The following is a 72089-nucleotide window of genomic DNA, read 5'->3' as shown; positions in this document are numbered from 1 at the left end:
GAATTCTGACATTTTTCTTTTTTCATAATGGTAAAAAAAAACATAACATTATTTGACACATTTACTGTGTTAAACATTCTGACATACAGTTCAATAGTTGCGGCCCCACTTTAGTAGTGTTAAGTCCGTTCACATCATTGTGCAACAGACAAAACCTTTTCATCTTGGAAATCTGAAATTCATACTATTAAGCACTAATTGTCCCCCATCTGGTAACCACCTCTCTACTTTATCACTTCAGTCTTCATATAAGTGGAATAATAAAGTATTTGTTCTTTCATGTTTGCCTTATTTCACTAGGCTCATCCATATTATAGCATGTATAGAATTTCTGCATAATACTCCATTGTCTGTATCTCGTGTATTTTCTTTATCTATTCATTTGTCTATAGACATACGGTTGCTTTCACCCTTTGGCTATTGTGAATAGTGCTGCAGTGAACACAGGTGTGCAAATATCTGTGTGAGATCTTACTTTGATCTACATCTTTTGGGTGAACACAATTCAACTCAAGCAATTACAAAGGATAAAACAGTCAATTTACTGTGAAGAAACTTGAAAAAACACTATTTTAACCAAGTGTTCAAAGTTAGCATGACCAACAATGGGACACATTGGTACCATGTGTCTCTTGAGATGATGCAATGAAAGCAACACAACACCATTTCTGGGGTAGTCCTGTCAATAATGCCTAACATAAATCCAAATAAGAAGAAATCCCACAGTACCAAATTTAAGGATGTTCTATAAAATAATGAGTCTTACTCTTCAAAACTATTCAGGTCTTGGAGACCAAAATTGATCTCCATCTGATACTCCAGATTAAAGGAGACTAACATTTGGTTATGTTAGTTACTTACAATGTGTGAGTTCAAAGTGAATCCTGAATCAGAAAAGGTACCTTATTGGGACAATTTTTAAAATGTGAATAAGGCATGTGGATTATATGATAGGATTATATGAATGTTAGATTCCTAACATTCCTGGTATTGATGATTAAACTGAGATCACATAATGGAATGCTATTTTTAAGACCAAAGGTAAAAGGGGGAATCATGTCTGCAACTTATTGTCAGCTATTATAGAAAACTGTGTGCATGCATGGATGAATTACAGACAGAGAGGAATAAAGCAAGTACAGTAAAATATTCATATTTAGTAAATATTAATGTTTGGGAATAGCTCTACTACACTTAGAACTTTTTGCAAATCTGAAATTATCTCACAATGAAAATTCTTAAAACCACAAGAATGAAACAGCAAGAAATTAATGCAAAAGGGAAAGAGCAACTGTTCTTGTGCTTAAGATGGAAGAAGAAGTGAATAGAAGTGCTTCTCTTTGAGAAATAATTTGAATGTAGAATTGATAGAATTTTCTGATGTCAGGATTAAAGAAATGTTGGGAAAGGATGAATCAAGATGACTTCTGGAATTATGACCTTACTTCTCAGGTATATATACATTTTTAAATTAATTAACTGAGTTTGTAAAGGCTGGGAAAAGAATAGATATCCAAGGATAAAATCGGGAGTTCAGTTTTGAACATTTTTTTCCTAGCTATAAAGGCCATCTCTTACTAAGGCAAAGAGCAGGTTTGATGTGCCATCTCAGAAGTTTTCAGTGTCATCTATCTGCCAATTTTTTGTGTACATAAGTTTGTAATAATCCTCTGAAACAAATTTTATGGGATACAACAGATAGTGAAACATTAACAAGCCATGTATGCTAATACTTGGTAATGTCTATGTCAGTGGGAAGTGTTCAAAGGTTCTGTGTGAGATCCATGGATGAAGATAATGAAGTCCAGGGGTCTTGTTCCAGGTGAATGTGTAACACAAGGCTATCTTAGATAAACCTGAAGAGGAGCAAACACATTTCAAAAGCAAATAGAGTTATGACCTAATTTATCTCTGGTGATCTCTTGTGTCTGAAAATTATTGGAACATTGAAATGAATAATTAAAATTGCTCCTTCTTATGTTCAGATATCTGAATATTGAGACCATGAGCTTCCAGGCCAAGAAAAGCAGGATCATTGAGATAGAAGAGTTCTTTACTGATTATCCATGCAATTCCTAACAAGACATAATGAATGTGTCCACCAACTCTGCAATGGAATGACTCACACGCCTATAAAGCCTATTTTGTGAGAAATTCCAAGTACCTAAAAATTGAAAGATGGGATGGGGAGGTATCCTTCAAACAGAATATGCCATATACCTTATTTCTTAATGTGTCAGTTATCCATTGCTACAATTCTGATATGTAACAAACTACCCCAAAACTTCATGGCTTCAAGTATCACTGTTTTCTCGGCTCTTCGGGTGGGGTAAGTGAGGGGAGCTGTTGTTTTGGTGGAGACAGCACTGATGTGTTATTGCTGGAAGTATAAATTCCCGGGGTCCCTAAGGAAAGCAATCTAACTTTATAGTATATAAAAATTAAAAATGCATGTACCCTATGATCCAGTAGTTCCATAGCTGGAAACTTCTATGAGTGGAAAATAATATGTAAATAAGGATATTCAATGCAGTATTATATTTAATAGTACTTGGGTTGGAACGAGCCATCAGTAGGGAACTGGGACTGATGAATATTACACCTATACCATCCATACCGTGCATCAGGAACAGAGAATGGGCAAATTATGCATTGATGGGAAAAGATTCAAAGGAATATTGTTAGATGAAAAGAAAGTATAGAATCTGGTACAGTTTATGCTAAAGAGAGGAAAAATAGGGAGTATATGTTCCTATTTCCGGGTAGTATATAAAGGAATTTTATAAGAATACAGAAGAAGCCAGTCGGTGTGGCTATATGGAGTTGGTAAGCAGTAGTCATAAGAATTAGGAAGATGAGGGGCTGTGAAGGAAAAACAAAGTTTTCCACTTTTTGCCCTTAATATTTTTGCCTTTTGAACCATCTAAATACATTACCTGTTCAAAAATAAACATGTCAAAAGAAGTAATGGAGGACTTGCCCTTGGAAGAAGTCCTAGAGGGCAAGGCTGGTGGCAGTATACATTCCTATTTCTGCTCTCTCCACATAGCTCCCCTGGTATTTTAATGACCAGAATGCTAAGAGAGAGGAGCCTGGCAATCCTCTGGTGTCTTCTTTCAGATCTCCTCTTATAACTCCATTGGTATTTTCAAAGCTAGCACCTTGCCAAAAATGAAGTCACACATGCTTCATGTGGAAAATGATGTACTTGCTACAATTTTAATTTCTGTTCCCATAATATATTTGTTCCTTATATGTGACGCCACTCAAATACTATTAGAACTTGAAGGCAAGAATGAACAATAACCACTGGTACGGTAGAAGCAGCGTGAAAGGCTCAAATCTATAGAAAAGAAATAAAAACCAGACTGTTACAACATTAGAAAAGAAAAATAAGTCACAGCATTAAAGAGCAATAAACAAATAAAAAAAATCATAAATAAGATGCAAGTAGTAAGACTAAAAAATATATTTATCAGAATAAATTTAAAAGTGTAAAACCCCTGGCAAATATCTGGGGCATAGTTATTATGTTAAGTTGGCTGAGAGTGTAAATTCAGAAATTATCTATTTAGGAAGGTAGAGTTAGGAGGAAGGTTTCCTTTGCATATTGAAATCCTAACCAGAGTAGTTACACAGCTACACTATGATAAGCTGAGGCGATGGGTAAGAACTGGCCAAGATTTACCACAGGGAAAAAAAAAATCTTTGAATTTTTTTCTATTCAGAGACAGATGGGGCATTGAAGGTCCAAATTTCTGCTCCATATAGCACAGACTCAATAATTTTATTCCATAAAATGTTTAAGGAAGTTGTAACCAAAAGTCCACTGCAGAACATTTCAAAAAGAGACAGAACTCCATAAAGCTTCCATAGAAGAACTAGCTTTGAGTGGTGCTGCTTCCTGATATGCCCTCCAAGTTAAACTATGTATGTAATGGAGACCGAAGCCCTGGAATGAAGCAAGGTACTATGTGGGATCATAAACTACAGACCAGCCATAAGCTGGAGAAAACCTTCTTTAAAAAAATTGTAAGGGTTCTTTATGTAAGGATGCGAAAAGTAGGTCTATTCTTTTTTTTTAACATTTTCTTCAATTTTGATTTTAAATTTTGTTTATGGCATTTTTTTCAACTAAGATAAACATTTCTCTTATAAACTAGTATTATCGTATACATTTTGCTTTCTGTTGTTTCTTTGCTTAAGCTACACTTTCTCTGTCAAGACATTAGACACATACTATATTTTCTTTCTTGCTTATTAAAAGTTTTATGTCCACTGTACTATGATATTGAGATATATGTATATATACACACATATGAATGACTCTATTCCCAGTTTTTCTTAGAGGTGGCATATGAATTTAATTGTGAATTTTTTGGTTCTTAACAACAAATCTTTCCCTCATTATTCTTTGTGACTGCCATGGAAACACACTGCTCAGATTTTCCTTTAAACATGACACTAGGAGGAGGGTAGTAGGTGGACCTCCAACTGCTGGACTTTGTGAGAAGTGCTGACTTTCCCTGAGCTGCTGATCCCAGGTCTGACTGGACATGGCAGGGGGTACCAGAGCCAGTACATTACTGCTCAACCTTTGACACCTCAGGTAGGCAATGTTAGATCTGGGGTTCTATCATTCTAGTCAACTTTCCCAAAGCTGCCCGGCACTGTGAGGGACATCTTACCTCACTTTTCTTTAAGTGTCAGGCTTGTATTGGCATCCAAATGCAAAGGTCAGATCTGAATTGTGAGCTAATGACCTTCTCTGATGAGCCCTGGTACTTCTCCTTTACTCTCCACAGGTATTTCCCTTGACAAAACTATTGCACGTCTAATTCTATCTGCTTCTAGGGGACCTAAACAACATCGCTGGTGCCTGGATGTAGACGGTGTGAGATGTAGATGGTAAATGAAGCTAGGGTACTGGCTCACTCATGCTCAGCTGGCAATGAGGATCCCTTAGTAAGTAGAATGTAGACTTTGGAGTCCTTTGCATAAAATGATGGCTTAATTGCTGAAGTTTTCACTGGTGATGATTTGGTGCAGTGTCCTCATGGAGGAGAGAACTCTCATCAATGTGACCACTGCGGAACTTGAAGCTTTGGGGAAGAACAATGACTACAAGAACAGTGGAAATAGTAGGTTTTTAAGTCAGTTGAATGTATGTTCTGCAGATGAATAATGAGGAAACTGAGGACAGTTGACAGACATAGGCTAAGTTTTCCAACCACAGAGTTACCAAAAATTAACTCACAAAGAGAGATTTCTATTTGGCAGTGAGAAAACAGACAAGCTGAGGAGGAAGTGCAGGATTAATAACTTGAGTGATGGAGCCCCAGAGAGCTTTAAATGCTCAGCCAAGGCAGGTCTGTGATGCTAGGTGAGTATCCCATATGTGAAACCTGGGACTGTGCAACACAGATGGGGACATATGAAGACCTACGCTTATTATTCACGATAAAGTTCATTGGCCTTCAAACAATATAGATGGTGGCACATATTGTCAGAACAACTGTAACCATTGAAGTCTTAGGAAAAGTCAAAGGAGTATTGGTGACAAGTAGTAGTATAGATAGATAATATGGTATACCAGGGCGAAATATATGGGCAGGTACTGCTATGCTACTTAACATCTACAACCAGAAGGTAAGAATGGAGAAGAAGAAGGTTGAGAGAAGCAGCCTGGTAAAATGTCACCATTTAAATCTCTTGTTTAGTTTCCAAACTTAAGACTTTGTTCAGATCTGGAACCCAGTGACTAAAGAGTTGTCCAAGAGAGAGGGACCTATGAAGCTGTGAAAACTATATATCATAGAGTATATATGGACATTTACTCATGTGATCTTTGCTGTGAAAAATGGGATAACCAGACATTTGAGGCCTATTTGACATTGACATGCAGAGACCCGGGACAGTAGGGAGGACCCCCGGGTTAAGTGGTAAATAGGGTCCTGGCTAAAGTGAGTTCATAGACCCATGGATCCACTCAGTGCTTATTTCTCTGAGTGCATAACTGGAATTTACATACTTGGAAGCAGGGGTTAGTCCCAGTTGGGTCCTTTGCCTAGGAGGTGAGAGCTATCACAGAGTATAAGGCCCAGTGGAAAATTTTAATACCACTCCTCCATTGGAAATGATGGTAAATTTCAAAAATTTCCTATCTCAAGGGTGGTGGTAGTTATTAGCACAATCATTAAAGTTCCAAAAGGTGCAGAGTTGACCTTTCAGAACTCTAGTTAATTCACCAGTCTGGTCCTGCAGAAACCAGATGGATCATGTGGATTAACAGTATACTACAACCAAGTGGGAACCCAATCACATTTGTGAAATTACTGAAACCCAGACATGGTTTCACTGCTAGAGCAGACATGTGAGGCCTCAGGTACATGTCCCCTGGTTTAATCAACGTGCTCCTTCTATTTCAACCAGAAAAAGTTTGCACTCACATAAAAGAAAAAATATTCATTTGCATCTGGGCTATAGTAACTCTCATCACTGTCATAAGGTATTCTGAAGAAATTCTGGACTCTTCAGACATCTCACAAAATATTGCACTGATGTGTTGAAAACATCATGCTGGTACCATACTGGAGGTCTTGGTAAAACATATGCACTCTAGAATGAGGAAAATATGCCATTAAACTATTAAGAACCCTGGCTCTTAAATAAACTCTGTTATGTTTTCTGATACTGGGGATTGAGCTCAGGGGTGATTTATCACTCTGCTACACCCCCAGCCATTTTAGTATTTTATTCTGAAACAAGTTTTGCTAAATAACCCCGGCTGGACTTGAACTTTCAAGCCTCCTGCCTCAGCCACCCTAGTTGCTGGCATTATAGGCCTGTGCCATGGCACCCAGCTCTAAGTAAACATTTTAGGAATTCAGCAGTCAGGGGTGTGCACAGACATGTGCACAAAAACAATAATAACAACAAGCAAACCCCAATCAACCCCGCATTGCTGCAACTTATATCATCTACTACAAAGAAGGAAGCGCCTAGAGCATGGGAATCTGCTTCAAATTCTGGAAGCAACACCATCCACACCTAAGGAAACTTCTCTGGCTATATACCAAGGGCTAAAAAAAGAAGCCAGCTTTTAGAAGGACCTTAAGTAGGAAAGGGCTGTGCAAAAACAGAAAACATGTATGGACTGGAGTTTTAAAAATTAAAATTTATGTAAGAAGTTAAAATTATTCATGATAAGAGATAAGAAACAGCAACTGGGAAATGAAATGTTATGTGCAAAATCAGACCAAAGGTTGTCATACTTGTTATACAAAGAATGGTTATAGATCACCAAGATAAGCCTTTATAGTACAAAAAGATAAAGGAAACGAACAGGCATTGTACTAAGAAAATCAATTAAAAAACTGCAAATAACTTAAGTTTAATTCTCCCATTGGCACAAAAACTAAAAATTGTTTTTCTTCAAAAAATTGCTTTCCAATATATAAATGTCCCTGAGCTTCAATATTATATTCAATACTGTATTCTTTCTTGACCTATGCATAGAAGAGGCCTCTTTAATATTGCTTCTTTTTAGTGTACTTGGAAAAGGGGATAAGGAGAGAAATAGTCTACCCTTTTGAGTGGTCTACTCAACACCTTTGAGATCCACGTTACTTCTTACTCTTCCATTCACTGCTATTGGTAGCTGCCCATTTTGACACAGATCATAGATTGGAAATTTATAGATTTGAGCTTCCCTAAAAGTAATATTGCCATTTCTCCAAAGGTTGCCATGTATAGGGTAAGGCTTAGGTAGGAGGAAGACCTTCCTCCTTCTAAGTACCATCACACCATCACATCAGGTTGTTACAGTGTCTCATATTTTTCTGAAGGGCCAGGAAAACTAAGCCACAAGAAACAGCATTTTCCCTCAATCCTCTGGCATCCCCTGGCATACAAGAAATACAGGCAGCTGAGAAGACATTCCAGTGGAGAGAGCGCATCTGACTCATGGTCTAAAGTGAGCCACTTCCCGGGCAGTAGCATGACAAAGTGGCAGTAAGAAGCAAATATCCTCAGAGGAGGTTACAGCTTTGTACTGAGGGCAAGTGTGTACCACCATCTCGAGGCTGTAGCCTGGCACTGGGTCCTCAGAGCAGCAACCTTAAAAAAATGAAACAGAATTGGCAGTTTGGGGAGAAATAGGAATAGATACTACTAGAATTTTTGATAATCTTAAGAAAAAAAAGGAAAATAATATTGGCTGAGAAGGAAAGAATACATGAAATGAACAGTCTTATTTTTATAAAGAGAATTTCAGAAAACTAAATATCTGCTATGGAGACATTTTAGGAGCCAGCAGGAAGAATAATGGGGAGATAAGTTACTAAGTGTCTAAGCATGAGCACTAAGGTGAAATTAGTACTATTTGTATAATATGACTCTATTACTCATCCTGGCTGGTGTGGTCTGAAGACATTTAATTTCAAGAAAGGATGTAAAGCAGTTTATAGGTCAAGGCAAACTATAACCAGACAACATCATCTGAAGTAGGAAAGGAAAAAAAAATGAGAATAATGCTAATATAAATAATGAATACCAAAGTGTCCTGGATTTGGGGATAAAGCACAAATTTATCTTAAGTTTTTATCAGCAAAAATAAAAAGCCAAGTCACAGTGTCCAGAACATGGTAGCAAACTCAGAAGAAGCACAAATACTCCAATATGGCCAGAATGAAATAATGGGAAGTCCACAAAAAGAGCTCATTGTGTAACATAACCAACAATATTCTTACAGTTGACACAATGACTAATTTCATAGAACTCTTGTAGAATGTCCTCCAATTCTGACCAATGACTTCAAATTCAAGAGAATTCCAGGGGTAAGGAGGGAAATTATTGTCCAGGTGATCTTTGTTAGGTGTTTAATTCTGGGGTATATTTTAAAGAATATGAGGAAGTAATAGAAAGCAAATTTTTAATAGTCCATTATAAAGTTTTTGACACAATTAATCCCATTGATGATAAATATTAGCTAGCTGGGGTTCAGTAATGGATGTCTTATAGCTAGAGTTCAAGTATCTTGGGGTTCTAGGAAAAGAGTGGTCTCAGCGGGATACTGGATGGTGTAGGAGTGACATCTTTTGGGGAAACTTAAGAATATAACTCTCTACAGTTAGGCCAAAATTCTCTTTAGGGGAAAAAAAAAATTGAATTCATGCTCCTACACAGACAGATGGGCCATTTAGTCTCCAAATTCCTGCTCAGTAAAACCCACTCTTAATTGATTTTAGACTGGAAAATGTTTAGGAAGGCATAACATAATAGCCATTAAGAAAATTTGTCCCCTTTTTCCTGATTCCCAAAAATTATCCTTAGAAAGCCTAGCTTTGGTACTCTGGTTTCTTGACGTTCTTCCAAGTTAAATTATTTGTGAAATACACATCAAGGTATCTGAATGAAGTGACCTTTTTATATAAAATTAGGAACCAACTGAAATTTGGAAAACACCCTGGTATTTCTGAATCATAAGACCTCTCTATATACTCAGGATATTAATTTTTTGTTAAATATTCATATGATAAAACTTTCCAGGTTGTATTTTTTTTTCTATTTATGTCTCCTGGCATGCTCAAGTTTTAAATTTTCATGTAATGGAATGTAGCAATTCTGGTTTTACCTTTTGATTTTTTCTTAATGGACTATTTCTCATCTAGAAATGAGATATTCACTTACATTTTCTATGTCTTATTTTACACATCTTCAAACCCATTAATCATTTTCATTTCTTTTGATATAAAGAATAACAATGGGAATCTAATCTTCTTACCCCCATAATTAAGCAATTGTCCCAGGACTATTTAAAGAATATTTCTATCTTTCCCCTGTAATGTAAAACAAAGCTGTTACCTTATTTTAATATCTTTTATAATAAAATCCATTCCCAGGCTTCCTTTCTTTCTCTGAGTGTGTGTGTGTATCTTGTATCCATTTCATCTTGATATGTCTGTAACTTAATAATGTGTGTAAATATCCAATTGTATGTCTACCATTCCCATTACTCCATTAAACCGCTCCCAGAATATTCTTACCCATATATCACCTATTCAGAGTTTCCACTTTAAATTTTACAGTCTCTGAGAAAAAGCTTCTCTTCCATTTCCTTTGCACATACATGCACTTTGGAAGTGATGAATCCCTCAAACTTCAACAAAATGTTTCTTCTATCACTTTTTCTAATGCCAGCGTCTTAAGGTGGGCACAAGATGCAAGGAGGCAAGAAAATCAATGGCAAATTCTTAGTTCTAGTTTAGTTCCTGTTTTCTCTCTATACTAGAAATAACCCACTATTTTCTCCTGAGTTACCCACCCCCTGAAAGACAAAACAACCCCACCCCCCCAAATCTCTTGCTACCCAGAATATTAATTATCTTCTAGTCTGATCTCACAAAAAGGACACATTCCTTCTTTGAAATGGTGGCTTATTAAACAAGCAAACAAAAAAAAACAAGTACTGGCTTGTTTTACTTGATTTTATGAAAAAAAATTGAGTAAAAAATCAAGAACTTATGGAGGCAGAAAGAAAATAAAATGAAGAAAATAATTAAAACCCAATCCAAAACAAACATAAAACCCAACAGCCCTATTTCTGGCCTGTGATTGGTTGCTGGAATTGAGGGTGAGTGCCCCTGTGCCTGCACCCCGCCCCTGTTGCTGGGTGCTTCTGGTCTGTACATCAGCAATGGAATTGGGAGCATGCATCTAAAATCCCTGTTTCTGCCATCATCAGGTACAGCTGAAGAAACTACAGGGAGACCATATCATGGTGTCTAACTGGAAGCAAAAGTAAAAAGTAAAGTGGCCTGCCCAACTGACATCCAAAGATGCATATTCAGAAGAAGGCTTTTACTACAATAACTACCCCTTAAAAATGATAGAAACAACTAACCCACCAATGCACAAGTATCAACGTGGGGATACAAGAGGTATGAAATTCAAGATAACGTGATGGCTCCAAGGAACATATTAAGTTTTTAGCAAAAGACCCCAAAGAAAAGGGGACTGAGGAAATGCTTGATTAGAAATTGACAAGAATGATAAGGAAATTCAATGAGAGATAAGAGACAGTTCAATGAAGTAGGAGAAAAATTTATGATATGAATGAGAAATTTAGCACAGAGATTGTGAACAAGAACCAAACAGAAATCATGGAAATGAACTCAATAAGTGATATTAAAAAAATACAGCTAAAAGCTTAAATGACAGACTAAATTGAGCCGAAAAAAAAAAAAAACTATCAGAAGTTGGAAATAAGTCTTTTGAAATATCCCAGTCAGACAAAAAAAATTTTTTTTAAATAAAAAAGTGAAGGCAGCCTCTGAGACTCAGTTATGGGATGCCATTAAACAAATGTTCAAATTTGGGGAGTTCCAGAATCTGATGAGAAAAGAGTTAGAAAATCTTTCAATAAATTAATATCTGAAAACTTTCCCAAATTGGGAAAGATATGGTCCAGGTCCAGACCTAAGAGGTCCAGACCTAAGAGGTCCATATGGACTTGACCAGAAAACATTCTTACCGCAGAACACTGTAGAATTGAAGTAAAACTGAGAGGATTCATAACCACCAGACAGCCTTACAAAAGATGCTTCAGGGAGTCCTACATTCAAAAATGAAAGAAAGATAACTACCATCATGAAAACAAAAGTATAAAATGCACAAGAAGAGCAGACACACTAAAGAGAAAAAAAAAGAATCAAATCTTATCAATACAGTAAAACCAAACCAGAAAAAATGAACAAGAGGAAAAAACAACACAAGATATTAAAAAAAAACTAGAGAAAATTAATAAAATAATAAGAGTCTTTTTATCAATAATACACTGGAATGTAAATGGACTAAGTTCCCCAACTGAAAAAATACAGGCTGGCTGAATGGATTAGAAAACTAAGACCCAGAGATGTGTTCCTTGTACGAAACTCACTTCACACACAGACTGCAAGTGCAAAATTGGAAAAAAAAAAATAGCACATGCAAATAGAAAACAAAAGTGAGCAGGATAGCTATACTTCTATCAAAATAAATTTTAAGACAAAAACTATAAAAAGAGACAGAGAAGATCACTACAGAATGATCAAAGGATTCGTTTAATAAGAAGATATGATTATAAATGTGTATGTACCTAATGATGAAGCACCAAATTTTATAAAGGAAACATTAGATCAAATGGGAGAGAAAGGCTTCAATATGACAATAATGGGACTTCAAAACCCACTTTCATCAATGAACAGTTCATTCAGACAAAAATAAATCAACACAGAAATTCAGGGTTAAACAATACTATACACCAAATGGACCTAAACATTTACAGAACATTTGATTCAACAGCTGTAAAATACACATCCTTGTCATTAGCACAAAGAACAGTCTTAGAATAGACTGTGTATTTAGGCCACAAAACAGTCTTGACAAATTTGAATACTTGAAGTCATAGCATGTATTTTTCTAGAATACAATGAAATAAAACTAGAAACCAACAACTAAAGAAACTTAAGAAATTACACAAATACATGAAGACTAAACAACAAGCTGTAGAACAATCAATGTGTCATCAAGGAAATTAGAAGAAAAATTAGAAAATTTCTTAAAACAAATGAAAATGGAAACACAACATACCAAAACTTATGGAATACAGCAAAAGCAGTACTAAGAGGGCAGTTCTTGGTAATAAGCTCTTATATTGAATAAACAAATAAATAAATAAATAAATAAACATCTTAATGATGCAAATCAAGGAACAAGAAAAATGCAAACCAACCCCCAAATTAGTGAAAGAAATAACAAAGATCAGAGCAGAAATGAAGGAAATCAAGATACAAATAAACAAATGAGTTAGGTTTTTAAAAGATAAAAAAATTGACAACCCAAAACTTAGACAAACCAAGAAAAAACAGAGAAGACCTAAACAAATAAAAATCAGAGATGAAAACAGATATCACACTTGATAACATAAGAATACAAAGGATCATTAGGGCCTTTATGGACAACCATATGTTCACAAGTTGGAAAACATAGAATAAATGGGCAAATTTCTAGACACTTCTAATTTACCAAAACAACTATAAAAAAATAGAAAAAGCTAACAGACCAATAACAAGCAATGAAACTGGATCAGAATTAAAAAGTTCTTCTGACAAAGATTATGGTACATACCCTTCCTATATCCCAGGGACCTTCCCTCCTAGGCACTTTCTCTCTAGCTATCATTTTTATTGGACCACAGTATCTAAATGCAATGCTATTGTATTATGACATAAGTTAATACAAAACTTTCCTGAGTCATTGCTCTATGCAACCAATTCTTTGACAGGGCATCCTTGTGTCTCTTAGCAAAGTGCCTATACATAAATAGTAGGTACTCAGAATCTATTTGTTGAATGAATGAATAAAGTGTGTTTTTCTTTTGGGCAAGATCACAATATAAATAAAACATGATTCTTACAATTAAAAAAAAAATTCTCCTGACAAAGGAAGGCCCAGCTGGATGGTTTCTCCACTGTGTTCTACCTAAGTTTTAAAGAATACCAATTCTTCTCAAATAATTCCAAAAAACTGAAAGGTAGGGAACTACTGTACTCATTAACATGACACCAAAACCAGATGACAACAAAAAAGGAAAACTATGACCAATATTCCTGATGAACACAGACACAAAAATTCTCAAAAAACTACTAGTAAATCAAATCCAACAACATATCAAAAAGATCATTCACCATGGTATTTATCCAAGGGATGAAAGGATTGGTCAATATACACAAACCAGTAAAGGTAATAAATAATATCAACAGAATGATGGATAAAATCATATTTCAAAAGATGCAGAAAAAGCATTTGATAAAATTCAACACTTCTTTATGATAAAACCCTGACCAAATTATATATATGAAATACTTCAAAATATTAGATACAATTAGGCAAGAGAAAGAAAAAAAGGCATACAAGCATAATAGGGGAGAAGTAAAATTATCACTGTTTGCATATATGACTATATAATTGAAAAATTAAGGACTCACTCCACCAAAAAACTGGTAAACAAATTTAGTAAGCTTACAGGATGTAAAATCAAGCTATAATTAGTATGATTTTCATATAATAATGAATTGGCTGAGAAAGAAATTATTAAATCCAACCTGAACACAATAGCTATTAAATAAATAAATAAATAAATACCTAAGAATAAACTTAGCCAAGGAAATGATTCTTACAATAAAAATTACAAAACACTGATGAAAGAAATTGCACATACACTTATAGAGAAAATACATCTCACATTCATTTATTAGAAGAAGTTATGTCTGTATAACCCAAAGTGATTTACAGATTCAATGCAATTCTCAAAATACCAATGATATTCTTCATAGAAGTAGCAAAAACAATCCCAAGGTTCGTATGAAAGCAAAAAAGACCCCCCAAAATAGCCCAAATAATCTTAAGCAAAAAGAACTAAACTGGAGGCTGGCAATTCTAGATTTCAAGACATATTACAGATCTACAGTGATCAAAACTGTATGGTACTGGTAATAAAAAGTAGATACAGTTCCTAGGAATGAAATAACTGGATGGTTCTTGAGAACATATATAAACTAAAAAATTCTACATTTAGTGGAAAGAAACCCAACTTTATAGCCTATAACTCAATTCATGAATGTAAATAAGTAAAAAAAAAATTTTTTTTTTGGGGGGGGTACATGGGATTGAACTTAGGGTTGCTAACCATTGAGCCAAATCCCCAGTCCTTTTCATTTTTTAAAATTTTGAGACAGGATCTTGCTAAGTTGCTTAGGGCCTTGCTAAGTTGCTGGGACTGGCTTTGAACTTGTGACCCTTCTGCCTCAGCCTCCTAAGCCACTGGGATTAGAGGCGTGCACCACCAAGTCTGGAACTTCAGCATTCTTTTGGAGAGTAATATTCAAAGTGATAAGATAGGTTTATATTTCAGTATTTGTGATTAAACTATAGGAGTCATTTTCCCTAGAATGATGTGAAGACTTTAATCTCCTTCAATCATTCCAAAATTTTCTAAGGACAATGCTGGATAACTTCCTGTCACACAGAAGACTCCTATGTGGTATATTCAATTCATAAGCTAAATACTGAACTGTCTGTAATACAAGCCATGGAACACAGTTTGTGATATCAACGACTATCTTAACAGTTTTAGTTATGAAGTCATTTTCACGGGATGAGTGGACTTAAGTTCCATGTCACTACAGAAATTTTTAATTTCAATTTCACTTTGTAAGTCCATGGATCTTCACAATAGCCATTTATCATACTTACTAATTAACTTTATTAAGATAAGCCTATATAAAACTTTAAGATTCTATCAGAACAATCCATTAATGAGCCATTTCCTTATTATGAACCATAAGACTTTTTGAATCACTTGGTTACATTAGAGTTCTCACAGAAAACACAAATATAACTGCCATCTGGATTTTTTATCCACGGCAATAGAAAATGGCACAAACTATACCTTTCACTATTTTTTTTCCCCCTGTAAGGTCTCAGGCACATTTGAATATGCTGAGGGAAACAAGTTTTTCCAGTTAGTCATTTTTAAAAGCTTATTTCGTTTTGGCATATAATTTCTACCAGTCAAAATTCACACTGTGTGCTGGGCTTGGTGGCGTATGCCTATAATTCCAGTGACTCATGAAGCTGACTCAGGAGGATGGAGAGTTCAAAGCCAGCATTAGCTTCAGCAACCGGGAGGTGCTAAGCAATTCAGTGAGACCCTGTCTCTAAATAAAATACAAAATAGGGCTGGGGATGTGGCTCAGTGGTCAAGTGCCCCTGAGTTCAATCCTGGTCTCCTCTCTCCCCCCCCCAAAAAAAAAAATTCACAGTGTGTAACTTGTTTTGATGCAATTTTTTTCACTTATTATATATCTGAATTTTACAACATTACTGTTTAAAGTTTTTCATGTGAAATCAAGTCCTGTAGAAATTTCAGGCTTTTATTCAATTCAATAATCTGTTTTTATCTACATTGGCATTCACATATACATTTCTATGTACTGGGTCCTGGTTTTTACTATAGTTTCATAAGGGATTTTTTTTTTTTTTTTGTACCAGAGATTGAACTCATGGGCACGCTACCACTGTGTCACATCCCCAGCCCTATTTGTATTTTATTTAGAGACAGAATCTCACTGAGTTGCTTAGTGTCTTGCTTTTGCTGAGGCTGGCTTTGAACTCTCAATTCTCCTGCTTCAGCCTCTGGAGCCATCATAATGGTCTTTTGATAGTCATGGTTTCCCTACTGAATATGGAGGAATACTTTTTACTTACCCCCCCCCCACCCCCACACACAAATGTAATCTCTCTTTTAAATTCATGGCTTTCTTTTTTATTTTTAAACATTTATGTATGTATGTATGTATGTGGTGCTGAAGATCGAACCCAGGGCCTCACATGCTAGGTGAGCACTCTACCATTGAGCCCCAACCCCACCTCTCATGGCTTTCTTGATTTACTTTTTCATCTTCTTACTTTAACAGATACTTGAGTGCAAAGAAATAATTCACTACTACAAGAAAAAAATTAGTGAAGTACAATAACAAATGACACCTCACATTTGACCCCAATAAAAAGTGAGAAAAAAGGAAATGTCAGGAACCATAGTGAGGGCGAGTTATGCTCTACCTGGTATGGCTGGTGCTTTGCTATGACAGGCATTTGCCATCGAGTAGAAAGACCCCACTTTATAGGGGTTATATTATATATTAAATTATATAATGTTATATTTTTATGACAGCCAAATAGAATATATCTTTAACCTTTTGTTCATATCCCCAAAGAATTTTTTTTTCCAAATGTCTCATCAAATGCAGGGCTGTCTAGCAGCTTCAAAAACTGTGGTTAGTAAGTGGAATGGTTTTACAGCATTCACTAATTCAGGAAATGGTAACTGAGAGAAGCATTGTTAAAGCAGCCAGGGATACTATAGTAGAATGAAACAGAAAGATTCTTGTCCTTAGAAATACACATTGTAAAGAAGGGAGATGGAAAATTAAAAATCAAACTAACTGTTAGGTATGTCAGCTATGGACATTAATCCAAGAAACAACAGTTGATACTGTTTTGGAACAAAATGATCACATTGGAGGTAATGAAATGTTGCTAAATATGGATACACTGTGAAAAGGAAGCTGGAAAGACTATTTAGCCCAAGACATGGGGTGTGCGAAAAAAGGCATCAAAATGACCCTTCAATCTTTTGTCTAAACTATGTAATTGCTATTTGCTAAGATGGGAAAGACTGTGGGAGCTTTTATTTGTCTGTTTTGTGGGGATAGTAATAGGGATATTAGGGTTTGGATTCAGGCTTCTTACATATGAGATGTCCTTTAGCTATTCAGGTAGGATAAAGCAAGCAGGTGGAGGTGAGGCTGAATTTTGGGGAAAGGTTCATGTTGTATAGAATTGGTAGTCATAAGCACAGAGATGATATTTAAAGTCACCTGATTAGTTGACATTACTTAAGGAATGGGTATGGGTAGAAATCTGAGGACTGAGCTTTGGAAATTCCAGTTTGGAGGTAGGGGGTATGAAGAGACTGAAGGAATGGCTATCTCCTATCAGGGCAGAAATAAAACAAAAATGAGGTTGTCATGGAAGCATGGCAAAGAAATGCTTGGAAGAGGAGGCAATACATCAACTGTTAAATGCTGCTCATGAGTCAAGTAGCATAACAACTAGAAATGATTGTTGGATTTAGCAAAGTACATTCTCATTGATCTTGAAAACAGCATTCCTTTGGGAACACAAGGGGCAAAGAGGAATTTTGTTTTTAAGATAGGAAAAATGAATTCAGAACTCCTTAGTTCATTGTCAAGGCTTTCTTTCTATATTTATTTTGTGGACAGCACCTTACTGTGTCCATACTATCTTTACCCTGGAGTTTCAACCTTACTTAAGGAATGGAAGATAGGACAAAAATAAGGGACCAGATGATTAATGTTAGAATAGTTTAAAAGATGATTCAGTATTTGGTTTCACAGAGATGAAGTTTGTTATTGTTTGGATGTGAGGTGTCTCCTAAAAGCTCATGTAAGACAATGCAAGAAGGTTCAGAGAATAAATGACTGGGATATGAGAGAGCCTTAACCCAATCAGTGAATCAATTATCTGATGGGATTAACTGAATGGTAACTGGAGGCAGGTGGGATTTAGCTGGAGGTGGGGCATTAGGTGTGTGGCTTTGGGGGTTCATATTTGTATCTGGCAAGTGGAGACCCTTCTCTCTGCTTTCTGATCGCCATGTGAGCCATTTCCCTCCACCCATTTCCCTCCACCACACTCTTCCTCCATGATGTTCCGCCTCACCTGGAGTCCCAAGGAATGGAGCTGGCTGTCTTCTAAGATCTCTGTAACTGTGAGCCCCCAAATAAACGTCCTCTTCTACAATAGTGTTGGTTGGGTCTTTTAGACACAGCAGCAAAAAAGCTGATTATGTAAACAAAGTTTAAATTCAACTTTTAAAAATAAGTTGGATTTAGGCTGGGGTTCTAGCTCAGTGGTAGAGTACTTGCCTTGCATGCATAAGGCACTGGGTTGATCCTCAGCACCACATAAAAATAAATATTTAAATAGACATTGTGCTCATCTACAACTAAAAAATATTTTTAAAAATCAGATTGATTTAGGCAGATAAAAAGAGTGGAAACTAAGAAGGGGAAAAGCAGTATTGTCTATGGTGAGCTGATATTCTTATTAAGAAGAGATAGGTGATAATATGGAGAGTGTTGGCCATTAGCTAAGAATTGGCTTTATTATTGTCATTGGAGATTACAAGTTACCAACCTGTGATAGTTCTAGAATTAGAAAAAAAAAAAAACCAATATTTTTATGAGAACAATATTTTTCAGCAATTTTCATTATTAGAAAATTCTTTTAAATGTGTTTTAATAGTTACTACTAGATATCAATGATATAAAAGCTAATACAAAAAGCTGAATATTAACAAAATTATAATTATCTTTACGTATGGAGATTATGAATTACAAAAGATAAAAACAACTTCTGGGTAACCAATGCCTTTTAAAATGTTGCTCTATTTCATTTTTATTCTCTAGAATATTTTAAAATTATATAATAAATAGGATTTAGATAAATTATTTCTAATCTGTTTTATAGCTTATAATGCTCTCAACTTTTGAAAAAAATTGCCTTTTATACTACTTTATTAATGCACCTTTTAAGAAAATTTTCTATTTCTATTTCTATAAGATACTAGAAGGAATTTTGTTAAAAGAAAAATATTTAAAAGTGCTTTTCAAAAATGAATGTCATAAGTTTTTGTCAATCTTTGAAACTATCCTAAATATAACCAAAGTTAAGATTTACAATATTTGAAATAGTTGTTAATACCAACTCTTCAGGTAATGAATCAAGTTTCTTTTCTTCTTCTTTTTTTTTTTTTTAGCAAGAGAAGCTATTAGGTTGGAACATATGAAACTGTCTGTTATGGTTTAGATATAAGGTGTCCCCCAAAACCTCCTCTGTGAGACAATATATGAAAGTTTAGAGGTGAAATGATTGGGCTATGAGAGCCTTGACCTAACTGGTGCATTAATCCTCTGATAGGGATCAACTGGATGTTCATGTGTCCCTGGAGGAGGGTCAGTAGGGGCATGCTCATAGGGTTTATATTTTGTCAGTGGTGAGGGGAGTTATTTTACTCTGCTCCCTGGTGTGATGTCCTGAGCCAGTTTTCTCTGCCACACTCTTTCACCATGATGTTCTGCCTCACCTTGGGCCCAGAACGGTGAGGTCAACCATCTATGGACTGACATCCCTTAAACCATAAGCCCCCAAATACACTTTTCCTCCTCTAAATTTGTTCTTGTCACATCTTTTGGTGATGGCAGCAAAAAGCTGACAAAACATCAATTTTGTAGGTAAAAAAATGAGAGCAAATAGCAATTTAATATTGCTAAAATCTTTAACTTGGTTCCCCAAGATTTGCTAGATTGATAAAAGTACAAATTTAAAGAAAGAAGGGTATTCTCCTAGAAACTGCAAACATTCTTTGAGACACTGACTTTCATTTAGTGTCTATGCCATGAAGGCCCTGCCCTCTGTCCTATGGATATCCATCTAGTCATCCTTATGGTTTACAATTTAGTTTTAAAAAAAATTAAAATCTACAGACACACCTAAGCTTAAGAGCTTCCTATGCTGACACCTGAAATATAACATTTGTGGGGAAAAAAATTCACCCATTTAAAGATTTTTAATAGTTAATTTATATTACAACTGACCAGTAAGATGTTAACGTTATTTTACTACGAGCACCTAAAGCAACTAATATGATCTTTCTCAGAGGTACAATAAGTGATTTTAGGTGTAGGCTGACTTTTTAATACTCCTGCTGGCTATCCACAAAATGGGAAGGTACGGCACAAGGAAAAAGGAAAGATCCAGGTAGAACTGAGTCAGGCAAGTTCCTTTTGGAGCCAGATGGCTGATTTCTGAATGTAATTTTTATTACAGAAAGCCTAAGTGAAGAAACTTTTGTGGTTTTTACCTCAATTTTAGCATATCCAAATATGTTTTTAAACATCTTATTTGAAGAATCTCATGACTGAGTAAAGAAACTGGTCAGTACATGAATCAATGCAGAAAAAAATTTAGAACATTTACCATACACAGATGCATATCATTGTGACCACTTCCACAATAACTCTCACTTATAAAGACATATTAAATAATTTTAAGTATAAATATGCTATATTTTAATTATTAAATATAGTTATACCTAAAAAAATAATTTTGTATATTAAATAAGAACATGTGATGAAGAAATAGGGCTTACCAGTTAAGTTTTAGGCCTGGGTTCAAATAAGAGAGAAAAGCTTATATATAATCACATGGCAATCACTACTGAAAGATGTAAGTTACTGGTCATCTTTCTTTTTCAATTGTTTCATCAGGAAGAATCTTTTTCAGGTGATAAAACTTACAAGCTAAATTAAAATGCACTCTACTCATTGGTAAGCTACATGAGCAAGAATAATGTGATCACAGTACTTGGAAGTTTTTGATTTATAACTGTACTATTCTCTACTTATAAGGCTGCAGTCTAGGAGGCAGAGCAATGAATCATTACAATTGTCTAGCCGGGAAATGTCAAAAGATTAAGTAAGGGCAGAAGAAGAGAGAAAAGGAAAAAACACACACTTCTGTCCAAGAAATATCCCTCAATTAGTGGAAACATATCAGTAGCACATAAACCCAGTGCTACAGAAATAATAATTAAATTTTAAAAATCTTCAAGTAAAACTACATATATACCATGATGCTTAAACTTTCTGGTAGAAGAAATTATCCTTACAAGCCCTAACAACTAAATTATTCCTTACTGTAACTTAGAGATCTATTCCTGTTTAATGAGTTTGAAAAAGCACACTGAAATTAAAGAAATGAATTAGAAACCTGAACCAATTATTAACGATCGAGCTTTTTAAAAAAATGAACATAAGTAGTTTAATTGATCCTTTGCCAATACAAAAATAAGCATCCACAGAATGTTTATTTACTGTTTAAATTACTCCACATTTTTACATACTGTGAACAGAAAATATATTTTACCTCACATAGTAAAAGCAAATAAGTGCAATCTTTCAAACATTAAAAATCATAACCAAATCTGTACAACAGATAAATAAACATTTACCTCTAACAGTTAGCTTATAAAAAAACAAACAAAAACATTTATTGCCCAAGTCACCAGTTTACTTAAAATTCTACTACAGTCAAACATCTCCATCATAACAATGTGAATCTTTACTGCACATGTTTAGACTGATAAATATTTTTTTTAATGGGAGGGATAATAGGAAATACCAAAATGGTTATAAAGAACTTTCCAAACATTGGAAATAATATACAAAAATTAATTAGGGAGGAGAAAACATTAAACCACAGGGTAACTGGTATTACACTGCTACAGCTTAAGGAAAAGAAATGGGTGTATGTTTGCACTGAAAAGGAAAATTTGGCCTTTTTACAAAAAGAAGCAATGACAACATCAACAATGATAAAACCCTGTCATGGAGCCTTAGAACAATTCTGAGAGACAAAGGGTACAAAGATTTAGACTTGTATACCTGACAACCACAGTAAGGACAAAAATCATGTCAGCAAACATGAACAAGCAGAACATGAATACATATAAATTAAAGGCATACTGTTCATCATTCCATGTCATTGCACATAAGAACACAATACTGCAAGTCATTCTTGAGTAGAAAAGTTTTCAATGAAGTAGAAGTTCCACAATGAAGACAGGCACAGACAATCTTATTACCATAAATTTAGTAAATATCAAAACAGTGGTGTCACTAGGCTAATTAAATCATCTATACTTTGTACTGGAAAGGTAATCATTTCCCTGCCTTCATATGTTAACTTAAAATCCTTATAAATGGAAAATAGCTCCAGTAGAAAAGACTTTTCACATGCACTCCTATGTTGCATTCTGGTTCATCAATGTTTTCTTAGTATTTCACATCAGGTATGTACACTGCCGATATATACAACCACACTGTTCAACAGACATCCCTAAACTGTTCTTTTGCCACATGTTTGTATTTACACAGACATTTGTATTTCCAGATAGATCCTTTTCTTCTCCAGACAGACACAAAGTAAGCCTGAAGAGTTTTAAGTTTTTTGAGATTTTAGGAACCTAATGTCTTGATTTATCTTGAATGGACGATAAGATGAGTAGTCCACAAAAAAACGCAGCTATACATGCCAACCTTTTCAAGAGAGATGAGTTATCTTTAGGAATAATAATCTGTGCAAGATCATTAGTGATCTGAGAAATTTCATGTGCCACACAAACGAAGATGAAAGTGCTGACAATGATGTTGAGCATAGGGTTTCCAGGTATGAGTACCAAAATACCCCTTGTGTCGGCTGCCAGCCATATGTGATACTGACAAATAAACAGCTAGGAGAAAAAATATTTGAAGTTAGACATGTACATAGGGTCCATGAATAAATCACAGTTTTTCTTAATTTACTCAATATTGGCCCTGAAAAGTCCACTGCCATTTACTCTCCAGAATTCCTACCTCTGTATGCTCTTTCTTACAAGTGAAGCTGAACAAAATGAAGACTAACTCGAGAATGCAAATTTTTCCTACTTTAAAAGAAAACTTAATAAACTTCATAATATTAAAATTAATCTGATTATGATATAAATTCTATTGTTTTAAGACATTCTGTTTTAAATAATAAAACTCAGGCTATACAGTATATATCTACTTAAACTGACTTCACAGGTAATATTATATTATGCATCTCACAAAAATGTAATGAATTTAAATATTTTCCCACAATTTTCAATCATAATAAAGGTAAATTTTATTATGATAAGCATCAATAATCTGAATTACAGAAACATGTTTAATTATGGAAATGAACAACAAATCAAAATCCCATCAGCTTGATTTCATTTATATCTGGATGAGTATTTTTCTCTTCTGATCTCAGTATCTTGTTTGTGCTCAAATGCTTAAGACATTATGAAGAATGTTTTGAAATTATCTTCATCTAGTCGTTTTAAAATAAGGCTTTAAAAATATTCTAAAGTACCTTAATGTTTTTAAAAGTTCTGAGTCTTTTCATAATTTTATAAATAAAATAGTTTTGGTTTTAAAAAGGTGTGTCAGGTCTACACACTCACATTGTACACTCATACACAATATCTGGTTGTGAAAGATAAAGCAAAATATGAATGCACCAACCTCTAATGAAATTTTTCCAAACCAAGCAAAAAATGAACTGTAAACTGAACGGGCATATCCAGGAATATTCCTTATTAGGATGAAGGCTAAAATCTAAGGGAAAACCATACAGGTAAATTTCATTAACATATTTATTAAAAAGTATTTTGCATAAAGTTTTTCCTTTCAGTAAAAAGTTTGTTCTTTATGTTCTCGAATTTGACACATATACATTTAACTTTGAAAAGGTGATGTGACCATTAAGTGAGAAAATTATATGAGGTACTTACTATACCATACATTGCAAGTCCTTTAAAGAAACATTAGGTAATTGATAGTATAGGTAGTATACATAAGTGGTTAAAAAAAATAAAGGTGAGACCTAAGTAGAATTCTCAAACATAAAACTACTTAATAGACTATTATATTTAAAATATTACATAAGTTGTGATATAAAATACTAGAAAAATTGACACATATAAATCATTAGCCTGAGGGACAGAAAATGTGGAGATAGTCACATGACTCTTCCCTTCTTTCTGTCTGTAATCTATTATTTTCCAAGATTTATTTCACTTCTTTAGTATGTTCAAATCTTTCATTGTGTCATATTCTTAGGAATGTCATTGGGGGAGAAACTCAAAAGAAATAATAACCATGGAGAACAAAAGTGAGGTCTGAAAAATTATTCTTATTACTTTAACACAAACATAATGATAATGTTTAAAATCTGACCATTATTTATCACTTGCTGGGTACTGTGCTAAGTATTTAACATACATTATTTATGATTAATCACCTGTTATACAGGTAAGCCCTTTCTGAAATTTCTAACCAGACTTATAGGCAAACACAAAAGGTTGGAATTCAAGACTAATACATAAGCCTTCTGATGGGTCAGGGAAATAAGTTTCAATAGAATACTAGAAATCTTTATTATACTTAAAATTTTAAAGGAGCTCCCTCATATTTTTTATATATATATATATATATATATATATGTATGTATATATGTATATATATTATATTACATATATATTATACACACACACATCCTTATATGACATATAATCACAATGTCCTATGATATAGTATATATGTATATATATTATATTACATATATATTATACACACACACATCCTTATATGACATATAATCACAATGTCCTATGATATACAAATACACACATACACACTCAATACACAAACACACACACACACAAATACATACATCTGTTCACACCTTAAAGTAAGAGTGAAATATGGGGCCGGGGATATAGCTCAGTTAGTAGAGTGCTTGCTTTGCATGCACAAGCCCCTGGGTTCAATCCCCTGCACCACCACCACACAACAAAAAAAGTGAAATATGGTCTGGAATAGAATGTAACCTATAGTATATGAAGCTACTTGGATGCTGTTGACCTTCATAATGTGGGACAAATTTTCTTGAAAAGAAGGAGCAGTTGGGCTAGGGTTGTGGCTCAGTGGAAGAGTGCTCGCCTTGTACGTGAAAGGCCCTGGGTTCAATCCTTAGCACCACATAAAAGTAAATAAATGAAATAAAGACCATATTGATCCAACTAAAATATATATATATATATATATATATATATATATATATATATATATACATATATATATATACACACACACACATAAAGAAGTAGCAGTCAATGTAACTTGTGCTTGCTTCAAAATGTATGTTTTCAGTCCATTCTTTTAGTCTGCAATGGAGAAGTTAAAGCTCTCATAAAAATGGTAACTGTGAAAACAGGAATATATGGAGGATGGAGTGCATCTATTAGTGTCATTCTATGTGCTGATACCCTCTCCCTTTGCTTTTCTTATGTTCTTCTGTATGGGTGCACTGTAATGCTAATGTTCCCTCCCATCCTGTGAGTCATGGGGCTGATATATGATATACAAAGCATTACTAATACTGTCTACAGAAGTCATGAAAATGTTACTTGAATATAGTATAAAATTTCATTATCAGTTGAATTTGGAAAAATCTATCATCTGCTTGGTGCCACTTAGTTTACAAAGGTTTAAAGGAAACAAAATAGTCTCTGTATGGAAAAGAAGACTTAAGAGAAGATTCTCCAGGAACTCTCCCTGCTCCTCTAGGTTGGTCTACTCATCTTTCAGACTTCAACTTAGACACTATTTCCTCTAAGAACCCTGCTCTAAAGTCAAGGTAAGTTAGAAAGAACTTCTACATGTTTCCAAAGCAATCTGTACTTAATCATCCCCATACTAATCACAATGTACTTACTACTAGAGGTGCTATACCTCTGCAAAATATCAATCTTATTTTAGTTGTCTCCATCTCTGTACTAAGTGCATACTTTTCTGGATTTATGCTCTCTGAGTTCCAACCTCAGTGCCCTTTCTTCAAGTTCCTTGAATATACCATGCTCCCCTCCACTACAAGGCCTAAGTTTTTGCTTCCCACTGTGCCTTCATCCTTTCATTCTCAGTTTAATTTTCCCAGGAAAATCATCCCTGGTTCCTGATCACCTTCCCCTCAACTCCAAGTAGGTCTCATACCCTTATTATATTCCATTATAGCATTATGTATTTCTGCTCAGACTTATGTATTTATTATATAATTACTATCTGTATGATAAGAATGTAGGCACCATGAGGGTAAAAACTATGCCTGATTTGGTAACCACCGCATCCCCAGTATAATATCTAACATATGGTATAAAAAATTGTTAAATGAATTAAAAAGTGTTAAATATTTATTGACCCATATCTCTATTAGGGTGTAATTTTCTTGTGGACAGGTTTTTATATGAGAAGGAAATTAACTTTTCTCTTTTTTTTGGTGGTGCTGGGCATTGAACGCAGGCCCTTATGCATGCAAGGCAAGTACTCTACCAACTGAGCTATATCCCCAGCCTAGGAATTAACATTTCCTAAGTGACAAAAACTGAGTTACATGATTTCCACATGTTTAATACCACAATTCTGAGACAGATTTTAATAACTCTATTATTACAGAGGAAGGCAGGTCTTGAAAAGATTAAGCTATTTCCCTTCATTTTCTGGAATTTGAATTGAAATCTCTATCTCTAAAGACTATGTTGTTATAAAAAATTAAGGAGTAAAATTTTCCCCAAATCAAGATAATTACCTGCACCACAGAAACAGATGGGTGGAGTTCATTGCACTCTGCTTTGTTTTTACAACTGCTAGCCCAGATGGAATAGGTCTACAACAAAAAATGTACCCATAAGTTCACAAAAATAGGTAATTCTTAAACAGGAAATTCTCACAATTTTTAAATAGTTTTCTTCATTTAAAAGAGTATTGTTCCAACTATCTGCAGGTGTATTCATCAATATTCTAACTTTATTGTGCACACAAGAAAACAGGGGAAAAGAGATTTGTGTTTTTCTGGAAATAATGATCATAAAGCAGTGATATCAAACATGAGCTCTCATGTCAAACACCTTATAATATATTTTGCCCCAAACTGATTATAACTTTTGAAACTCCTATTTCACTGAACTCTCAATTATTCTTTTTAGAATTTATGTGCCACTTGGAAACTATAAGGTTAAAAATGGAATTTTAAAAGTATATATCTACTTATTAAAAATAACTGATTATGTTCCTATATCTTAAAGTTCATTTGTTATACCACTTAAGATTTTGGTAAATGAGAAGATTACATCTTAAAACTTACCAAGAAAGAAACTACTGAAACAAACAATAGAAAGTTTGAAATTTTGTTTGAAAAAAGAGGTTCACCCTTTCCTTCAGAAAGTACTTGACGCTTCTGTAAAGCCAAATAAATAAAAGCAAACAGCATTCCATGGAAGACTACCTGAAAAAGAGAAAATCTGTTTTTAATAGATACTTTCAAAACCTAGCAAATATATCTGGTTAATAAGAACTATATTAATAACAGTAAGTAGGTTGAAAGCTTTAAAATTTGGAATTCCTATCAAGAAGCTAAACTTCAAAAGTAAAACTTTAAACAACAAAATAAAGCCAATGATAGTTAAGAAACCGCCAGCAACAGACAGGCAAACATGTCTGGCAAAACTATGAGATAAGGGCTGGGGTTGTGGCTCAGTGGTTGAGCGCTCAGCTAGCATGTGTGAGGCCCTGGGTTTGATCCTCAGCACCACATAAAAATAAATAAATAAATATTAAAAACAAAACAAACAAAAAACTATGAGATAAACCTGGTTCGTTTTCAGCAATCCCACTCAATGTTTACTCAAAATCCCAACTAAAATTTAGTTTTCTAAAGTTAGAATCAAATTTAGTTTTCTAAAGTTAGCAATTGTAACAAAGGCAATTTACTTATTTAAATTTTGTTGGTATTGGGAATTGAGCCCAGCATGTAAGTTACTGATCTATACCTACAGCCCTAAAAATTTAAAAGTAATAAGAAAATCTCCTAAAGAAACATGATAAAATTTAAATATACCCAACAATGATAAAACATTTTTTACTGATCCTTTTAGTCAAATAAAAAACAATACCACTAAATCATTCTTTTAAAAAGGAGTATATGCACATAAGAATGAAAAAAATGTTGGAGCAGAAAGAACATGAACTTTTTTGTGTATGTATGTAGTCTTAAAAAAGACATACATACATACATACACAAAGACAATGTGAATTATTACTACAGAATAAATATTTGTGTCCCCCTTCCCAAATTCAAATGTTGAAACATAATCCACAATGTGATAGTTTTGGAGGAGGAGCCCCTTTGAGAAAAGAAAAGGTCATGAAGATGGAGCTTTTATGAATGGGATTAATGCCTTATAGGGCCCTTTTGCCTTTTCCATCATGTGAGGACACAGCTAGAAGACAGCAGTCTACAGAAAGTAGGCCCTCACGTGACAGACACCAAATCTGCCAGCACCTTATCTTGGACTTCCCAAGAGAAACAAATTTTTAAATTGTTTATGAACCACCCAGTCTATGGTATGATGTTAAGGTAACCCAAAAAGACTAAGATAGGTATATCATGTAGAGTACTCCCATGAGACTTTAGCAAAAGATTTTTTTTATTTATGCAGTTTGGAAATGCATCGGAAAGAGCATAGGTACTGAAAATAAGGAATGTCATAGAATAGATAGTAAGAAAACAATTGTTGAAAGAAAAAAGAAATTGTTGTTGAGGCTGGCTTTGAACCTGCAATCCTCCTGTCTCAGTCTCGGGGGCAGGGGATTAGCAAGGATGGTGGAATGTGACAGACATTATTACCCAAAGTACGCGTATGAAGATACGAGTTGGGTGTCAAAATACTATATATACAAATAGAGAAATGAAAAATTGTGGTATATATGTGCAATAAGAATTGTAATGCATTCTGTTGTCATTTAAAAAAATCAATTTAAAAAAGGGACAAAAAAGAAAAAAGAGTCAAAAGATGGAAAGAGGAATGAAATAATATTTATTGTTTAGTATTTTCCAGTGCTGTACTAGATGTTCTATATTTTCTCAGCCTGTTAAATCTTAACCATCTTTCAAAATTAAGCTCATGGAACTTAAATTCATCCAACTCACTGCTTTTCTTCTTTGCATATATCTACCATAAAACCCATATCACATAGTTTAGTATCCCACTATAACTAGTTATAGTGGATTTTAAACTACATTATTAAGGCTTAGAAGCCCAGTGGTACATCTTCTTTCTTTAATATATACTTCATCATACTAACACCTAGGACATGCACTGAAACTTAGTAAATGTATGTTTGTGTGTATGTAGATATGTGAATCACCTATAAGTTAAAATTATAACTCAGACAAAAGTCACATACTTTATAGACAACATTTTTACATTCTCCTGCTAATAAATACACCCATGCATGGGTGGGTTTGGACTGCTTTGCCTTACTAAATCAATGTTTCTTTATTCTAAAATTAATCAAAACTAGATAGGAAATCTCCAAATCATTTTGTAACAGTATAATTTGAAAAGGCAAAATATCATAAAGTAAATACATACATAACGGTCTAACCGCCATCTGAACCACCATTCATATACATTCCCTTTCAGTTCAAAACACTTGGACAATGGCCAAAGAGAAAAGATCTTCTCAAATGCACCCTAAGAAAAGAATCCAAAAAAATATTAAGCTAAGATGATATATGTCAATACTTGCTTTGTAAGCCTATTGTAAAATTTAGTTTTCTAAAGTTAGGATCAATAATGGTTCATTCACAATTTTTAAATTCTATTCATTTCATATGAAAATATGACTTCATTTGAAATTCATTTTAAAATAAACTTACCCATGGCTAATAAAATGACTTAAAGCTTTTTCAACTGATTTGGATTTCACATAAAGCTACTGACACTGCAAAAATTTAAAAAACTGTAGTAATTAGGAAATTATTCTTTTCAAATTTTTAGTCAAGTATACAAAACAATTAATATTTACTAATCTACCAGAAAAATACAAAATAATTAAACTAATATGTTAATACTATTCCAAAGAATGATTGTTAATGTTAAAATATAGTTTTTCTTCCTCTAAATATCCTTAGTAATGTATAATTAACTACTGGAGTTAAAAGAGTGCTCTGAATTAGTCACCTTACCCAAATGCCATTACTAGCCTTTGAAACAGTTTATACTTTTACTTTGGTCAAGTTAGTGAATGGTACCCTCTTAGTAATCTGACAGCTGGAAAATCTGGGAATGAAGAGGCAGAAGTCTTGGCTACATTCCTGCACATTAATGAAGTCTTTTAAAAAAGAGAACAAAACCCTCAATTTCTAGGGTAAGGAATGATGACAAACTCTATTAAGGAAAGCTCCATTTATATCCCTAATGCCACAGCATATAGCTTTAAAAAAGTTATTAAAAAACAAGGAAATAAATGAAAATGATATAATATTTTAGGTAATGATGGATCCTTAGGTCAGAAGAACTTTATTACTTTATAACAAAATGCAATACTCTTCACTTAAGCACAGAATTAAGAAATGCATATAACACATTAAAAATAGGTTCTATTAAAATCTACAGCTCAGAAAATTAAGGATAATTTTTACAGAGTTGCAACCTGAAATACACTGAAATATAGCTATGTTATATATATCTATATTAAATACAGATATATGTATCTCATAGATCACATGTGTAGCATATCTGACAATATATTTGATATATTTAAAATCTAAACTTTTATTATGTGATCAACAAACAAGTATTTATTGAGCATTCATGTTAAAAAAGATAGTGGGCTACAATAGACTATGTGCTTTTTTGTTATCCAGTGGTCAACACTGACCTAAAGCTGAGGAAACCCTTTTATATGTTCTATTCAATCAGCTTTCTTTTATTTCCCTTAGAAGTGCTCACAGTGTTGGGAATATTAATGAATTAATGTCATGTAGTCATTCCTGTTACCTATTTTTTTTATACATTTGCCTGTTGCTTTCTTTTCCTTTTTTTTTTAACATTTTGTTTTTTAGTTGTAGTTGGACACACTATCTTTGTTTTATTTATTTTATTTTTATGTGGTGCTGAGGATCGAACCCAGCACCTTGTACGTGCTAGGTGAGTGCTCTACCACTGAGCCACAACCCCAGCCCAGTTGTTTTCTTATTACTTTATCTCCTATAAAAAACCCTGGATGTCACAGAATAGAAATGTTTTAAGTACTTTCAAGTATGAAAATAAGTACAAAATCCTCCCTTTCCTACCCCAAATCTCTCCCCCAAACATCCTTGCAGAATCACACATATATACAATGTATTTACAGTGTATTTACACCTGACACAATCAGGTATAAAACAGTGTTGGAGATGTGAGTAAACTGTAGAATATGTCAAAACTATAGGCATTCAAATTAAAATATTTTGTTATAAATATCATGCTGCCCAAATAGCATGCCTGTGGGGTAGATTTAATCAGCAGTTAGACTGTCACCCTGACAAAATAACAGAAAATCTCAACCATCAGAATAGGGGGATATAAGGTCAGAGATGGGATGATGACCAAAAATTTTAATAAATTAAACATATGACACATATACAAATCCCTCTTCGCCTAAGTTGGTTTTACTAACTGCCAAAATTTTACTTCGTGCAGTTACAGAAAAATCAAGTTACAGTTTGATGCAATGAATAATGCACAAACTAAGTTACAAATTCTGTCAAGAGAATTTTGATTTCCACTTAGAGTAGTGTCTTATAAGAGGCATTCAATAAACGTTTGATTGATCAAAGTCAAGTAAAATGGATCTTGAACAATTGCCAGAGGAAGAGCTTTAAATTGCTCTTACAACAAAAACAGTGGTAACAAAAGTAGATAGGTCTCAAAAGAACTATACTGAGTAGTCAACTACAGAGTGACACTTTTATTACAGTCATTAAAAAATGAAGCTAAAAAAAAGCTGATTCTTCTCACATACTTTAATAGACTTGAACTTTAAAATAAATTACAAAATATAAACTGAAAAGACTGTACCAACCTGAGAATATGCCAAAAAACATATGCATAACAGCAAAAAGCCTAGTTTCAACAATAAGCCAAAATGCCAGAAACAATTTCCTAAGAGAGAAAATATTTAGTTTACTAAGAAATAAAAGTTTATATTAGAAAGCATATTAAATATTCTTAATTTAACATATTTATACCCTGAATAGTTCTTAAAATAATTTAAGGCTGCTTATAGGGATATGCAAAATATAACTACATAGTATAAATTACAGTAAAAGAAAAAAAGGCGGAGGATTCTTGTGATGAATGAGGCTACAACATATAACTGATACCCTATGTACCTGCTGTTCATGTATTATAAATATATTTAGAAATTACATCTGGGTTCAATTATACCTGTCCATTATCAAAAGATACAACACAATATAGAATGATATGCTTAATGTACTATTAAAAACTCATGCTGAATATAACTTAGGTAACATTGCTTATAACACTGAAGTTTCAAGAAGAGAGCCTAACCTCTCTAATGAACTAGGATTTAATCATAAAACATTTTAACATGCATATTTTAAGTTATGTGTTCAAAGTTTAGGCATATTGATTGTTTAGCTGATTAATATGCTAGGTTTGTAATTAATATGTTAGGTTTGTAATAGAGAAATTACACAATAGAAACTGCACAAAGACACTAACAGACTTTAACAGAGGATGGAACTCTTTCTTGAAAATTATTCGTTATTATAATGAACACCAACGGAAAAATATTTTTGATACACAACATTTGTTTGAAAGTTAGATACATTTGTAAAAATAAAAATTTCTTTATTTTTCCAAAAAGGGGAAGATTTCATTTTAAAGATATAATCTTGAGAGAAAAAAGCACTACATAAATGACCTTGGCCTTACTTTGAACATGATCAATAACAGGGTATGGTAAATCTGAAAATGACAACCCTTTGAACACTTTAATTACTTATATATAAAACAGGTTGATAATAACTGCTTAAATGGTTGTCTAGATGATAAAGTATGCTAATGCTTTTAAACTTTGACAAAAAAAATTTACAAGTGAATGTTTACTCAAAATCTCAATATATTTAAGAAATATAAAAGGTGCTAATATTGAACCAAGATAAGAGGGGCCTGAAGCCATATTTGGCTTTCCCTTTTCTATTATAGCTACTTTTACTCTGGCTCTTTACAAGGCAGTATGAAAACTGTTTCAATTAACACGTGAATTGTTTCAAAAAATTTAAATTTAAAAAACAAACACACACCAAACATAAATGTAAATTAGTATTCTGGAGTGTTATATTACATTATATTATATTCTACAGTGAGTGACTTACATTTTAGAAACAATTTTTTTTTAATTTCAAAATATGAGAACTACACATAAACTGTCTACTTAATAAAAAATAATAGCTTTTAGTGACTAAAGAGAAATTTAATACACTGAAAGAAATTAATAAGAAAGTATACTTACCGTTTGCTCTCTTTTGGATAATCTGTGGCCACAGTGCTAAAGTAACATATATGACCATGAACCATACAGTGACCAAGGGAACAAAGTAATAGAATTGATAAGGCCGATCCATTACTATACATAACACCACTACCAGGAAATTGAGACGAAATAAGACCTATTAAAAAGGAGAAGAAAATGGTTTACATTTCAAGTATATGTGAAAAGCAAAGACAGATTTTCTCTGACAGAGTATTAAGACTCAAATGACAGTACATTTTACTAATTTTTTTTTTTTTTTAACAATCACTGTAAAGAGCTGATGCATCCTTATATTAACTATATCCCAGCAAAGTCCTAGCCTGAGTTGTCAGGCTACAAGTGCCACCTTGTTAAATGTAGGGGGAAAAATAGTAACCCTCCTTCATAGGGCTATAGGTAAGCAGAGATTAGATGACCTCGAAAAAAGCATACCTGCCCCTTTCACACAAATGATGTCATTTTACCCAATTTGGGATTAAAATTCAATGTTGTTTTAACTATGAAGCATATATTACTCAAGAGAAAAAATGTCCCTGTGGCCTTTATAACAGTCTTTCAGATACCTGTTTGAAGTTACTCAAAGGACAAAATTTGAGCAGATTTAAATAGTGCTCTCCCACTTACTATGTGATTTGATTATTTAATCTCTCTGAACCTCAGTTTCCTCATTTATAAACATGAAGATAACTAAGAGTTGCAACAGAGGATAAATAAAAATAATGGTTAGAAACTACTTAGCATGAGGTAGAAAACAGAAATCCTCAGAGAGAAAAAACAGAATATAATAATTCCAGGTAACTGTGGATATCTCTACAAAACTAAATTAAAAATGTTGTTCCTTGTTGATCAGTGCTTTTATTATACATTCATAAATACTCTCTAAATTATATTTTCCTTCTATCCCTAATAAATTATTTATCTTAAATTACCAAATACAGAAATGCAACTGTGAAGTGCTATTGTATAAATTCTAATCATTTATGTTCTTAAAATGACCATATATATATTTTCCCAACAGTTAGGCACAAAAGCATTAAAAAAAATCCATTCTTACCTGACATACTCTATGGATTCCAAAGTCTCCTTTTATCCAAAAATATGAAAAATGTCCATACCCTGTCTGAAACAGATATGCAGCAACCAGGACTCGAATGTGCATATACACAGGCAAAAACTGTTGACAAAAATAGATAAAACATAAGATGGAATAAACTATACCTTGAATATCATAATAAGTACATTTAATGAAGATAACAAAATAGCATTTTAATTTGGTATTAGATCAATGAGAAGATTATTGTCAATAGTTAAGGATCATAGCAGGAATTACAACAATGTAGATTTTGGAATCAGACAGATGTAGGTCCAAAGTCTAGTTCTGTCACTTTTTAGCTATAGGACTTCGAGACTTCTAATCTGCAGAATAGCTCAAAATATTAAAAATATTTTCATTTCAACATGCAAGGAGATATTTTGCATTCCTTTTTTTATATAAAGTTTTTGACCTTAGTATGGATTTATTATAAATAATCATACTTAATCTGTGATGTATTCCAAATATATAGCACATCTTAATTTTTACTACTTGTACTTCAAGTGGTCAATATGGCAGAGCTACCACAATGGAGAATCTAGCTCTGGAGCCATTTGCTTGGGTTAAATCACTTACATCTGATGGCTCTACAAGTACTTGAAAACAAATGTCAAACCTATGTTAATATCCCCAATGACTCCAACCACTCTCCTTATAACATGTTTTCAAGCTGCTTTAATACTGGGACTGAGACTGCAAGGTTGGGCTTGGTTATTATACTAAAACAGTAAATACAACTAACTTAAACTGAATTAAATACTATTACAACAATTTTCTAAATTCTTACCAATGTTGGCCTATTATAAACTTCATGAAATATTTTTCCTTTTTTTTTCTTTTTGGGTACCAGAGATTGAACTTTGGGGCACTCAACCACTGAGCTACATCTCTAGCCCTGTTTTGTATTTTACTTAGAGATAGGGTCTCACTGAGTTGCTTAGCGCCTTGCTGTTACTGAGGCTGAGGCTGACTTTGAACTCTCGATCTTCCTGCCTCAGCCTCCCAAGTTACTGGGATTGTAGGCATGCGCCACTGTGCATGAGTTTTCATAACTCTTTAAGATACTTATGCTAACAGAAAAGTTCTAAGACCAGTACAATGAACATCTATATAGCATGGTGAAAAAATTAAAATTATGTTATAGAACATGTAGCAGCACTCCTAAATATTTCATCATTTTATCTCCTAGGAAGAAAGGATAGTTTCTTACATGACCACGTTATAGTGATCATATCCAAGAAATTTATATGAATATAATTTTATCTACTACACAGCTCTACTTAAATTCTGATTATTTCAGTAATATCCTATATGATTAAAAATGCTTTTAAATCTAGGACTCTTAAATCAAGAATCATTTGCATTTAGTTGTCATAGCTCTTCAGTATCTTTTAATCCCAACTGTTTTTCTGGACTCCTAAGTCTTTCATGAGTTCAGTGTGTCTTTTAACAAAATTTTAGTATTAAAATATATATATATGGAATTTTAATTAAGCTAACTTCTGGTTCTATTATTTTACTAGTGTCCCCAATTTTTCCTCACAAACTTTCATTCAGGTCTCCTTGTGAAACTTTGTAAGGAAAAACCACTACCACTACTACCCCCCACCCACACAAAGGCACATGGAACACAAAATCATCTATTGTCCACACATGCATACATACATACATACATATTTATACACAAATATATTTGTTTGTGTTGGGGGTTCCTGGGGATTGAATACAGGAGAGGAACTCTACCATTGACCTATACCCCTTTTTTCTTTTTTATTTTGAGACAGGGTTTCGTTAAGTTGCTGAGGCTGGCCTTGAACTTGTGATCTTCCTGCCTCAGTTTCCCGAGTCACTGGGATTACAGGCATGTGCGACTATGCCATGATACACTTTTTTGGGGGAGGGGGTGAATAGCGGGGATTGAACTTAGGGGCACTCAACCACCAAGCCATATCCCCAGCACTATCTTATTTATTTATTTATTTATTTTAATTTTTGTAGTTGTCAATGGACCTTTATTTATTTATATGCAGTGCTGAGAATCAGACCCAGTGCCTCCCTTGTGCTAGGCAAGTGCTCTACCACTGAGCCACAACTCTAGCCCCCCAGCCCTATCTTGTATTTTACTTACAGACAGGGTCTTACTGAGTTGCTTAGTACCTTGGCTTTGAACTTGTGATCCTTTTGCCTCAGCCTCACAAGCCACTGGGATTATGAGCATGTGCCACTGCACCGGGCTACACATTACATTTTTAAAGCATGTTCGTACTAACAAGTACAATGTGCCAGACCATCTGGGTTATTTTAATAATTCTGTTGAATTTTGAAAGTTTTTCTCTTTTAGCATAAAAACAGTATAACTAAAAGTTTGGCATATTTTACTCAAAATATTCCATTTATTTATTTTAATTGTAGATGGTCACAATATTTTATTTATTTATTTTTATGTGGTTCAGAGGATGGAACCCAGGGCTTCATGCCAGCGAGGCAAATGCTCTATCACTGAGCTACAACCCCAGTGCCTATACTCAAAATATTAGATTAGGTAATAAAAATAATCACGGCAGTTAAAAAGTTTTTAGTAAGGTTAATTTCTCAATGATCTACGAATCAGGTCCCCAAAACATCTATATTAACAATGTTTTGCTAATGTAGAAATTGGTAATTTTAACCATAAAATTTTATCTAATACAACAGGGATATTTGATTAATCATTATAAATGACCTGTTAAAGAAAAGTATATCCTTCTAGAACAGGTTTTTTTTTTTAAATTATATATTAGAATATATTGGGATGCAGCCTAAGAAGATATATTAGAATGTTAGGCTGGTAAATGATTATAAGAAAATCCAAATTGCCTTCATTCTTTTATGATTTAAATCCTTTCTAGAATCACTGAATCGAGGAAGTTAATATGCCATTAATTCTTTCTACCTAATTTTTTTAATAGTAGTATCACCTTTTAATATGTCAGCAATTAATTATGTCTCTAAACGGCATTTTCAAACAAAACACTTTTTTTCCCCAAATTAATTCAGTCTTCATTCATATGTCAGATATTTCTAGGATTCAATATTCATCCCTACATCTTTCTTAGAGAACCTATGGATTTATCCAATTAATTCTCAGCTAGGTTTACAAACTAAGTCTTACCATCTCCATTTTTCTTTGTCTTGGATCTCTTTTACTTTCCTGGCTCAACCAGAGTTCCTTAAATCCACCATCCCCTTTCAGCTGCAGTAATCACAGAATTTTCACTGCTCCCACAAATATATATATCATAATCAGTAAAAATTACATTTCATTCCTTTGCCTTCTACCCTCCGAACAAAACATCCATAAAATCACCAACAGTTTTTGGAAATCATAGAGAAAATGAAGTATAATATTGTTTTCAAATTTTTAAAGTCATCTGAAAATACCCCAGTGATAATATTAGTTACCTTCTTAATTAGCTGCTATTAAATTTTCAAATTACTCTGTTTTGAGCACTTTCTCTTATCTCAATTTATCATTGATTCAAATACTATTTATAGATATGTGCTTTATATAAGCAAATACAGCAATACAATAATTTAGTTGTTCCCAAATCGAGATTCTTAAATTTTTAAAACATGTTTTATAGAAGTCAGTTTGGATCCTTACTCTAATAGCTGTGTGAATACAGGTTGTTAGGCTCACCTGCAAAAGCATGTTTTACCTGTAAGTTAGCTGGAATGTTACAACCCAGAATGAACACATCTTTATCTAACCCTACCATATCTAAGGTAGCCACAGATCATGAAAATACTGAGTCTTTTAAGACACCTAGGAACATCAAAAGGAGTTTGCTTAGGTACAGAAGGATCCTCCACAATACCAAGGAGGAAATGCTCAGGAAGTATGGTATACCCAACATAGTCTACAATCGCAGTTCATGTGTATCTGGATTCTCTAAGCTGAGGAAAGAGAGTTTTGTGCTTTTTTGTTTTGGACACAATAGCTTTATTTTGTTTATTTAGTTTTTTTATGTGGGCTGGTATCAAATCTAGTGCCTCACGCAAGCTAGGTAAGCTCTCTACCACTGAGCCATGAACTCAGCCTGACAGTTCTAAGCTTCTTAAACTTTAAAAATGTAAAACTAATTGGTAAACTTCACAAACTATAGTGAAGAGTGAAATATAAACTAATTTGTTTACTTTGATAGTTACCTGCCTATTCTAAATAGTTTGTCATCTACAAAGTTTGTTGAAAACCTTGCATTGGCTATTCAATAAGATGACATCAAATAATACCCTGAGACATCAGCTGTTCCTATTATGTTAAGGCCAAGTTAATACAAATCGAGTAAAGTATTGCTTTTCTTTTTAAATTTATTTTGCTTTTAAACTAATAGATTCTCAGAGTTAGGAGAATGAGAAAGATTGAGAAATAAAAAGGGGTCTGTAACCTGTAGAGAGAGAAACAAACAAAAAACCAGTATCCCTGAAAAAATGTTAAACTGATATTATTTCCTATATTTTCTGAACTTAAATTTAAAATACTCACAGTACTTGCTCCAGAGATGTGATAAATCAAAATCACAAGTTGCATCCAGCCCTTCCACTCATCTGTTTGTTCTCTATTTAATACTTTAGTCTGTAGAAAGGAATAAAAATCTGTTTTAAAATCTACCAGGAAGTAATTATTTGAACAATATATTTCAACTATGTTAATAGTTTTCTTATAGTATATAAAGCTAATGCTTTTGTCAAAAGACTCTTGATTATGTGAGTGGTGGAGATGGTTACAAATTATTATTTAAAAAGATCTAATAAATTATTTTGAAGTTAAAAAACTATAAACTAAAAAGATTCTGAATGTTTAAGTTGGTCCTTACATTCTTATTAGGTGATCTTTAAACTATGACATATGTATTTATAAATCTAAAAATGGCATTCAACAATTTATCAAATTTTAGAATTTCAGAGATTAAAAAAAGATTTTACAGTTCTCTTACATTTTACTGACAGCTCTATTATTATAATTTATTTTACTATATACTCTCATTGGAGATGAATAGTCGATTAATCATCCTCATTTGAGAGTTATTTTTTAAAGTTAGAATTAATTTAAGTAACTCATGCCTTAAAAAGCAATTACACAAATATTCTGAGGAATGACAGCAATTCTAAATTAGGAAATTAAGCATATTAGGAGTAGTGGCCACATCATCATGTAAATTCTAATTTGTGTGTATATGTATATGCATACCCACACACATGCGAGAGTGCGTGCGTACACACACGCACACACGCACACACACACACACACGGACATTTGTTAATACAATTTTTTAAATGAAAGAAAATAAAATAGTAGATTCTAGTTAAGCCTTAGATGGGGCTTAAAGACCATTATAAAGTCAGAAGTGCTTCTACTTTTCTCCATCCCCAAGTAGGCAAAATAACACTAAGTCATGACTTCTTTTGCACAGGTCATACTTTTCCAACTTTTCAACAATCTTCACTCAACCCTTTGAACTTTTTCCAAACTATTTCAAAAAAATTAAGTTAAAAATCCACTAAGTGGGGAAAGAAACAAAAAGATGGAAAGGGGAGGTGTTGAAGAATAAAATATATCAAATTATCTTAATGCATGTATAAATATGTTACAAAGCATTCCACTATTATGTGTAATTATAATGTATCAATAAAATAAATTATTTTTCTAAGAAAGAATCCACTAAGTAGAAGTACAAAATTCCTTCATCCTCATCTGTATACATGTTTGTATATTCTGGCATAATAAGTAATATTACTTCTTTAACCTAAATTTTGGAATGAAATAAGATGAACAGTAGAAACTAAAAAGAGAACGATTCTTACCTCTTTAGTATTTTCATTGTAAAATACTCCCAAAACCAAGATGTAGATAATTGGAATAAAGAAAGATGAATGTGTATAAAACTTGTTTTCCTTCATAAACAGATTTGCACGGTCACACATGTAGAAGTAAGCCATAATCAGGCCAAGTTTGCAGAAAGATTGTAAAAGTATTTCTAATGGAGATGCAGGGTTATTAATAATATTTTTCTTTTCCTCACCACTTTCCAAATCAGTACATGGCTTATTCTTTCGATGAGCATTACGATGAATTACATAAAAAATTAAATATCCAATAATAGATAAGGTGAAAAAACAAGCAGCTAGTTTCTGTATGAGAGTAAGAGGAGGCTGGGGTTGACAACAGGAACCATCTACAGGCTTCAAAATCTTATTGCAGTACACGTTCATAAGAATCATTGCACTCTGTGAACAAATCAAGTTATTTGGTTATTATCTTGTCAGTGATGTATTTCACATTTGATTTTTCTCCTATGAATATTGCTGAGTTTTCAACACTGAAACCAAAATGGACTGTATATTTTGTAACCATTTCCAAAAAGACTCATGCAAATAAATGTATTCCACCAATCTGCAAAGAGTAGCTCAGGGTGCTTCAAACTTCTAGGCTATGATCCATGGTAAAAAATTCAGTTTATAATGTGAAGCAGGAAGCAATTTATAGGAAACGATATCTGTCTTTATTACTTGAAATACACTTTTGATATGGCACTATCCTTTGAGAAAAAGATGGATTTCATGGCTGCCAATGGATCATAACCTTTGGTTAAAAAAATAATGATGAGTCCAGGACCAAAGAATTTTAATTGGCAGACTTTCAAAACAGAACATACCAAAATATTTTAGCATTCCAGTCTTTTGAGGTTAAAAAAAATGTAAAATAACTGCCATCACAAAATTAATTCTTAGCAAATTATTAATTCTAGGCATATTAGTAATAGCTTATGGACATTTAGGACTCTGCAGTTTTAAGATTTCTAATGTTAAATAAAATGTGGAATTTTCAACATGGTATGGTTATAATAAAAATTTCTAGGTAAGCTGATGAGATTCTATTTGAAGACTCAAACTCTAGTTTTATGAAAACTTTTATAGTTTAGACATCTGTAAAACTCTTTGAGATCAATTATTTAATTAAGCTTAGCCATTCAAATACTCAATCAAGTGTTCAGAAAGATCTCATCATTTTATCCCTGGGACTTCAGGAAGTTCAATGCTTGGTACTGTTGTAGGTCCGAGCCTACAAATTCCATAACAAATTTCTTAAAACATTTTTGAAGGAGTCCACAACATCCTTTAAAGTATGGAGAATTATAGGTATTTGCAAACATATATTTTTCTGCAGGAGATAAATAGAACCACTGTTTTTTACCAGATACCCAAAGGGCTTATATGACCCTCAAAAAGGTTAAGCACCATTGCTTTATTAGAAAAAACAAACACAAAAACACAACTGTTAAATAATCTTTTCTACTATGTGTGAAAATTTATAATTATGTAGGTTTATTTTCACATTTAATATAAGTCCCTTTCTATTGGTTAGCCTGAATTTGTTCACTGTCAACTCTATACCTTGAATAATGCTTAAAGTATAACAGCTATAAGAAAATAAAGAATTATTTTCTATATTAAAAACTGTGCTTTTCCCCGAAGTTTAATCTTATAAGCTTAAGGGTTACAGTGAGAAAATAGGGCAGTAGTTTTCAAACATGAGTGAGCTACGAACTTATATCCTCCTTAGGAGATATATTAACAGTGATTAGCACTCAATAAACGAAGTTTCATTTCCTTCCTTCCCTAATTTCTTTTTCTCTTATACTAAAATTCTCACTTATGTGTTCAGCAAGATGAGTCAAAGCAAAATTATTTCCAGATATATCTTTAGCTAGAATAACTACGAGTGATTAAGACTGTAATAAAATATGTATAATCATGTTGTGAGACTATAACCAACTGATGTTATAGTCTCCATTACAGAAAAATATAAGAATTCTTACAGTTTCTCTGCTTGATTCAGGAAGATGTAAGCCATCCAAAGACTCCATGATGGTTTCTTGAGCAATTAATTTGGAAACACTGAACATCTTAACATTTGACTTAGAATTTCTGGTGCTACTATTCAAAATACTGACTGCAGCTTCATTGTAGGCATCTATCTTCTCATTAGTGATCATTTTTCTATTTTCACTTAATAGATCTTCATAAACTGGATCTGTACATGAAACACATTTTTAAAAACAAATTTATAAAATCCCTACCAGTAGAAATTGTGATCATGTAAGTTAGTGGATCATACATTATATTTTGTTCTTAAACTTCAGTTGATAACAGGCACCAAATAATGATTGTTACATAAAGCTGACCAAGGTTTGCAATAAATTCCCTACCTTACATTTAAGTCGTTAGCTCCCTCAAATTTAAAGAATGTTTACTCCTTTTCCATGTACACAACTTTGAGGAACCATTTTTGTGTTCTAGTATGTCTTAAAGAGTTTAAATTTTTTTATATTGGTAAATAGAAGTTAAAACTTGATTATAAAAGATTGCCTGATAAAGAATAGCAGTTAATTTTTTTCTCTTTTCACCTAAGCTTTGTTCACATAATTCAAAAGTAATATTGAGTACTGAGGTCTGTCTATTTGCTTGTCATTTATTATAAATAAATGTTTTTTTCATTTTAGTAAGAGAAATGCTATGAGTCTATGAATAAATAGGAACTGTGGAACAATATCATTGGCCTTTCTTGTTCTTTTCACCTTGACATTCAACTAGAAAGTAATCATAAGAATTTCTGACAAACAACTTCAGTCATTAAAATATCCAAGGCATCTCATATTGTGTTAGGCATTAAGTAATGGACATTCAATAAATTCCTGAAATGAGTTGACCTAATAACTACTTTCTCTTTAAGAATTTCATTACCAAGTATAAAGTAGATGGTCTGAATTTAAATTTACTTGTCAATTTGAAAATGATTTATTTCCGATGACTGTAATGTTATAAAACAGATTTACTAATAGTTTTTTATGCATTTTGCAATCACAATAAATATATTTTGTAAAATATTAAAGAATCAGAGGCAACCAACTTACTTGTTTTGGATTTATCTCTTTATTACATTCTATAGCCATTCTGCCTATTGAGGTTCTTGGAGAATATTTATTATTTATTTATTATTTATTTATTATATTTTATTAATCTGTTCCTTAAATTAAAAAAAACAAAGCAAATAATTAAAGTTTATTCTAATCTTGCAAACCTTATTTCAAAGTTTATTCTCATAAAGCAATAATTTTGCTTCTTGAAGCAGGAGATAATAAAGCACATGCCTTAAAATATATACAAAATGACATATTTTCATTACTGATCTCTTACCTTGTAAGACCCAATAAACATCACTAGTCTTTGCCAATTTTTCTAAAAGCGGTGCTATGGAGGTAATGTTCATTTTATATTGAGAAAGTGCTTCATTGCTACCATTGTGAATCTTGATGGACCACTAAGAAGTAAAAATTAGCATTTTTTCAGTATTTGTCACAGAAAGTTTAAAGTATATAATTTACCTATTGTAAATTCCCATTTTATTTAAGATTAGAATAAAATTTGGTAAAATTATTTCATGAAAATAGTCACAAAAAGCTATTATAAAATCAGACTTTCAACATATAATACTTCAGAGGAATAAAACTATAGATATAAAATAATACTGAGATTTAACACTAGTTTATCGTTTGCTCAGATTTTCTATTAAAATTAATCTACTATAATACAAATAAGAAATTAAATATAAATACAATCAAGAATTAACTTTTTCTTAGCATGACCTTAAGTCTGAAACAAAAATCATCATGTAGAATAACAGGTAAGTACTTACTGTGGCAGCTCCTGCTACAATCACATGGGGCTTTGCAACAGAATCCTAAAGGAAGAAAAAACCATTAAAATTATTCTACACCAGTACAGAGACTGAATACCTTTTTCCTCAAAATTTAAGTTCTTCCTCCTCCTAAATGCATTTTAAGTTTCTAGACTTCTTCTCTGAATTCTTGTTATAACAAAGATATATATGGGATGCCTAAACTCTTACAAGGCTGTGTGGTTATACAGAATGGCAAAACACTTAATTCTTTTGTTGTTCTTAGAAAAAAAAAAAACCACTACTGAACTCTAACATGACCTAATATTATTCTGAATTCTGGGTAAATTGCTTAGAGTAAAGCTTTAGTCAATTATATCAAGCCTACAGGGTACACAGTGTAAGTGTTAAATAAAATACAAGATCAGTGCCCTAAGGAAATGTAATCTTCTGGAGAAGCTGAATCTAACATGTATTTAACAAATAAACTGATCATTATTAAAGGTTCCATGCAAAAAAAAAGGGAGAAATCTCTAGAATAATACATTAAAAGTGTATTATTTAAATATGCAGTTATGCTATAATAATATATGTACATATAGTAATATATATAGCATCATGATTATATAATATTTAGTAGTTTTACTATTTTCCCTTAAATTATCTCATTTTAATATAGATTCTTACCACCCTATGAAGTAGACACAAAGATATAAAACCTATAAAACAAGGATACAGACTTGCTGATCTGTAAGGTTATTGCTAGTGCCTACTAGGAACAGTCAAAAGTTCACTTTTCAACTTTTGAATTTATGCACTTTTCACCACATGAACAACCCAATATTATAATAATGTATACAAGAAACAATTTAAAATAAGCAAGAAACTTAAAAAGATTTTTTTTATCTGACCCATATAAAAAATTAAAATGACAGTTGTTACCTTCCCATAATCAAGATAATAAATGTTCAGTATAGTACTCTAAGAAAATAAAGAATAACAAAATGAATCATTTGTCTTCAGAGATAGGCCCATTTCCAGTCTAGCTTGCTTCATTTTATACCATTACAGAATTTGATAAAAAAATTTCTCATTAAAATGAGATTTCATTAATTTTTCACTAATGAAGGAAAAAAACCAAACGTCATCCTCATCCCTGGGTAGTTCCCTTTCTCATTCTTCAGGAAGAATCCCAAGTCTTAAATTCATGTTTTGTTGGTCCTATTCCCCAGCATAAAGTCTAATTCTCAAACTTTACAAAGAAACAATTCATCTAATACATGAGCTCTTGGCTTCTTGCCTTCACTCTTATGACTTCATCTACCTGACAAGAGAGGAAAGAAATGTGTCCCTGTTCCCAACAGCTCATTCCTTATGGTGTTTAAATACTTCCCTTTTCATTTCTAGGGCTATCTATGGTCCATGATAACTTTCAAAATGTCAATTTTGTCTCCCTCTTCCACTCTCCTTCCTTCTCTTAACCTAAAATCAATCATATTTATCCTCAAAAATGTTTCCTTTAATGCTGTCTATTCTTAGTCTTCTTCATCACATGCCTCACCCACAGATTACCTGAAAGAGTATTCTGTCCTTAGCATGCCAATTTCTTTCTCTCTCAAGCATCACCTCAATTTATTATGTTTTGAGTTGTACTTCACCATCCATTTAAACTGCAATTAGAGCTCATTAACAAACTCTGGATTGCCAAATCCTGGATCTTCTTTCTATCTTATCTAGTTTCTAAGGACACACTACTGACTATCTACATTTTATCCCCCCCCCCCAACGTGATATCACAGTTACTTCTCTTTTGTTTTTCTTTCTACCCCTTCTACTACACTTCTCAGAAGCTTTTTATAATTCCACTCACCACAAACTCTTCTCTTAAATTTCTAAATTCTTTACTTTTTCAAATTATTCCATTCAAACAACTTCAAGCATCACTTGAACCAAGACTTCTCAAACCCATCTTAATAGTTGAGCTATTTTCTCCACAATATAGCTTAAGTTCCTCCCACTTTCAACTATCTTTCTCCATTCTGTTTAAAACTTTCAACGTTCTCTACTACCTTCAAAAGATTTGTTCCAATGTCTTTATTTCAATAAAATTAACTTAAAGTATTTAGAATAACTAATAATCTAGTATCTGTCTACTTCATTGCTTATCAACTCTTCCCAAAATAAAGTACATAAAAAGAACACCAAAACCAATATAAATAAATACTTTGTATGTTATTTCTAGCCACACTAAAACTGCCAATGATTCCTTGAATAGGGTACACCTTACCTTACCTGTTCTGTTTGTGTTTTGGAAACCTGAATAGATTTTTTTTAAAAAGAAACAAAATTACAAATGGTGGTTAGGTTCCCACATTATCCTTCAAAGTCTATTACTGAATGATGTGGTTCAGTGCTAAATATTTACTGTGAAAAGGGAAATAAACAAACAAAACAAAAAAATCAAAACAAAAAACCCCAAACCAGACCAAAAGAAAAAAACTGTTGCAAACAAGTAAGCAAAATAAGGTCAACAAAACTGAATATTGTTTATCCATACCAAATGCAAATGTCTCTAGGAAAAAATACAGGTATAGTCAAAAGACTGATCTGAAACTTTATGGAGACTACCACAGAGATTGTAAAGAGGATTTATGAGAATTAAGGGATTTTTCTGAGGTTAACAGCATACTTGCCCTTGTATCTAATTTATCTTCAAAAATTATGAGCTAAAATATACTAGTCTTATCTGCTGGGTCTTCCCTTTAAAAGGGAATAAAGTCTATACAACTAAAAAAGTTTTCTTAAGTACCTGACATGAGTTTGAAGGACAGTATGGAAAAATGCTCATGTATTAGAAAACATGTACTGTGCAGAAAAAAGATTACTCGGGTTTCAATTAGCTGAGTTATCTCAGAAAAAGAAAAATTTCAGTCTAGAAAATCTGGTCTAAGCATCATCTGCCTTAGGATTGTAATGGTGATAACAGGGCAAAGACATAGGTGCTACACTTGCTGTTTGTTCTCAGTGAAGTGTTAGCATCAGTCTGGTACAGCTTAATTGCTCTCAAGAAGGTGGGAGAAGTACAGGAGAGTGGGACAGGTGAGTAAAGGGAAGAAAAACATGGTTGCTCATGAGTTTTTTAAAAATTTGGTTGCTCACCAAAAAAAAAAAAAAAAAAAAAGCCTATATTTGCAAATACAGACCTCAGTCCACACTTTGATACACTGTTTCATAGAACCATTAACTTCTGGATGCCACAGAAAATCCTAAAAGAGAAATGTTAGAAATAAAAAAAAGTACAAAATACTAATATTTCCACCATTGAAAATAAACACTGACAACATTCTCTTAAAGAATACTTAAAAACACCCAGTCTAAAACATCTTCATCTCCAATCCCAAACTTGCAAAAGTCTCAAGCAAGTCTCCTCATATGCACTTTTGTTCTCTTCCAGTCTCTACACTTATACCAGAGAAATCTTCAAGAAATTTAATCTGATCTTGCCACATTCTTATTTAAATATTCAAGGACTTTTAATTGGCCTCAGAATAAAACCCAAAATTCTTTAAAATTGCTAAGAAGGTAGAGAATGTGGCCTCTACCTGTCCTGTTTGACTTTTCTCTTGCTTCCTTTTCCTTGCTCTGTTATAGTTTGAATCTAATATGGAATCTAATATGTGCCCTGCTGGCCAGGTACTGAAGGTGTGGTCTTCAGCTAACAATGAACTGAAATCTCTGAAACCTGAACCAAAATAAATCTTTCCTTTATTGTTATTTTCCCCAGGTATTATGTCATAGTGACCATAAGCTGACTAACATGCTAAGTACCTTTTCAGTTCTCTTTCAGCTCCTTGAGTGCTTCACATGCTCCTTTGTCTATAGAGTTTTCCCATTCACTGCTACTTCTACACATACTGTTTTTAATGTTCGTGGACTCTTTCACTGAGTTTGACCAATCCTACTTATCCTTGAGGACTATGTTAAAACATCTCTTCTTCAGGGAGGAAAACTGTTTTTAATTCTTTGCTCTGTACATTCCTACTTTTCCACTTTTTGTTTTCTGCTATCCTATCCCACCTGTATTTGCATGCAGAGAACTATAATGACCTACAAGTTCCATAGGTGAAGGACATTTACATATATTCTCGGGCTGGGGATGTAGCTCAGTTGGTAGAGTGCCTGCCTCGCATGCACAAGGCCCTGGGTTCAATCCCCAGCCCCGCAAAAAAAAAAATATATATATATATATATATATTCTTTTCTTAACATTAATCCTGTATACATATTCATTTCAAATTACTATACAAGGTTATTTTCTCCTGGATAAAAATTTGAGAGATAAATAATAAGTGTTTATTACATGAAACAACTTACATAAAACATTTATTCCAATTACTATATCAACTCTCAAGAATACACTTAAATCTATTTAGTACGTATAAAGCACTAGTTGATCTACAAATAAACTAACCAATGAATATGGCTTCAACACTTAGCTTACTAGTATAGAAACTTACCACTTTAACTGATGCAATCTTGTCTTCAAAAGGAATGTTTTCATGCTGCCATTTAAAAAAGGAGACAACAGAGAAGTTTGTTGTATAGGTTAAACTTGTATAAATAATGTTCCCTTTAGCTGTTTTTGTTGATCTATTTTTATATACCAATTCTCAGTTATCTATATGTTCAACTTGAAAGGACAAAACAAACAACAACAACAAAAAGTACATAACACACCAAAAAAGTAGGGGCTGGAGGCACAGCTCAGTGGTACAGCACATGCTTTAATAAGTGCAAGGTCCTAGATTCAATCCCCAGCACCAAACAAACAAAACAAAACAAAACAAAAAAATGACACCAGTTGTTTATGTGCGATTTTCAACATCTAAGATGTGGATAAGACAAAACTTGAGCTAAAAACAAGTAGATGCATAAACATATCTATATAAATTATCTTTCTGCCAAACCTGCTATGAATCCAATTAAGTACTGGTATTACTATCTGTAGCAGAGACAGACTGCTTTCCTACATTGCCTAAAACCCGGCCAGTTAGTCAAGGCCATGATTAGTTCTGGCTAATGCAGTATGGCCAGATGTGATGTGGGTCACTTCCAGGCTGAATTTCCCAACACAGAAGGTAATTCCTCATTTAGTGCCATGTATTTTAGATGGGCTGGCAAAAGGCTTTGTTCCACACAAGTCATTCAGGGATTGCTGCTATTGGAATTTTTTACCATTTTCTAGTGTACTTTGGAACTAGCTCACCTGACTTCAGAGACTGAGGAGGCTGAATGCTCCAGAGAATACCAGGTATTAGAAATTCCAATAGCAGAAATCCCTGAATGATTGTGTGGAACAAAGCCTCTTTTCAACCTATGAAGAACATGTAGCACTAGGTGAGGAATCATCTTGCATTTTGTTCAGATTGTAGTTTGTGGCTAAAGCAACATTTCAGTCCATTCTCAATGACATATTAGTAATGGGCCCTGAGTGAATAGGAACAGATGTACATGACTCTAAGTTATGACAGGTTTTACTAACAGGAGATAAATATCCACTTGTATAAAAAAATTAAAATTTGGAGACTACAACTTCTTGTTATCAGGCAGTCTATACAAAGAATGGAAATCCTTTCAGAGTTAGACATCCTGGGAGGGTAGAAGTAGGGGTGGTCAATAAGAAGCAAATTCTGTTTCTAAAAATAAGGCTGAAATGTTTTTATTAATTTAATCAAATAATATTTAAATTTATTTTCTCTATGAAATAAAGTTTACTTTTATCAATTGACTTTTAAGATTCTTGTTGATTCTCTTAAAGCTTCATTTCCCCCCCCCAAAATCTTGGGACCAATAAGTTAATGAAAGGTTAAGATTTGACATATGAAAAGCATTTCCTTGATGGAATAAATCTGGCAAACTAAACCAAACAATATCACTCTTTGTTCTATCCCATCCCCTATCTTTTAAATAAATTCTCTTCAGAGAAGTGTGTTGTTTTTCCTTCTTTTGCATACTTTGATTAATTCAACTCTATCTCTTTCTTCCTTTCCTTTACTATTTTAATATCTGATATATATCACACATTAAAGTTGCAAAGTAAAGTAAAATGCAAATACTCATGAATCCACGATACAAAACAGAGCATTACCAATACAATGACCTGCCTGTGTAGTTCACTCCCTGTCTTAATTCCTGGCTTTGTCAAAAGAACTCCACTGTCTTTAATTTTGTGTTATACTTTATTACATTGCTTTTATCATGTATACATGCATCCCTAAACAATACAGTGTTTAGTGCTCTTGCCTTTCCAACTTTTAATTTTGAAAAATTTTAAAGTTATAGCAAAGTAGGTAGTTAAATAAACACCTAAAACCCTTTGCCAATGCTTAATATTTCCTATGTCAGTTCCATCTCTCTCCCTCTTTATATACGCAAAGTTATTCTCTTTTCCTGAACTATATGAAAATATATTGTAGACACCATAACTCCATATTGTTGGCATATAAATATGAAATAATTTTTCTTGTTGACTTTATTTACTAGTGCTGGGGATTGAATCCAGAGCCCTGTGTGTGAAAGACAAGTGTTCTTCCACTGAGTACATATCCAGCCCATGCAATTAATTTTTAACAACTTTATTAAAGCATTACAACTAATGTTTGTACATTTATCTTGTAATCAGCTACCTTAAAATCTTTATTACTTCTAGTAAATTTTCCATATATTCTTTGGGTTTTTCTATGTAGATAATTGTATCATATGGACTCTTGAGTTTTCTTTCTTTCTAATGCTTAATTTTTATCTTTCTTCAGTTAACTCTTCTAATACAATATTGAATAGAAACAGTAATAATGAATATCATCGTCTTTTTCCTAATGTAAATTATACCATATCCAACGTTGCTCGTTAAAAACACTTGCTGTAGGATTCTAGAATTTTTGTCAGGTTAAGTGTGACTATAAAATACATTACCTGAAAAAAAAATAATAATACCAATTTTCTGATACTATTGAGACATGGTTAATGGTATAAAATGTGATCAAAATATTTCTTGTGTGCTGTGGAAAAATACATTCTTTAATTTTACAGTATGACTTATTAAGCTATAAAGTTGTAAAAATCAAACATGTTAACAGTCTATATGTTTCCTTTAATTTTAAGGCTAATTTAGTAGATGGTTTACAAGTTTAAAATTTTAATGATTTACCTTGTTAGTCATTACCAACTTTCTGTATTCCTGATAATGTTTTTGCCTTAAAATCTATTTTGTCTTGCATTGATATGGCTTAACTTTCTTTAGCATCTGGTGAATCTTTATTCATTTTTAATTAAAATCTTTCCGTGTCCTTTTATGTTTTTAAGCAGCAGGAAGTTTTCAAATTTTTTTCAAAACATCCAAAAATCTAGCTCAAAAAATTTAGCTCAAAAGTTTAGTTCCTTGCATTTATTTGGATTATATTTCTACCATCTTACTTTTTGATTTCTATTCCCCTACACGTAGTTTGATCATATACATATTTTATATATATATATATATATATATATATATATATATATATATATATACTGCTTTTTATTTATACACGTGATTGTACTTATATCTATGCATGTTTTACCTGAGTATATATGTGTTTGCATGCACATATAAATACATGTTTGACACTAGATTAAATTTTGTTTTGTTCTGTTTTGTTTCCTTTTCTGGTTTAGAATTTACATCCTCATTCTCTTATTTTAGTTTTTACCCTTGAAGTTTTACTGTACTTCTTTACCTTAAGTTTTAAAGAAAGATAATATATTAGTATAGAGTACAATAGAGCATTTAATTGGACAATTCTTTAGTTATCTTTTTACTAAGTGCAAAAAGACAACATTATTTTATATAGATAGGTTTATATACATATTGTTTACTATTTTCTACAATCATTGATTACTATATTTTTAGATCATTTTTTTCTGAATATTTCCCTTTTTCAAATTTATTTTTTAAATACACGACAACAGTGGAATGCATTACAATCCTTATTACACATAGAGCACAATTTTTTGTATCTCTGTATATAAAGTATGTTCATGCCAATTTATGCCATTATACATGTAATCTTGTTTTTTTGCATTACAATTCTTAATACACATATATATCACAATTTTTCATATCTCTGTTTGTATATAAGGTATGTTGGCACCAAATTCAAATCTTCATACATGTATTTTGTATAATGATGACCATCACATTCCATCACCCTTGCTAATCCCCTTCCCCTTCCCTTTCCCTTTTTATGTATGTTTGTTCTTCAGAAACTCCTTTTAATATAAATTTGTTTGAGAGTAAATCCTCATAGTTTTTGGATATCTGAAAATGCCCTACATTTCAAGAAAAATAAAGACATTTTTACCCTAGGTATACAATTCTAATTGAAACTTAATGTTATAGCTTGGATCTAAAAGTGCTGGAAACTTTAAGAGGTGAAGCCTCGTGAGAAGTCTATAAGTCTCTAAGGGCATGCCCTTAAAAGGGATCTCAAAACCCCACTCCTCTTCTTGGCTATGAGGTAAGCAGTTTTGTTCCACAAGCCATTTTTACCATGATGTGCTGTCTCACCACAAGCCCAAAGCAAATGGGGCCAATCGATCACAGACTGAAATCTCCAAACTTTCTTATAGTAACAGAAAGCTGACTGACACAATATCTTTCAGAAGTTTAAAGATATTATTCTACTGGCCTTTAGCTGCCAATATTGCTACTGAGAAATACACTGGCTCAAAGCTTGGTTTACTATATAAAGGGAATTATAGCTATTGGCATCTACCTGCAGGGCTACTTGATCCTTTACTACTTGCCTACCATCACTGCTCTTATCTTTGGTTTTGCCTTATACTTTGTTTCTTTTTGAGTAGTATTTCCCATTTTCTCAAAGTCTAGAAATACATCTACAATATTTTTTAAAATTTAGGATCCAATTCGTTTCAAGTAGAAGTGGCCCCGAGAGTATCTAGTCTGAGCCATGGCTGGAAGCAACCTTAAAGGGGTTTCTTTACTGTAAGACTTCTCAAGTTTTTAATATCCTAACCTAAATTAAAACCATCTAAGAGGGAGATATGAGATCTAGCTCTGCCCAAATTCATTTGATCAGAAGTTCTCACAGAACTAGTTTTTTAAGTAAAACATAATTTGAAAAACATTTGCTATGAAATCTTTTTTAAAAAAATTTTACCCCAATACAAAAAAGAAATAAAATTAAAACAAATAATCTGTAATACTTCTATTCCAGTCAACAATATTCATCCTGAGGCTTTAAAAAACAATTAATACACCTTTACAATACACCATACTATGGTAGGAACAAAAAATAATTTTTTTTAAAAAAACAAAACAAAAACCAATTAAAGATAGAAAACCTCTGCCCTTGAAGGGTAGAGACAAGAAAATATGTGAACCGTAATTTGGCAAACGCTCTACTAGCACTTTGAATGAAATATTTTTTATGATAATTGTCTCAAAGACTGAGACACACTGTCTTTAACTAATTTCTTTTTCAAAAACATACAGATTAAAATGTATCTTGTTTGTTAACTTTGGGATAGTGGTGCATCCCTAGAATATAAAAACTGAAAACCTAAGTATTATTATTAGGGTTTAAAAATAATATAACATACTGCATCTACTTTTGGCTATAGGCTAGGCCATTATAGCTTTTTCAACTATTGTCAAATCCATTAATGTAATTTTTAGAAAGTCACATGACTCTAAGCCCAGAATTATTAAAGGCTATGAAATCAGAAATTTACTTTCTAAAATTTTACTGCAGTTTTTACTTTAAATTGTGATAATTCCCATGTCTTTAAAATGCTATAACTCTCCTGTATATTTTTTTGTGTATAAATAATAATGAAAGATACATTTGTAGGTAACAAATACAAAAAGCAACTCTCTTCTTTTCCATTATTCTTATAAGGAATAAGTTCATAAGAACTTAGGACCACCATCATTAGCACTATGGAATAGCTACTTGGTATGAAGCCCTTAATTTTTCAGTTCCTTACCACAGGGTGGATTGATGTGCAAAGGCAGATTGTCATCATCAATTCATGTGCTATTACTCTTACAATTATGGATTTTCTTGTATTCTACTTTTCACCCTTTGCCATTCCCCATGTCTGATATTATGCTATTTAAAGCCAGAGATAAGAAGCTGGATCACTTAAAAGTGTATAAAAAGGAGAATATGATGAGATATGTCAACCAAAAAAATAAGTAACTAATCAAATGTGGAAAGATATTAATTCTTATTAGTTTTCAAAGAAAGATACACTTTTATTCTTACTTTGCCAGGACTGGGGATTGAACCCAAGTCCTTACACATGCTAGTAAGTGCTTTACCCCTGAGCTACATCCCCAGCTAAAAACATATTTTTGAAATGAGAAATTTTCCATCAAAATAGCAGAAATTTATCACACTGTTAATGGGTAGTATGATCATCCAGTGCCTCAAAGGTTGCAGAAAATTGGGTGCCAACATGATGCTAATTAGAAGACAAAGTGAAATAATTCAGTAGTACAATTAATAATATTTAAATTTACATTCTTTAACATAATATTCACGTTGAGAAATTCTATCCTAAAGAAATAACTTAGAAAGCAAAATTTTTATACAAAGTAGAAATGCCCTTTTTAATTGAAAAAAAAAATTGAAACTAAAAAAAAAAGAAAGATTATAAGCATATTTTAAAAAGAGAGACTGAAAAAAAATATGGCGAGATATTAACAGGAAAACAAGGGATATTTTGTCTTCTAAGGAATTTTTAGAAAATTTTCCACAGTAAGAATTTATTATTCCTGAAAACTAAATGTTTAAAGTGAAAAAAAGCTTGCCAATACCTATGCTCTACTTATTTTCCTTATGTTCCCCATTTACAGCAATCATCCCTCTTTTCCCCTCAATTTTCTCAAAATTAAAGTAAAACAGAGTTTTTGATGTTAATATGGAGAGGCACATTCCTCCTATAATTATTAAATTGATTAACTTCTAAAACGGTACCTGAGAGAAAGGAATAAAAGACTTTTACCTTATTTCCTTCTTCCTTGAACTGAGGGTTAATTATTTTTACAAAAGAATAAAACAATTGACGAATTCTGGAATCTCCAATAAATGCAATATGTTTATCTACAAGGCAATTCTTCGCTTCACTGAAATTAAAAAAAAAATTAATTGGCATTTCAAATCACATGATTTATGACAAAAGCTGTATAGGACTGTTTTCATATTCAGTCAGGTTGCTCTAGAAGTTATGTAGCCCAGGTTTAACTTAACCAATCCATGTACTTAGTATGAACGAATTCATTAAGTATTTAAAAAGTACTCTAACTGTATTATGTGCCTTATATCCATTTTCTCAGAATAACTCCATAAGGTAGATATCCAAGATGAAGAGCAGCAATGGTCCTTTGCTCAAGCATTAAGATTCAAACACGGTTACCTCTTACTTGACTAAAAGCAGCTTGGCTAAAACTGTTGCACTAAAGCTTTAGGGCAAAAACTTTTATCTGGAATTAAGTTCTACCCTCAATCAGGAAATCTGTCCCATATATAGAAGAAAAATATGGTACTCTACTTAACCAACATCTCTCCACTAGATATTAGGACCTAGGCAAGGAGGCAGTGATGTAAGTCTATAATTACAGCCACTATGGAGGCTAAGAGAATTTGAAGCCAGCCCTGGCAACTTAGTGAAACCTTATCTCAAAAGGAAATCAAAAAAGGGCTGGGGATACAGTTCAGTGGTAAAATGCTCGCCTAGCATGCATGAGGCCCTGACTTCAATCAGGGACCAACAAAACACACACACACACACACACACACACACACACACACACACTCATGCTAAGGAAAGAAAACCAACAAAATAAAAAAAATTTACCTGATTTTATATTTATGCATCATACAACTGTGTGGTTGCCAAACTTTTTCTCCAAGAAATCTGCCACTTGAGAGAAGGTATTCACATGAATCATTGCCTATAACAGTAAAATGCGAGTGTTATAAACATCAGTTAATTTTTTATATATGGCTTTCTTGATACCATTTAAGCTCTTTGAGATCAGATAGTACAGTTTTCTATGCTTATCTGTACTTTCCAGGTACATATAAACCATTCATGAAAAACATGGCAAATAGTAATACATTAATATTCAAGAGGATAAGAGCCACTATGTTTTACACTTTACCCTGTAAGAGACTCCTAACTTCTAAATGCTGTGATCACGGCTCTGGCGGAGCCTTCCTTCTACTTCAAGTTTTCTTTCCAGAAACATCATCCCAAACTCACACTTATACTTGAGAGAGAAAAGTTGAAGGGATAAAAGAGAAGACTTCAAAAATGACTTCCTATTCAACTATGATAATGCATAATGTGTATTAGCATATCTGGAAACCTGGTTTTAAACAGAGTCCATAGCTAGGAAACCCTTCTGCCCTGTATGAACTGGGATAGAGTCATTCTACATCCTTTGGCTATTTAACCATATATTAGCCAAATCCACATGACCAAAGAAGTGAAAAGTGGATATGGAGGCACTAAGAGCTCAGATATGTCAAATGGATGAAGGAAAAATGAGATGTTTAGATTAACTGTGAGGTCACAATTAAATGTATACTAAATGTAATCTTTAGTTCCTTACTAATAGTCAAAAGCAAGCTAAATTTGTCTTATGATTACTTCAGGTCAGGCTAAGGAATCTGCTAAAAGGAACACTACAGAATAAAATAGTATTGACCCATTCAGGGTGGAGATAGGGAAGACTCAAAGATTTAAAGCAGAACAATACATCTCGTTTCTCAATCCTGTTATTCATTTATTTGGCCAAAATACAAAGAAAAGGTAATATAAATGCAAGACAGGTATACAAAAATACTGAAGATATTGTTGCTTCAGTGTCCTAAATTAAAAAAAAAAAAAAACAGTTAGGAAAAGTGAATACTACATTGTGTTGTTGGTGGAAAACTGTATAAAGAGGATACTTGATGATTAAGTTTTTGTAGTTATATAACTAGTCTGAACAGGTTCTTTTTTATTTCAAAGATTTTTAATAAGACATCTCTAAAGTATAAATAATTAGATCTTAATTCTTTCCAATTATTAAAACAAAAATTAGGCTAAATAAATAACCAGGGATGAGTAAAGAAAGGACTGTAAGAACACACAATTAAGTTATTTTCCTAAAAACAGCATTCCTGCATCATTCTTTTATAATGGCCACATAGTAGAATTCCATTTAAGTCTAGTAAATGTTTAAAATCAGGATTATAATTCAATAATTATAGCTTTCCTACCTCTTTAGACACATTTATTAAACCAAGGTAATAGCACATCTATTTTTAAAGTAAGTATGAATTGCAAAAACTAGGCAATAATTCATGGCATTTTCCTTCCTTTTCTTTCTCTTTTCTCTGTCATTTGATTTTTGTTTCTTAATAAAAGCCTATATAGAAATTGAACAATGCTAAGTGTCTGGGATTATGCTGTTATGCATTCATGGGTTATCAATATGATTTTGTGGAGATGGAAGTTCTATACCAACATATTAAAATAACCACAAGAAAATGTGTTGAAAATGCAAAGTTCTTTATCAGTACTACTGGTTTTTCAAAAGTTCATCTAGAAGAAAACAACAACTCTAATCTGATGAATCCATATTAGAAAAACCTTGTACCAAAACAGGTTTTAAGAGGTCACTAACCAAAGGCACTACAGACACTGGTGTTTTAGAAACCACTGATCCTTCAAGGAAAGAAAATCTTTTTTTGGGGGGAGGGGGTGGTACAAGGGATTGAACTCAGGGGCACTCAACCACTGAGCCACATTCCCAGCCCAATTTTGTATTTTATTAGAGACAGGGTCTCACTGAGTTGCTTAAGTGCCTCACTTTTGCTTAGACTAGCTTTGAACTCATGATCCTCCTATCTCAACCTCCAGAACAGCTGGGATTACAGGCATGTGCCACTGTGTCTGGCAGAAAATCTTAATTTACTAGTAAATGCTAGTTAATCATCATTCTTCTTAATATGTGTCATACTGCTGAGATTTTTACAAGCCTTTCATCTGAAATTAATAGTATCTATCAGAAGACAGGGATGACACCAATTACTTTAACAGAGATAATCTAATACAAAGAATTGTTAGAAAAGTAAAAGAAGTAAAAAGTCAAAAAGAAAAGTAAAAAAAAGCAATAAGGTCAGAATGGCTTTTTTACATTTGTCATCAAAATAAAGATAATAGTAGTAATAAGTACTATTATAACCTGATTAAAAATAAACCTTATCTAGAAAACCCTGTAAAATTCTTTACTCTAAAACAAATTCTTTTTGATTAGGCAATATTTTTCAGATTAAATATAAATCTAGATGCCAAAATAATGTAGCCACATTTTATTGCATACATATATGTAAATATCTGCTGGCACAAAGCAAAACAAAAACTCCAGTCACTGTTTTCAATTGTCTAGCATAACTGATAGTTCCTTTAGTACAACCATCAAGAATTGAAAGTTGCCAAGTGCTCACATAAATCAAGCCAAGAACACAATTAAAAAAAGGAACTAAAGGGACAGAGTTATCTATTTCAGCTATTTCCAATACTAAGATGAGTGGCTATCTTCCTCTTTATTCTATTTTCTTAAGGATAACCATTCTAGTTTACCAATCTACAGCTTCAGATTTTTATACAGGATTTTTCTGTAATAGATATTTAAGAGCAAACAAACTAAGCAAGCAAGCAAGCTAACACAATAACAAACTGAAAACCAAAATGTAACAACTAGAGAAAACATCCAAGTTCCTAAATGATTCACAATTTACACTTTTTTTGAAAAGACTACCTCTGGACTCAGTGCCTATTTATACTGAATCATCTTACTAAAGCTGTATTTCCTATACCAACCATGACAATTCCAGACCATAAAGTTTACAATATGATCTGTAAAATATTTTTGTTTGCCTAAAATTCAGCAAGTTATATTTTATTTTGGGTTGAAAAACATTTAACTTTTTCTTTAGAAACACTCTGAGTGATTCATTACAAGTAATGTCGTATAGATCAGCATCTTTCTAGCAAAGAAATAAAAGACTGGAGTTGCTTTCTTGCTTTTAATTTCTAAAGCTTCAATGTCCTCTTCTCTAAAACATGCAATAATACTTAACATTGGCATTTAATATACTTAGTGACAGAAAAGAATTCAATTTCAACAAAATTAAGACATTTGAAGTAAGTTAACGTCATCAATGTAGGAAATTAAAATGTATCCAGATTGGAATTATCCTTAAGGTCACAGTTACTGGCCGCTTGTCACAGAAATTATGTTTTTAATCTGTAATCACACTATTATTAGACACTTTGTGATTCAGCAATGTAAGAGATTGAATAAAATTGAGAAAAAAATATGCTTAATTTTTTAAACATCATTCTAGCATTATATATGGAAGTGTTATTAATAATGAAAAAGTCTCTACTTTCTAAAATTGAGATTAGAACATGAATTTCAATAAAAGCTACAAACGAACCAAATGCAAGAAGAAAAATGGAAGGAAATAAAGACTTTGAAAATTATTTATCCAATAATTATTTATGGAGTTCCTACTGTGTGTTAGGCTCTGATGATTTAAAGATGAAGATACCCTTGGAAGCTCACAGTTTGTGTGGAAGAGGCAGATACCAATTATTACAATACATCATGATAAATAGCTGCAAGTTGTTGTGGCAGAACTGAATTTCTAATCCCTACTTCTGTTGTGGTGACATTTTAACCAGCCCTTCAAGGAAAAACCTATACTTTCTTTCAAGGGAAGAGAGGTCAATGCATCTGTGAGAAGTCTAGAAGAGAAAAGCATGCTTAGACTGTAAGCTTGGAGGTTAGGAAGAATAAGGGAAAACCACAGGTAGCAAAAGTAGGCCTGAGTCATATTTTTAAATATTACACATACAACTTTTAGAAAATTACCTCTTGACTGAAAAAAAAAAGGGGGGGGGACTCTTGGTTTGTACTTTTACACTGAATTAGTATTTCCACATTATTTAACCCCCTAGAAAATGCTTTCTCACTTCATCTTCTATATTTCTCCATGTCTAAGAAGCTCTGAGAAGGCATACTATAAAATAATGGCATGCAGCAGTCTAACAGGACCCCAAATTCTAGCTCAGTCACTGAGTCACTGTATACGTTACGCATACACTAGTTGTGTATCCTTCCTAGACAATTTACTCAGTCTCCAGCTTCATCTTTAGTACTGAATTCACCTAATCTAAGACCACTGATTGTAAGATTATAAGTGATATCACACTTTGTCATAGAAAAAAAATGTTCCCAATTAATATTTGACATGTAAAGTCTTAAAAAGACTCATCCTGGTAACAGAGATTTTAAAGGAAAGGGGATGAACTATGGTAACTGTATCTACTCATAGAACGGTTGTAGAGACAAAATCAGTTAAAACATGTAAAACTTGAGTAAACAGTGCCTGGCATTTAATAAGTGCTCAGTGTTAGTACACAGCGTTTGCCAAGTTTTATTTTCCGTAGTGTGTAGCTCTTACTTCCTTTAGCTTGTAAACCAAGAAATATGAAATATGGATTCAAACTGTCCTTACTCCACCTTGCCAGAGCACACTCCTATCCCCACACCCAAGTTCCTAACACACAGCTTTACCAGCTTGCCCCTTCCTCCTATACAAAGTCCTTTCTTATTCTAAAGATTTACAATGTGATTCAAGAGTATGTTTCTTTATGCAAAGGGCATCATATCTGGCATAGTTTGACACTGCATAAGGATGGCTAAAATGTTCCTGCTAAGATGTTTATTTTTCCCAAACAGTCTCTGGCTCAAGTTCTTGACATTCAGTCTGGGCAAGTACACACACCAGGTGTACTGCTTCACACTCAAGGCGCTGAAGTACCTACTGGAAACGGATGACTCGCTTCTGGAGGAGGCTTTACAAACAATCCCAGATTGCTACACTGACTCATAAGGTCCCATCTGACATTCTATTCTCCCTGCTGATGACAGTTCTTGATAAGATGAGATCCATAATCTAAATATAAAAATTAGTATTTCACGCTTACTGAAAAGATAAAAAGCACAGTCAAAAGGGGAGGATTAGATGTTTACCTTTAGGACAATAGCATTATAGTTATAATATATATCTCTAACAGCACATACACAAAATTACCTTAGATTATTGCCATCTCATACCAAACTAGCATAAAATGATTAATAGTAGATAACAGAAACACTCTCTCCAAATTGTCACAAATCAGTGCATTAACACTGCTAGCTATATTTGCCTAAGAAAGTGTTGGGTTTCTGTCACCAGGGCCTTCCAGGTTATATGGCCATCAATCTGTAGGAAGCTGGAGGAGAGAGGCCAAAAGGATAGAAAGAATCTATCTTTTTAACTCAACTTAGTATATTTATATCATGAACTGTCCATCCATATGGTACTAAAGTATAAACTTTTTAATATTCAAAAGTTGGAGATAACAACAAAAGTAGCAAAATTTATCAAAATGCCCAAGTGCTGAAAGGTCACTTGGGATTAGACGACAGCTCAGATTCTAGGACCCGTTTACTGCATATTTTGCCAAAGTGGGTGTGAAGTTAAATGGGCACACTGTTAATATGCACCTGTCCATTACACATTAGATCTTGACTAATTAATCTCACAGTCACCAAGAACTGTCCAGATAATGGCTTTGATAGTACTAGGAGCCAAAAATAAAAGATCCTATCATTATTAATTTTCCTCCACCTGTCAGCCTCTCTCCTGGTGGCATTTTTACAGAGGGAAAAAAAAAAATCAATCAGCAAGGACAAGTAAATATCCTTGATTACTGAAAGATAATTCATTCTGAAATAAGGAGGTCATATTTCCTTTCTGATTTTACACCAATTTCAAAATCCATACGGAAAGTCTGCTTTCCAACTGCTGACAACTTTGCTTTCACTACCCACCCCTACTACTGTCAACTCATAACTTCTTTTCAAAACTCTGTCCCACAAAAATCTGCAACCCAAACCTTTTAAACATGTGTGAATCATAAGACTGGGTGGCACCTCCTCCATTTGGACCATAGGCATCTTTAGCCAGGGGTGGCCCTTTGGCAAGGGAAAAGGGGCAGCCCTTGTCGCTGTCCAACAGTTGGGCCTGGCTATTTCAAGGCAGAGGCCAGATTAAACAAAGGCCATAGCGCCTGACCCCTAAGATGCAGATCTGCTACCCAGCTCCAAAAGGAGGTGCCCTTGTAGGGTGGCCTTGGCCTTCTCGCGACTAGGCAGTCTCCAGGGCTTCTTATCCGACCTCCTGCCCTAAAGCCTGGCCTGGCGCCATCCCTGAGCCCGGCTCGCGCGGGAGCCGGACCCCCGAGGCCATTCAGGCCAGGCGTGGGCGAGAGCCCCTGACCTCTGCGCGGGTAGCTGAGGGGCCCAGAGTCAGGTGCCCTCAACCTGAAGGCCCGCAGAGGGGACGCGCAGTTGTCCTGGGGCGTCGGCCCGCCACTGGGGACACCTGGGACTCGTGGGGGTACCGCCTCCCCCGCGGGCCGGGACGGCGGGAGGCCGCGTGAGCGTGGGCGTGTGTTGGGCAAGGGGGCGGCCTCCGCAGCCGCGTCGCCGCCTCCCCCCGCCGGCCCGGGCCGGGGGGAGGGCCCGCTCACCTCGGTAGCGGCGGGAGGCGAGGTGGCAGGCCGCGAGCAGCAGCACAGCCACCAGCGCCAGCACCTTGGCGCTCCTCACGCTGAAGTAGTGGTTGATCTCCCGCTTGCCCAGGTTGTAGGCCAGAGCCGCCATCTTGGTTCCTCCATGACAACAGTGCGCGGCGGAGCGGGGAAGGGGCGCCGCACAGGGGCAGCACTGGGGCTGCCGCCGCCAGCCCCCGCGGCCGCCACCCGCGCCTCCTGCCTGGGAGCCTGACCCCGAGGCCGCGGCACCCTCGGCCTCGGCCTGCCCCTCCTCGGCCGCGGCCGCCTCGGCGGCCTCCCCCCAGCCCCGCCGCCGCTGCTCCGCCGTGCCGGTTCCCCAGGCGCCCTGGACGCCTGTCTCCTCCCCTTCCTCCTCCTCCTCCTCTTTAGCCTCCTGCCTTAGTAGCGGCTGCGCCTGCGAGGGGGGTCCGGATGCCCGGTGCTCCGGGGTCACTGGCCCCATCCGGCCCTCCGGGGTCACAGGGTCACGGGCGGCGGCGGGCGGCGGCGGCTGCAGAGACATGGGGCTGCTGGGCGAGGGGACCAGGGGTTCCAGCCTGGCCTGGATGGGAGCCCCTGGGCAGTCTGCTAGTTGTCGGCCGCTACCTGAGCCAGGTTGGGGCAATACAACTATAGTTCCGGGAGAAAAGTACACATCGTTCCACTCCCTCCTTTCCTATCACACCCTTTTCTGAACTTTCTACTATCCGAACCCGCCCAGTGTCGTGGGGGCTAGTGTGCGCTTCTCCCCAACCTGTCTGGCCAGTCTGGCTGCTCCCAGGTGCTGGCCAGGTATTGGGGTTGCTGGTAGTCCTAGCACCCAACCCACGGGTAAGATCGGTCTTAATACTGACTTGGCCCTATCTCTTGAAACTTTTACTTTTTCTTTTAATGTCCTCATTGTCCAGTTCCAGTGGACCTAGAATGCACCAAAGTACAGAGTGGAAGGTACAGAAGGAGCCTAAAGTGTCAGTAAGAAAAGAGCTGGATTCTTACCTGTATTTACACAAAGGTTGACTAGGATATGAAAAGGAAAAACAAAATGTGCATATGACAATCATCCCTGCTCCTAAGATTGGGCGGAGCAGGCCATTATTAATAAACGATCCCACCTTTTCCTTTGTAAATCATTTGTTATCACGAACAAGTGTGTGTGTGTGTGTGTGTGTGTGCGCGCGCGCGCGCGCTCGTGTGTACATATATACTTGGTCTTTTTTTATGATGCCTTTCATTTGGGAATGATTATTTACATTGCTTGCGGTTCTTGCCTTGCTTAGAATGAGTCACTGGTTAGTTGGAGGTGTTGTTGAGCTGAGCTTTCTTTACAACTTTCCCATTTAGCCAGCCATTCCTGAACTTGTGCTTATAGGCCCCTTGCAAAATTATAGAATGTTAGATATGAAGGGACTGTAGAGATCTTGTCTATTCATTCCCATTCTCTTCATCCAAGGACTCTTTTTATTATATTTTCAGCCATGGGCCTCATATCTTGAAAGATTTTGTCACTTAAATGAAATCACATACATCACTGTCATGAATGTAATGCTAATAAGCAATAAAGTTAAATAAGTGTACAAACACTTAGGCACTGTTCCCTGAAAATGGTCGCTTAATTTTGGCTGTCATTCTTCTGATCTGAGGTTGATCACATGCTGGCAGAATTAAATCAGATATTGTAAAAACCAGATAAATAACTCTGCTAACAATATATGGTCTGCCAATCACATCGTAGACATTTCTATGATGTCATCAACAGCAAATTAGAATTTCTGATCAGACTTCAATAACCAGTGTTAGCCCACAGGGTTGATTTAATGCCTGCCAAAAGTAAAGAAACTTGACATTTTATTTAATTGCAATTTCCAGAAGGCTTTCTGAAATATTGTAAATAGCTTGTGAACCTCTTTTATTCCTTTTCCTCTAGTTTAAAGCTAATCCCTCTACTTCTGCTCTGAATTTCTTCCTGCCCTCCTTTCTTGGGGATGTTGGTGCCTCCATCAGTTATCCTCATGTAAATCACCCTCTCTGTGTGCCCTCTTTAAACTCTCCCTCTCTCCTGACTATTTGCCTTCTACTGATAAGTTTCTCTTTTTAATGAAAAACATCCATGGGTCTATTGTTTTCTTCACCAAGATTGTGTGGAAAGATCTCTGATAATTGCAAAGAACACTTATAATCCTTATCTTCCTGAATCATTTTATAGGATCTGACATTGCTCCATTCTACTTTATTTGGTATTCATCCATCAATTTATCCTTCTTTCTTTCTAGACCCTTTCTTGGTCTCTCCTTTAAATAATGGTATTAACCAGGAATCTGTTAGCCCATGTCCGGCTAATCCTAAGCAATCTTTGAATTTCTTATCTATCATTTAGTGTATCCCCATCATGCCCATAGGATCAATTACTTTCCATACACACAGGTACACATGCACACACATTCAATTTTTCAGTCCATCTTTATTTATCTCCATATTGTAGAATGATCTGTCTTCTGCTGGATCTCTCTATCCCTCAGGAATTTAATACTTCTCATTCCCAATACAAACTCATCACCGTCCTTCCTCTTTCATCTACTTTCAATCTATATGCCTTTCCCTTTTCACCATCCACCAAATTGTACCATACTTTCTTGTTTGCCTTTGTTTAACTCATCTTCCTCAGGTCTCGCTCAAAAATCCAATGCAGTTCTCATTCTGCTATCCCTCTGGTAAGAGGAAACTTTCTTAAACTCAAATCTGATATGTCATTTCCTGATGAAAACTATTTAGTGGCTCCGTACTTATTTGGCTAACCCTAAGTTATCTAGAATGTTCACTGCTGCTTAGGAGGTTAGTTCACCTCTTAATAGTCTGAAAGAAGACAAGAGTGTGGGGTGGGCGTGGGGTAGATAGGAAAGGAGATCCCTGTGATAGGAACTTTAAAACAAACTACCATACTTTTTCCTTTCCCTCTGACTCAATGAAAAAAAATCTCTTCACCTTTCCCCAAACTGTCACTTTCATTTCTGCCCATGATTGTATGAATCTCAGTTGAGAACCTGGTCTCATATATTTTCCCTCCTTATTTCTGCCTCCAGTTTATCCCTTTTCACTGTTTGCCAAATGCTTCCTACTTATAAATCACCTTTCTTGATATATTTCACAATCTCTTATCTCCCTTAACCATCAAACTTCTAGAAGGAACACTCTGTGGTCACTGCCCCCAGCTTTTATCTGTTTATTGCTGCTTTAAACAACTGAAAATGTCAGCCACATCCTAAATTACCAAATCCAATGTCTTTTTCTTTGATAACATTGTTAAAATATGTTTTCTTAAATCTTCTGATTCTCATGATCCTGTATCCCTCTCGTTCTCCTCTTACCCTTCCTATGCATTTCCAGGAAGAGTCCTCTTGCTTTTTCAAACCTCTTATATGAAAAAACTTTTCAGGTTTCACTTGTTCCCTTGTCCTTGTTGTTAGGGAACCTAATTACAAGTTGGCTTCACATATCACATCTGATTCAAGCATATTGCTAAGACTCCTCTCTGGTACTCTGGGCTTTTTTCACATACATCAGATACCTTGACACCTCTTAGCATCTCAGACTCAAAGTATCAGAAACAAGTTTTATTTTCCTTCCAAATCCATTCTTCCTGTCAGGTTTACTATTTAGTTCACCAGAACCACTACCCTTCAAATCATACCTACTCATCTTTGACTCATCCTCTTCTTCCTCTGCCTTGTCTAAAGTTCTCAGAGAAAGAGTGTTCACCATACAAGGCATTGGATAGTCAAAACAAAGTATGAAGAATTCTAAATAGTTGCTAATTAAAATATGCCTTCATCAGTATTTCATGTAAGGACTGCCTTTTCTCAACACCTATCTTCATCTATATGTAGAGTCATGTAAAGTTCATGGTGAGAGAAATCTTTAGGGGAGAGAGGGAATTTGTAATTGTGGGAAGCTTGATAATATCACACTTATTGTTCACTGTCAGTAAATTGGACCCATAAGCCCATTAAATGATTAAGAAATTATATTATTTACTTCTGCTTAAACTCATAAAATGGAAAGGAACTTGAAAAAATCCTTCTAAGGTAACTGTGAACTGTGGATAATTCTAATCACACAAATACCAGCAGACAGAAAAACCCAGAATGAAATCTTCCATGAACACTAGTTCTTTATCAGTTATATTACAGCATTAAAAAAATCTTTGTCATGGGAGGATTAGATGAACTCTAGATAGGGCAGAGGAGTGGGAAGAGAAGGGAGGGGCATGGGGTTATAAAAGATGGTGGAATGAGATGGACATCATTACATGTATGAAGGCACAATGGTGTGAATATACTTTGTATACAACCAGAGATATGAAAAATTGTGCTTTATATGTGTAATATGAACTGTAATGCATCCTGCTATCATAAATAACAAGTTAGAATAATAAGTAAATAATAATAAAAAATCTTTGTGTCTCTATGTGTATTTATGATACATATGACACATATGATGACCCCTTAAATCTGTAAGACATTAGAAAAAAAGATTATCAAAACTATTTGAAATAATAATTCACATCAACTCATTGTTAAAGATGGATCATGCTATAAGTGTACAGGGCTTTGAGATGAGAGTTAACTACTGCTTTAAGAGCATCAAAATTAACAAGATATTTAGCAAGTAAGCATCTAAAACATAAAGGAATTAAATCAATACTCTTTGAGAGCAATACTCTTTGAGCACATGTGACTATTTCATACTATATACATTATCTTAGTACATTAGTATATCAGCCCACAATTCATAAATAAATGTGCATAAGTTGGAGAGGTACATGTTCAAATTTTTAACCGATATGAGTGCATCATCAAAAAAAAAAAACAGCAAAAACCACTCTAGTCACTGAATCACCATATCCTCTTTGTTCTGCCTTCCCCTAAACTCACTCTTTCTCAGAATACTCTGGTTTAGGCTCTAATCTAACCAAGGCAACAGGCTCCACAACCCTCCTTGTTTCTACTTTCTCACTTTTCAATCTCTCTCTTTTTCCAATTGCTGCTAGAATTATTTGTCTAAGACATATTTGATCTTGTCACTTGCCTGCTTAAAAATTGTGGCAGTTGTCTACTGGAACAAAAATGAATTTCCAACTCCTCTGTATGTTTAAGATTGTCAGTTATTTGACCCAAATCTCCCTTTCTCCTCTTAGCTCTCATTTTATCCAATTATGAGAAACTATAAGCCAGGAAAATTACATATCTGTGGCTTTTCTCTTACTACTCCTTTAGCTTGAAATACTTTCTCCACATCTCATATTCTATTCATTCTACTTATTTAAAATCTTTCTTTTAAAGATTTTCTAGTTTGTCTCTTTCATTAATTTGTGTCTATAGCTCTTTACTGGAGTATAAATGTTTTGCTCTTCTGATTTCTCATGGCATTTTCCTTGAATTTAGTCAATAATTCTTAATTTCAGCTTAAAGATCATTTTATGAATAACACTAGAAAACATAACTTTCATCTTAGAATTTTTATGATTATAGTAGAAAACATTTTTAAAACTGAATTTTTGCTTATCTAAATAAGAGAACAACTTCCCCTAGAAAATTGAAGAAGGCTTATTTTTATCACAATGAATTTGAATATTGATCAGCCTTTAGATCAAAGGATAAAGTTGAGTGTGCCCCAAACAAAACGAAAATCAAATATCCAATTTGTTTTTACTCATCTATTTAAAAACTAATACAAAAGAATAAGCCTAAGAAATTCTAAAGAATTTTAAAAATTATTTTCTGGTTTTAGTGTCACTTTATTTATTTATTTATTTATTTATTTATTTATTTATTTATTTGGACATTTTCACCTTGAAAAAAAAAGATTAAAAAATCTCAATTATTTTGAATAATTAGAGTTGTGCAGATAAAAGCTTCCTCCATTATATAACAATTTTTCAATGTAAGAAACACACCCTGAATGCACCCTATATTCACAATTGCCCTGTATGCCTTTAGATTGCAAGTGCTTGAGAATTTCTGGTCCTTTCTACCTAAATCCTCTTCTATTCCTAGTGTATTCTGTCCTCAGTCCCTACCCTTTTTTTAAGCTTCTATTTTGTTTCTTTCTGCTTCCAGTTGTAAGGCTTACCAAATATCTGCACTTAGGAGAAAACTCCTAGCCTCGGTTTCTTGTGATAACTTGGGCAAAGATGGAAGCAAAGGAAATGAGAGAAAAGTAGACAGATCAGAGACAAATTTTAGAAGTAAAATGTATTTACTGATGGATTGCAAGTGGAAGATAAGCGGGAGGAGAATCAGGGTGAGTTCTGTTTCTGTATTGGAAAACTGGTAGCTGCAATGTACACTTCCTGACTGAAATCTATTCTTGGAGTAGGGACAAGTTTAGAAGAGATTATTACGGTATTTCTTCATTTTATTCTTGTTTACATTAAAGTATACTTACAAGTTAAAACACACACAAAAATATAACATATATGAAATGTTCATGTCTGAAACTCTTTCTCTAGCATCCTTAATACCTTTTCTCTCAGGACAAAAATTCAAAAAGTACATTTCTATTCCCAGATTCCACACTTTTTTTTTTTTCAAGTAAAATTCACATTTTCCATCAATGAGTTCTAAGAAACTGGGAGAAAGGAATGGTAGTGTGATAATTACTTTGCCCGGAGACTTCCTCAAAGGCTAAGACAAATTCTCCCTCCTGTGGAACAGTGGTTTAGATTAGCTGGGAATTCACAGTTCATTGCTTTTTAAAAGCCACCTTGTCCCTTAGGGAAGGTGAATATGAATATGTCCATTTTTTTCTAAGGTGAAGGATGTTAACCATTGATCAGATCAGAGTGGGGCAATTTGAAGGGGAAAAGAAAATTCTAAATGACCTGCCTGGTCTCAGTCTCATGGCCCAAATGGTTCTGACATTTTCATTAAGCAGGTTAAGGAAAACAATGGAGGTTAATTAACTTAGAGATGTCATAGCTGAAATGGCCCAAACTGCCCCAGGTCTCAGGTAAGTCTAATGCTGTTAGCTTCATCTTGGCCTCCACTTTACAGTACATCACCTTTGAATGCCTGTAAACAAATTAGGATTGCTTTTTGTGTAAGGCTGTGTAGCTCACAGGGACGCGTGAAAATGTATTAGGTAGCCTCTGTAAAGCATTTTAAATGATTTATTCTTTAGCCACTTTTTCCTAAGGCATACTTTGTCTCACACACTTCTAATTGCCATCCAGCTAGATGATAAAGAACAATCTTCAACTAAACACTTAGTGGGTTGCAAGAGATGACTCATGGATCTTTTTACTCTATGCACACAGAACATATACTTAGATTTCTCATCACGAAATTCTGCCTTTCTAACTAGCAAATTCCTTTGTGACATTTAGATATCATTTTCAGTTTGCAGGAGTGGCAGGTATAACTTTGTGGTCGTTAGAGAAAAGTTTTTACTACGGGGGTAGAATAATGTAGTAAAAAGAGCGTAGGTTTTGAAAGAACATTTGCGTTTGACATCTGGCTCTACCATTTACCAGCTAAACAATGTGGCACATCATTTTACCTGTTGAACTTCAACTTTCTTACTTGTAAAATGAAGATAATAACATCTATCACTCAAGGTTGTTTTTATGACTAAATGAGTAATGTATAGTTCTTGACATTTAGATGATCTCAATAAAAAACTCCTTCTTCCTTCAAACTTCATTGTGGCTGGTGAGTTCATGAGCAGTTGCTCTTAAAATTGCCCTCCACCAGTATAAATCTACAAGTAAACCCATATTTTAGAGACCGAATGTTTAATTGGCAGAAAATAGCCAAGTGCAGAGACGTACCCTTAGATATTTAAATAAACTTTTGCTGAGGCTGTTAAAAAAAAAACAGTGTGACGTTAAAGGACCCATCTTTTGTCAATCCACCTTTCCACCTTATTTCTAAGTTTTAAATGCATTTGCTTAACAGTCACTAGTTTTTATAAAATACTCTGGAGATTATTGTTGATATATCACACTCTATTTCTCTCTTTCTCACTCACACATGCACATGCATACACACATACATACACACACACACACAACTAGTTTCATTATGTTTTGGCCTAATTGTTTACATAGTTCAGTAAGAGGTATTAATTAATATGTGCTTCCTTGAGCATTCGGTATTGATCAACTACTGAGGCTGAAGAACTGAATTCTTCAGAGTAATTTCATTAAGGAATATTGAATTTGATAATTTAAATGTTTCTATTTTTTTTTCTTCATCCAAGACTAGGAAACAAAGGCTAATAAAATTCATCCTTGAAGTTCTTACTTCCATTACTTACAGATTCTGGCAAATTCCTTTCTTCTTGAAGTCTCCAAATACACTGAGATTCCTGGTTGGCCAGCAAGTGATAGTACTTATCACCTGTGAGGTTTTAACAATAAAATAGGTCTTTTTTTGTGATATTGGTAATATCTTTCAATATCAGTTGAAATGTCATTTATTCTCAAGTATGACTCTAGGTATGACCTTGTGTGGCTATTGAAGATGGTGAAATTGAAGATGGTAAAATTCTTTATTGGGGTTCATTAAATAATTCTTTTTAAAAAATATTTATTTTTAGGTGTAGATGAACACAACACAATGCCTTTATTTTTATGTGGTGCTGAGGATTCAATCCGGGTCCCACTCATACTAGGTGAGTGCTCTACCAATGAGCCACAATCCCAGCCCCCATAATATAATTCTTTAAAGAAGACTTTGGTACCTGGTGAGAAGGAAGACAGCTTCTTTTTGACCCTATGTAAGTAACTTTATTTTATTGAAAGTTGTGAAGATTTAGTAAAGATATTTTGTTCTAAATTCTAAAGTGGGTATTGAAA

The 72089-nt window shown here is 34.0% G+C and overlaps 1 protein-coding gene across 1 annotated transcript; it reads right to left on the bottom strand.

The window, feature by feature from the left end:
• Window positions 1-20835: 20835 nt before the first annotated feature.
• Casd1 (CAS1 domain sialic acid O acetyltransferase 1) lies at window positions 20836-63505 on the bottom strand. The gene is made up of 18 exons (XM_026391544.2): window positions 63212-63505; window positions 56429-56525; window positions 55577-55697; window positions 49027-49071; window positions 47713-47775; window positions 44528-44572; window positions 44029-44152; window positions 42651-42865; window positions 40636-41058; window positions 39317-39406; window positions 34753-34872; window positions 33678-33834; window positions 32220-32299; window positions 29744-29845; window positions 27454-27594; window positions 26899-26976; window positions 23778-23870; window positions 20836-22978 (listed from the first exon to the last, which is right to left on the bottom strand). Exons 1-18 carry the CDS (start codon window positions 63342-63344, stop codon window positions 22712-22714), a joined length of 2394 nt encoding a protein of 797 aa, XP_026247329.1. The 5' UTR covers window positions 63345-63505; the 3' UTR covers window positions 20836-22711.
• Window positions 63506-72089: the final 8584 nt, after the last annotated feature.

Source organism: Urocitellus parryii, chromosome 3, assembly GCF_045843805.1.
Source record: "Urocitellus parryii isolate mUroPar1 chromosome 3, mUroPar1.hap1, whole genome shotgun sequence".
NCBI lineage: Eukaryota > Metazoa > Chordata > Mammalia > Rodentia > Sciuridae > Urocitellus > Urocitellus parryii.
This window is presented reverse-complemented; position numbering and strand designations above follow the sequence as displayed.

Bases quoted from the DNA above. Each gene is read 5' to 3' on its own strand.
- Casd1 (XM_026391544.2), bottom strand. From the start codon at position 63,344: ATGGCGGCTCTGGCCTACAACCTGGGCAAGCGGGAGATCAACCACTAC. The intron at 44,153-44,527 runs GTAAGTACTTAC...TTTACTTCTTAG, and splicing joins TTGTAGCAGGAGCTGCCACA to TGGTCCATCAAGATTCACAA. The intron at 29,846-32,219 runs GTTGGTACAGTC...TTCTTTTCTTAG, and splicing joins GTTTTTTGGCATATTCTCAG to GGTGCATTTGAGAAGATCTT.